General features: G+C 39.3%; 2 protein-coding genes across 2 annotated transcripts; both read left to right on the plus strand.

Moving 5' to 3' along the window:
• Positions 1-21,629: 21,629 nt before the first annotated feature.
• Positions 21,630-38,572, plus strand: LOC139650137 (protein FAM171B-like). The gene is made up of 8 exons (XM_071526695.1): positions 21,630-21,759; positions 29,896-30,141; positions 31,651-31,743; positions 31,988-32,146; positions 33,246-33,416; positions 35,091-35,207; positions 36,819-36,942; positions 37,543-38,572. Exons 1-8 carry the CDS (start codon positions 21,630-21,632, stop codon positions 38,570-38,572), a joined length of 2,070 nt encoding a protein of 689 aa, XP_071382796.1.
• Positions 38,573-40,608: 2,036 nt separating this feature from the next.
• Positions 40,609-44,628, plus strand: LOC139650136 (uncharacterized). Its single transcript, XM_071526694.1, has 7 exons — positions 40,609-40,738; positions 41,970-42,240; positions 42,664-42,798; positions 43,044-43,178; positions 43,343-43,380; positions 43,503-43,791; positions 43,889-44,628. Exons 2-7 carry the CDS (start codon positions 41,973-41,975, stop codon positions 43,897-43,899), a joined length of 876 nt encoding a protein of 291 aa, XP_071382795.1. The 5' UTR covers positions 40,609-40,738; positions 41,970-41,972; the 3' UTR covers positions 43,900-44,628.
• Positions 44,629-60,948: the final 16,320 nt, after the last annotated feature.

A 60,948-nucleotide genomic window follows, 5' to 3' on the forward strand; every position in this document is an offset into this window, starting at 1 on the left:
TCATCATCCGCGCCCCTGCCTCTAATATGCCTTTCACACCGAACTAGTGACCCAAGAAATACACAGATCGCACATCAGTTAGACAGGTTCCACCTGGGTGAGGGTTTGAGACCCGGTCACACTCTGCTTTGCTTGGTACAGCATACAGCTTAACCTGTGCTGCTCAAGCTCTGGAGTGTCATGTCATCTGCCGAGACAGAATGTAAACATCTCTGCTTTTGATGACTTTATAAGGTGAATTGTCCGGGATCAGCCTACCAGAATATCCCCGGTTTGTGTGTGTGATTGGGGTATAAGGGTGAAAACATCAGCAGCGATTTAAAACAAAGGTGAAAGTTGGTTTTCCACAGATTGGCTATAACTGCAGCATGTCATATCTATAAATTCACTGCACTTCAGTAGGTTTTAAAAACTCATCATTTTCTGAGTATGCAGCATTTGTAGTGTACAGCTATATTGAATGGCACCCTTTAGATTTGCCAAGTATAAAATTATAAAACAGGGATGCCATTACATTTCTGCCATCTGCAAACCATAAACAGCAGTGAACCACAAAATAGCTGAATCAACATGCCACAGCCATATTGATTTGAATGTAACACAGTTTGTTTGGACTCAAATTCAACATCACCTTTGGGGGTGATGAATGGAAGTCAATTTGCTCGTCAGGAGTTGTTTGTGTCCAAGTGCCTATTCTCTGGGACTTCTACACCATAGCACTGTGCATTGGGCTGGACGATTGTGTGTCAAGTCCCCTCCCTGTCCACCCTTGCCATTTCAGAACTCAAATTCAAAGGTGAGAGGTGGATGCTTCGTACTGCTCTGTGGCAGGCTGGACCTCAGCAGTATAACTTATGCCTCTCCAATCTTAGTCCTTTGTGGGTTTGGGACTGGAGGCCAGACCTGAGTCAAAAAAGTTTTAGCCTAATTCACCAGATGGGCGGGTTTTCCCCAAACAGGACAAGAGCAAGTGCCAGAAGACAATTGCAGAAAAGTATTTGAAATTCAATTTTTATGTAGTTTTCTGTGATTGATAACGTACCTGTCACTACTGTCCTCATTCGGTAAACCCCACTCATCTAGTTGTCCAAGCAGGTTAAAATAAACGCAAAGAATTATTTGCAACTACTACTTGACCTAGGTAGGGACTAGTTTATAATTTTGCATAATGTGCATCTGACAAAATTGTCTTTTAAACTAGGTTTCTTTGTTATAGAGTGTCTACCTGTGCAGTTTAGATGTGTCATCATGATGTTTGTGCTGGTCAATGTGTGTACAACTTTTACAACCTTGAGGAATGTTCATGTCATCTGTGTTGTTCATTTGTAAAGAATGTCTGTGGCTAAACATAGAAGTGTTTTGGTGTCTTTAAGCAGCTGTGAGTGGTCAGTTTCTTTTTCAGTTATAAAAGCATTAGTCAGAAACACTGAGCTGTGTATTTCTGTGAGGGAAATGAAAGGGCTTCAAGGATTCTGTTTGTGATAATCCTGTCACATATCAATTTTCCTATCTGTACCAGTCATTACTATGTGTTTGATTTGTTTTCTTTTCAGTTCAATGGACACCTTACCAGCATTTAAAAAATAAAGATTATTTTCCAGGACAATTCATTACTACCTCATATTTCTGTTTTGACTCCAAATACATGGGCAGAATATTTTCTGAAGAAATCAGGCTTTTTAATTCACAAAAATGTTTGCAGTCTTTTTCTTTCTTATTTCCCCTCTCTATTATTTCTCTTATTTCCCCTCTCTCCCCATCTATTAATTTTCACATGAGGTATTGCAGGTCAAAAAAAAAAGAAAATCGGACCACTTGAGGCGATGCATCAATGACATGCCTTTGATAGTAGATACATTTTCAGTTCCTGTGGATGTAAAATGTTGTCACTGAGCCAGAGCAATATTTGATAAAAGAAAGAAATATTCCCTTCTGGAATGGAACGGCAATGGAACCAAGCAATGCACACAAAAAAAAAAAGAATAAAAGGAATTTCATTTGTTTTCCTGGCTTGACCTGCTGTGGTAGGATTTTGACTCATTGCTTTGTTGTGATGAGGTTTCATGATGGAACACAGTGCGCCGGCATTGTCATGATAAATAATGGATTTTTAATCTTGCGAGCAATTGCACCTCACACTGCTGGGTGTCCAAAGAAACCTGTTCCCTTGGGAGCGGGTGTTAGGCAAGCTTTCAGGTTACCCAGCCCAGAGTTTGAGTATGTAGTGCCAAGATCGATAAAAGACTCATTACTGAGAGAAACTTTCGACTGCAGCACCCAAGTTTTAAGGGCCGCTGTCATTAAAGCTCCCCAACAAAGCAATTCTTTGAATTGGTGTTTTGTTTACGTTGACTTGGGTTTTGCTGAATATCACAATATCAATATCTAATTGTTAGTTTTGTTAACTATTCTGAAACATTATTCCTAGCACAAATCTATCTATCTATCTATCTATCTATCTATCTATCTATCTTCCTTCACTCAGTTCATGATTCAGCTGTAATAGACCGTACAGGATAAAATCAACTTCAGTCAACCTGAGCTACATGTCCTATATAGCTACATCACTGCAATTATATTCAAATGTTACGGTGACATCCCATACCCGCCTGTGGTAAGTCACCCTGCTGTCTGATGTTTCCCTCTGCTGCCCACTGGAGCGATGATGAAAATGATTCAAGCCTCCTCACAGTAGCAGCCGTCAACGTGCCTTTGAGCAATGCACCGTATCCCCAACTACTCCACTGAACTACAGCAAAGCTACCCCCAAGAAAAATATACTTTTGTTAACTAAAGTTAGAAAAAGTAAGATAAGATAAGATAAGATAAAACTTTATTGTTCGTTGCATCGCATGCTCCAACAATCATCAACACTTTAGGAGCACACATGAGTCGCCAGCTGAGCAGCGCCACGTCACATGCTTCAAAAGTGAAGCAGGCGTAGTTAAAGTAGTTAAAACTCTGGAAACACGCATATCATATTATATGACAAATGTAGTGTTTTATAATACAAAATAGCATGACTGGAAAAGATACTACTGATTAGTTCAGCAGCGAGCTTATTGCAGTGGTGCAGGCTGGATACAGTGCAAGTGCTTTGTCTTTTGTCTTTGTTTGTACACGTCAGGATGAAAGAAAAAAGGACAAGGGGTCAAATTAGGTTTAACCAAGACATGAAAGGCAGGCAGAGATCAAATAAATAAATAAAAAGGATAAAATAAATGCAATTCCCTTCTTTTCTTTTGTAGGCATAAATGCAGCACTGCATTAGCTGCATTAGTAAGTTACGCCTCAAAATGACAAAGCAAGTAATACACTACTAAAAACAGATGAACATAGTTGAACATTTAGTTGAAAATAGAGTTAAACACCTAGAAAATATTCGCCAACGCTGGTGAAAAAAAAAAAATCATGAACATTTTAGCTGGAAATGTCATCAGAAATTAGATGGAAGAAGATGTTTTTTGGATAGAAAAAAATGATAAGCAGTGACTCAACAAAAGTGCCCATTCTATTTTTTTCTCCTATTGATGCAATCTACAGAAGTTGACTGGCTGTACTTAATCAATCATCCAAATTGATTTCCATCTGAAATGTTGCACAAGTGAACATTCTAAGTGAAAGCTTGACCGACAGTAGTTATTAATGCCATTATGCGTCATCCATTGTATTTTTTGTCTTCAACACTCTCCCTAATTATTCGCTTGGCATCTACTCCCCCCATTTCCATCATAATCTGCTTTTATGGAAGCATTGTCTTTATGATGGAGAGCAGAAACGTTTGTTATCATCTGGTGATTAGCATGAAGAACGACGCACTCGGTGGGAATGTGACCCATTCGTTCGCCTTCCTGTGATTGTTCATCCTGGCTGTTGGCCCTTTGCACCATCTGTTCATCAAAATATCATTAACACTTTAATTAAAGACCCTGGCTCTTTTTATGAGGAAGACAAGGGAAAGCGGATGTCATTTCCCCTTTGTTCGGAAGCCCTTGAGCTTAGTGGCCAATCATCCGCCACCTTTCCCTGACCCAATATGATATAAGTCTTTAGAACTGAGCTCACTTTACATTATGCAAATCGTTCCATACTCTTCTGTGCTTTTTGGGAATACTTGCTCAAACAAATGGTATACCTTGATGTACCAAGGAACTGACATACAACACAATAGCTTTATTGGCGGAGCCATCTGGGGCTAAAACACAAAAAATCCTTAAATGTGCATTTTGATGTGTCCATTATTTTCCACTTGGCCTTGGTGAATGAGTTCAAAGTGTTTTATTTCAGTTATGTACCAAATTTAAGTTAAGGATTAATTTATCTAAATATATCACTGTCAAATTACTTGTGATAATGACCATTGGTGAAATGTCTATCATCTGCTATACACTACATATACTATACCTATACCATCTCACACATGCTGCCTAGGTATAACCCAGCTGCTTTTGTAGTATAATTTACTAACTGACTGGAAGGTTTATTTCTACATAAAAAGCCTTACTTTTGACAAAAGCCTTCATACCAAAATAAATATGTACAGATTTCTTGATGCCCATAGATCCCCAAACAATTCCTTATCTGACTGTCAACTGTTTCCTCCCCATCAGTTAACCTGAAGAGAGTTACTTATTTGCTTTTTGAGTGACTATAACACTTGTGATTAGATACCAGGACGTCATGGGTTGGAATGCTGCTGTTTCCCCATTCCTATTCTACCTATTGCTTCATTACCTATGCAGTCTAGGTTTAGACCAATATTGACCCTTGGATATCGGCCAATCATTGCCATCCACCTCCACTAAGATATGGATGTGATGCAGTTTGTTTGATTACATATATGGGAAGCCCTTGACCTGATTTAATTCTCATGCATCATTTTGATGGATTTCACACAAATATGTATCAATATGTAATTAGTGTTAATATTAGTATTAGTCTGAGTTTCAACAAAGAGTTTTAGTGCTCCATGGTCTAAATGCTGTATCAGAGGATTCCACCCTGCCATAAATATAACTCAGGGCGAAACACTGAATAGCTGTAATTTGTTTTTATTTTATGACATGGCAATGGCCAAAATTCAACATATTGAATATTAGCACAAAATATTGGCCATCAGCAATCCCATCAACTCACACTAAAAGTCTTGTTTTTTTTTCCACTGAACATCTGCCAGGAGTGATTAGCATTTCTTGCAGGACAGAAATGTAATGGACTAAAGGATGTAGATGTGTAAGTATGTTTTGTGAGTGCTACAGCAGGTTTTGTTGTGCAAAGAGAATCTGTTCTGATGGTTTTCATGCATGAGAGATGCCCATTCTACCTGGAGCAGACACTAAAAGAACACTCAACATGATATAATTAAGATTGATAACCATATTGTACAGTAACTCCTTTCCATAGAAATGATTGATTTGCAATATACACCTGCAAAGACAGTACATTCATTACAAAGGGGAGTCATGCGATCAAATTAGAACGATATTAAGGAATTCATGTATGAAATCTGTTGGATTTGAAAATTAATCTGACCAGTTTACTGATTCAGTTAATAATTTGAGGGAATTAGTCACAACTTCATGCTCAAATGCTTAAGAAACCTCCATCAACGAAGCATTGCTTTTTCTCCATATTCATGAAAGGAAAGGAGCACGATAATTTCATTTTGATCCCCAGCTAATTTATCATTTCATCTGTTGGCATCAAAATGAAAATGGCATTTTTCTGTGTTGAAATTGATTGACTTGAGCTTTTGATACACGTACTAAGACTATGTGCTATTTTGTTTTATGTTTATATTGTCTCTAAACATTGGAGGAACTAAGGATTGGATTTTGAGTTATCATCAAATATTATGAATGTTGTTTTTCCTGCTGCCTCCCCTATGCAGTGTATCCTGCCCAAAATGTATGCATATTAAGACTAAGAAATTCCCAGTTAAGAGAAGATTTTTTCATCCAGTAAAATGCAAACATGTGCTCATTTAAGTCAAGGATAGACTTAAAAAAAATTCACACATAAAAGAATGCATTGTCTTCAACTTAAAAAAATAAATAAAAAACAGTTTCCAAACTGACATTTTTGTAACCTGACATCACCTCAATTCTAAATTGCCGATTTCTGATTGCCGCTGCTTTCTTCAGGTTGGCAATTTATGCAATTTCTTTCTCAAACTGCCCTCTGTCTTTCCCACAGAGTGGAACCTTATTACTTTACATCGGACAAAACTCAACATTGGCCTCAAATGTCAGCACCATTTACGGCGGTCGACAGTTTGGGGTCTCCTGAATCATTACCACCTCTAACCCCACCCGCAGTTCAGCAACCAAAATCTCTCTAGTTTCATGGATACAGACAGGTTGGGCGATTTGGGGGTCATGGTGAGCAGGTGGCAGAGAGACTGCCAAGGAAGGTCACATCACAGTTTGAATCCCTGCAATGGCTGATGTGTCCGGCCCTGTCAAAGTGTCCTTGAGCAAGACACCAAAAACTCTTTAGCTTCATGAATTTGAATACTTTGGGTCAATTCAGGCTTCTACAGTGTTACCATTTTAGTCGCATATGTTCCCCAAAATGAATTATGCTACAGCGCCTAGAAAATTGAAAAAGGAGCAGCTTGAGAAATCAAGTATGGATGGACATTCTAAATTCTGAATTGAAAAATTTCACAGCTCAAGAAAGAAATTTAAGAGCATGAGCTGTGAAATTTTTTCAGTCCAGTACATCTTCTTGGAAAAATACTGTCGAGGCCACTTGTGGGTTTCCACTTCTTAGCTCATATTAATACACATTCCCTGTGATGCCTCCGGTATTCCTGAACTTCCTGAACATTATATCTGTCCATGCTACATCAGGTGTCTTAGTAAAATACATCCAGAGGTGACCATTTTACATTTAACACTTATAATTGTTTACATTTTAACCCTAACCCTAAAAATATGATTACACCAGGTAGTCATGAACCAAAAAAACAGTTCATCCACCCCTTGTTACGATAAGATTTCCCTGGCACCACACCCATCATCTTGTGGCTTGAATCTTTCCAAAACAAGCAGGTAATGACTGTGGAGGGACCTCTGTCCTGTCATTTAGATGAGGAAGCGCTTTGCTCTCCCGCCGTAACGGGAAGGGTGCAACCATTTCACAGTGTCTGTAAACTCAGACTACAATCATCAACTCAGCTCCACGGGTTTCTCTAGAATACACTGTGTTCAATTAACCACCCCCCCCAACATACTCCATGATCACACCGGACACTATTTTAGTTCCAGCTCCAGCTCAGTCAGTCACCCTCACTCTCTGTCTCTTCTACACCAGTGAGTGAAAGTTTGTGAATAACTGAGAGTCTTAGTGGCATTTTTCTGATTTGACTAAACCAGATTCTGAGAAATGATTTGTGAATAGTAATGAATTTTGAGTAGCATTATGTTAGCCCAGCTGCATGAGAGGTGCATGATTTTCTAGCTCATGTTCAGATAAAGGACCTTTCTGGGCGTGCTTGGCAATCGAAACAAACAAAATAAAAAGTTCAATGCGTACTTCATCAGATTTGAATCACATCCATAAGACCAGGAAGATAGAAATGGGATCGCGTGTTAATACAGATTATTCACTCGTGCAGTTTTTCACGGACCTCGAAGAGCTTCAAGAGAGTCCAAACTCCCAGCTCAAAGCAGTCACTTTCTATCCAGCGGAGATTAATGGCAGGCTATTAACTGAGTGTAAATGTTATCCATACATGGCTGCAGATTCTGGAGGGCATTGGGCTTAAATCAATACCCTAGTTTCAGTAACATCATGTCACAGACTGGCAAGCACTGCAGCGTAGTAAATCAGAATTTCAGCGGCGCCAATAAAGGGGGTGGCCTGCTTTGCGGCAATGTTTAGTTAATGGATTTTTGAAACGTGGACATCCAGAGCTGCGGTGGATACCAGGCCAGGGGACGAGCGGTAAGATCAAAGCACAGGGTCTAGTGACAGGAGGAACATCAATCACTGTACCAAGGGACTTCTGTATGACTCTGGGACAAGTTTCTCATCTCTTCCTTTTCTCTCCTCTACAGCCAGAGTCATCAAGGCTGGACTGAACACGGTCCACAACTCCAATCATTCATAAATCTGCAAATCACTGTGAAATCAGCATGTATGTCTGCATGCAGTATTTCAATAGGGAATTAGTCAAATTTCCTGAGTTACATGTTTTTCATTGCTTCCGTTGAGGAAGAAATGAAAAGTACCTATACATTCCTATATGCTCATTTAATATGTAACCTTTGACCCATATTTACACCTTAAGTGCCTAAAACTCAAGAATACTGAATCTGTTTCACCATTGTAAGATTAAACTCTAAAAGTAACATCTTGTGTGTTTCTGTGAGCCTAGAATGGGCAAATACCCAAATCTCATAGAAAACATTGACCAAGTGGCCTTGACAAAATAATAACTTGTTGTCTTCTAGAAGAAGGTGCTCACCTCTTATTACGCATCTCCTTAAAGTGCTAGAAATATAATTATCATCTGTTTTTTCTGTCTTGTTCATATGACCTTATACGTTTTGACCAATAGCTTTATAATATATGTATTATATATGTATTAACATAATCATGAATATTCAGCACTATAAAACTCTGTGTAATCATCCATATTTTGAGTTCCTTGGCTCCCAACCTGCAGATTGAATAAACCTGTCAAACTGCCACTCTCTCTTCCTGAGTTTTCTTCCACACTTATTTTATTCAGCTGACACAACCACAATCTCTCTCTCTCAAGCTAGTGAATGATTAAGAAAAACACATATGGGGGAGCAGAGGGCACATACATTCAGGTCTCTCTTGTAAACGGTCTCTCTTGTAAAAGAGATTTTTGATCTCAATGGGACTTCCTGGTAAAATAAAGGTAAAAAAAAAAATAATTCTAGCTGCTTTCTGTAATTAGGACGCTAAGTGAACACACTGGCTTATTGTCAGATTAGAATGGCTTGCTATAATTGTTTCTGCACTGCATCACTGCATTGATTTATTTGTGGAAATCAATTTCTTTAAGTATAGTCTTTTAATAGAAAGTGGAGAGGATGTAGTCAGTTAATTGGGTAGCAAATGCTTTCACTTAGACTAATTTAAGACGCCAACTACCTTGTGATGCAGCTGGAATATTCAATAAGAAGATACGATCAATTTGTGTGCTTATGTGATTTCACTATAGTGAATAGTTTTACATCTTGTTACTTACTAAAATTAATGAGAGATGCATTTAAGACAAGCCACACACCCTGCATAATTTACCAGCTCTTTTTCAATATGTTTATTCCACCCTAATATGACGTCCTTGAGTTATTTCTGTTTTCAGCCATTACAAGGTCATAATAGCTTTTCCTTTGATACAACTTGTACAACTCTTTTATCACATGGTTACCAAATAAAGGGACAGGATGGATTGAATGTATGTGAACATTCATAGATGGAAGAGCAAGGCACTTGTTAATGAAGAAAAAAGTGAGCTGTTTCACTCCTGACAGAAGTATCCTTGAGCAAGACGCTGAACCCAAACCTGCTCCTCCAACACTGGTGAAATTAGTGCACATATGTGAGTCTCAGAAGGATTTGTGAAGAAACAAAGTCCTAATTACACTGTATATAATATGACAACTGAAGTCCATAAGCGGTTTTCCTTGAGGGTCCAAAAAAGACTACGCAGAGTTTGACAGATAAGATTGAGCCTGACAGATAAGATTGCACCTTGTACTGAGATTCGGGCTTGCTCAAGGCACACACTTATTATTCTTGAGATGACATTGCACCATCTCATCCATGACTCAAGAATGTATCTTTCCGCCCAATAATGTATTTCAGTCCAGCCCAAGGCCCTTCGTGAATAGTGTTAGCTTGGACTTGCTATGGCTCAGAAACAAGTCCCCATCTCAAGAACTTGTGGTATTAATTTTATATATTTTTTGTATGGCCTTCACTGTGAAAGAAGACAATATTGCTCAGTGTATTGCGATAACAAGTGTAATAGCACTTCCGCCCATTCCCTTTCACCTGTTCTGAACGATTCCTGCCAGTAGAAGGAAATTATTGGTGGAGGTCAGTCTTTATATAGTTGTTTGTTGTGGTCACAATCCTGAACTTTGGAACAACTTGCCTGAATAAATGTGATTAGCGAGCTGTTATGAAACAACTGAAAACTCATTTTCATAAACTTGCATTTAACTGACAACTTGCTATGTTAATTTTGCAACAGTAGGTTTGCTGATGTGTTTATTGGCAGTCCAATATAACGGAGTATGAGGCTTAATGAGCGAACGCTATCAGTTGTCCATTTCACTTTTGTTTGATAATGCACTTATTGGTAGCTGAGTGGATTTACAAGTCTGTAGTTTATTCTTCTTCTGTAATAATAATTAAATTAATGAGAAGGAGAGGGAGACAAAGAAAAAGGAGAACGTATCGTTATGATATGTGTACATATTATATATGTTGCATTGACATGAGCCAGCTCTGTTGATTGAATGAACTGAATGTGAATGAGATGCTGCATGTGTTTACCACACCTATCCCTGAAGACGTTTTTTGTTGACAAGGTCAATTTAAAGCCATGGCAACAGGCAGCTGCACACATCCATCTATTCATAACTGTCTTCACCATGTGGTTTGTCTTACCTTGCGTTGTAATTAGGACTGCAGAGGTGTATGTGATGTTCTCAGGATGAATGATGCTGTAAAGATCTTTGCTAGCTAATGAGATTCTCTCAGTCTCAGATGTCATGGCAACTAGGGCTGCAAAGCCCTCGGATGATATTGGACATATACATTGCAGCCACTAATGAGCTTGCAATTCATCATTGTATGTATGTTTTTTATACTCTTTTGTATTTTTTACAATGGATTTTATTGGCTAACTAAAACAAGGTCACAGGACGGATCCCCCGTGACAACCTGTGTGTATCTCTGTTGAAGTGTGCTTGTGCAACACACTAACTCCTACAGCACCAGCTGGGAAGCTATTTGACTGCCGCTCTAACTCACAAAGTGGGGCTGCATGCAGCACAGAAGAGCGTCCCATCCTGCCTCGTTGAGACTCTGTAGATTCACCCTATTAATCAAATAAAACTCTCGTGCCGGGTGCAGACACTTCTCCGTCCACAGGAAGTGGCAAATCATAACGTAGGAGTGAAATTCAAACTGACTCAGCAGCAGAGAAAGCTGAACTCGCCAACGTTAGATCTTTTGCCGCTGTCGTCTGTTCAGTATCCTTTGGTGTAAAGCGATCACACACCAGCCAGCTTGGTACAGATAACATGTTATGTGATTTCTGATTATTGAAGTTCAAATTTTTCTCAGTTGCCTATCGCTGCCATTTGGAGCCACTGACATGTTTTGTTGCCTAGTGCAGTTAATGCATGTTTCAGAGGGATGTTTGTATGGGTGGTTAATGCCACATCGATTCAGATCAAAATTTCATCAGTTACTTCACAGTGAAGTAATTGACAAAGATCAGAATCGATTGGCAAGATGGCAAAAACTAAGAAAATAAGGCCCAGGCTGAAAACTACCAGCCTCCTAGACCAGTGGTTCTCAATGTTTTTGGCTTATGACTCCTTAAAACGAAGCCATGCCTACTTGAAACCGTGTTACAGGTGTGCTATCGCAGTTCAACCGAATAATGTTTTTCCCTTCTCAGGTTGTTTCATTTGATTAATTATGAGAGAAAAAAGCAAACGTGAGAAAATCAGAAACAATAGATATTTGTATAGTACAGTGATTCTCAACCTTTTTCATATCAAGGAGCCCTAATTTAGTCCACATTAGGGCCACGGACCAGCATTACATTTTGTCTCTCTGTCATGGAATTCTGGACAAAATCACATCTAACAATAAAAATATTCTCAGATTTGGGTCTATCTGTATTGTAGGTAGAGAGATAACAGTGAAACTATGATCAAAACAGTCATTCTTCTACATTCTCTAATTGTGTTGTAAATGAAATAATGGTGAAGTTTAACAATTCATCAATTTGCCTGGGGACCCCCTGGAACCCCCCCAAGGACCCCTGGTGGCCCCCGGACCCCATGTTGAGAAACACTGGTATAGTAGATAGTTTTCCTATCCCATAAATCATCTTATAACCCCTGAAATTTAGATCGCGATCCCGAGGTTGAGAACCTCTGTCCTATAGGCAATAAATTCCAAAAAATATTCCTTTATCCCTAAAATAATCTCACGTAATAGAGAAGAAATAAGAGCCATACAATGAAGTACACACTGTCCATGGAGTTAAAACACACAGCATATGGTTAAAAACATAATTACCATATAATATAGCCAGCACATGTTGACTGCTCCTAGCATGTGGCTCCTTCTTCACATTGACATTAAACTGGTTTAGCGACTAGCTTGGACCGGGAAATGTTCCGTTTGGTAATCAAATCACCATCAGATTGCAATCTATCGCAACAGCTGTCAGCCTCTTAGAGGTGGCCTTGAGGATTTGAGGCACTGCTGCGCCTGCTTTGCATCACGCCAATGTTCATCCAATTAAGGCCACCACAGAACTCAGATCCCACTCTCCAACACAAGATCATGGTCAAAGCAGTGTGTGGAAATGACATGTGGGGGTTATCTGCTCTCTGCACAGTCCATTCTCAGTCAGGCATGTTTTATTAAAGCGATGACTGTCTGTAAGAGAGGAAATTGATTAGAGTATTCACTTGAGTGCTCTTCAATACAACTTGATGATTTTAAGGACGGGAAGGCAGCATTGAATCGTCCCGTGCCTGTACGCAAATTGGCTAATGGAAGACGGGGAGAGAATAGTATAAGATTTGTTAAGACTATCCTGTTCATCAGAGCATGTAGGAGTCTGTTCCTTGAGGTACTTAATGAGATAATGCACCTCTAGATCAAGTGGCTCCCGTTTTAAACCATGGAGAAGTAGTTGGATTTGAGTTACTACTGTAGATTGTAAAAAGATGGACGTAGTGAGTGTGACGTCACCCGTATGTTTCTGAAAGGCCGTTTTGAAGCCTAAAGATTGGGTTTACAATCGCGGCCATGTTCTTAGGATGTTGGAGCCGGAGCAGCCAAAGCGAGGCAGAGGATTGTCCACAGAGCCGCAGCGCCGCCTGCTATTGGCCCATAATCGGCAACCTGTCAATCACTGGACAGGCGACCTGTCAATCACTAGGAAAAGAACTCTGTTATATCCCGTTAATGACACAATTATTTTGCAAATCTCCATAAGGACACACATTAGAAGAACTTAAATTAGCTACTGAGACCATAACCTCCTGTCGAAAAAATGTGTGAGAAGTTTGGTTGTGGTCCCATTGACTTGCATGGACTTGGAGTCCAAGTGGACGTTTGTGCCAGATGTAATGAAATTCCCTCCAGGCGTTCCTGAGATATCGCGTTCATGAGAATGGGACAGACGTGAGGTCACAGTGACCTTGACCTTTGAACACCAAAATCTAATCAGTTCATCCTTGAGTCCAAGTGGACGTTTGTGCCAAATTTGAAGAAATTCCCTTAAGGCGTTCCTGAGATATCGCATTCACGAGAATGGGACGGATGTCCGTACGTACGTCGGTACGTACGTACGGATGGACGGACAGACGGACGGACAACCCGAAAACATAATGCCTCCGGCCACAGCTGTCGCCGGCACGGAGGCATCAAAAAGGAAAAAATCACATCCTTGGAAAAAACAAAAACAGATTCACAAAGCATAATAAATGAAACAATAAAACTACTACTACTTCAGAAAGCAGAATGGCTTGTTAAACACACTTTCTCTCCTCCCTCTCACACACTGTCCGATGCCATGCTTTCTTCTCTCTCTCACAACCTGTTATTATCGGCCAGAAAATCACAGCCAAGAATGTCATACATTCAGGATGCAACTCTTAGCTTTATTGAACCAGCAGGGTGGAGAAAGGGAAGAGAATTCCCTGCAGATAATGGTAGTGATTTGGCTTTCCTGCTCCTCTGAGATTGTGGTGATTACTCCTAAGTGTGGCTTTGACAGTGGTATTGATTGACCCTCATATTTATCATCCGATCACCTCTGTGCTTCATCCAGGCCGGACTAGCTCAAGTCCTTTGAGGACGTCACCAAAGCAGGTGGGGAGGCTATTTTTAGATGTCCTGCTTGCACTGCTGCAATGAAAGAAGCCCAGCGTAATTTGTATATACATTTTCATCTTTGCTACATCAATCTACATCTTTATGATGGAAATGGTGCAAATACCATGTAGAAAGATATTGGCACATATTTTTTTCTGATATGACCTTTCTCCTGAGAAACATTTCCACAACGCCAACCTATAACACACAGAAAATTGAAAGTGATCCGTCATGTGAAACATGGAGTGGGACACAGCACGAGATTGCATGCAGTGTTTTTCTTACCATGGTGTTCAGTGGCTGCACTGTGTAGAACTGGCCTGAAAAAAGACCACCCAGACAATAAAGCAGAGTGTGGTTGTGAATCTTTAATACTTCAAACCAAACTAATGAAGTCACCCCTGCAGTAGATGGGCCTTTCAACTCTGGAGTAGATGATGCTCTGCAGATACTTGCAATCTTATTACCTGGCAGGAGGGCCCTTAAAATACTGATTTGATCTGAAAGGCTGCTCCTCCTCTCTATTCTCTGCTCAGGTATCATATCTAGTATGATTGGGAGCTGACCATTATTACTGGTAGCATCTGCATACAGAAGCATTCACAATGAATATATACTACCAGTCAAAAGTTTGGACACAGCTGATTGAATGCACTATATGTTTTTCATTATCTTATATTTTGATCTAAAGGCTTGTGCTTAAATGCTTGAAATTTGTTTCTTCGACAAATATAAATAGTGAAGTTGAGGCCTATGTATGAATTTCTTTCCAAAGCCTTTGCCTTTCCATCAAGGCAAAGGCTTTGGAACCACCTTCACAGCTGGTTGTGTGTGATGCAGTGGAAAGAGAACGGCCTATTTGTGGCCCTATTTGTGAATCCAATGTATGCTGTAAGCAGACCCATATTGATTTAATATAACGCCATGTGAAGCGCCACAGGCACGGAACACATATTCTCATGATAATACATCCACTCATTTTACAATCTAATTAAAGGGTGAGATTCATGGTGAGGGCCATGTCAGCTTGGAACGAGTCCATCCCGCACAGCTGACCTGTTTCCCCGCCCCGCTTGGCATGTCACCTATCATTTGAAAAAGAGTAAAACCAAGAGATTTGTGTCAGAACAAACTGCTGTGGTGTTTCCTGATAAAGGGAAGATCAATCTCACAGTACACATGGGGGAATTTATTGAGCCTGCCCCTCAGCCTTGGAGTGATAAACAGCGGGACGAGCACTTACCTAGTGCCAAGTTCTGACAAATAAAGAAGTGAGGTGGGAGAGAGGAGATAGACCTGCGCTGCCCTCTTTTCCCTCTGGAAGATGAGCTACTTGTGATACCTGCATATATCAGCCAATGACCCCTGCTACGACTGAAAAAACATGTTGCGGCCCAACTGTATAATGTTTAGTACCGGGCAAAAACCAGATGAAGTACCCTGCAGTAAGTCATCTTGTTAGTTGCACTACAGAAGTCTATACATGAGGAACTTTTCAAGATGTCTCCCCTTATTAACTTTCTGTTGGAGTCATGGTTAAGCCCCTCTACACAGCCCAATTACAGAAAAATACAAAAAAAGAATAAAGTTCTGCATGGAGAGAAATGTGTTTGGTTTCTAAAATTGGTATTGGTATTGAAATGGCAAGATGAGGCTAGACTAGTCTAATGCATGCTCGAATAGATTATAAACACAATGAACAAATTGATTTCCAAATTAGGTGAGATTGTATTAAACAGACCTGTAAAAGCAACATGATTCCTGGAAACAAACAAAAAAGTATAACAAACAAAAATATGAGAGGCTTATTGTCTCTTTGGTAGTCATAAATGCCACGGGAAAGTGCCACGGATACTGATCCTGGTTACTGAAACTTTGCAGCTGATGATTGCTATAGACAAAGCAATCTCCAAATGGATTTCATGGGTTCATTTATCTCGGTAATGCTGCCTGGCTTCCAATCTGAGGAGAAAATCTGTCTATCTGTCCATGATGACCTGATCAAACCAGGGACATAAGAGCGATGTCTTCACTTAGTCCAGCTGTGCCGAGTTGCTTTTAGCCTTCTCTCTCCTCTCCCCCATTTATCCTTAAAATAAGGACCAAATGGACTAGAACCCATGCAACTTATTCAACGTATTCTTATCCAACAAAGTGTTTTTCTCCACGAAGGCAAGATGTTATTGTCCCAGCGCCAGCAGTTCATCAATAATATTGCATTTCTCAGACAACCCCGTTTTGTCCTTTATTTTGTCTTTTTTTTTCATTTTAGGAACAACGAAAAAGGAAAACAACAATTTAAACAGAAGCCAAATTCAATTTCTGTTGTTCTGCAAGTAGCTGTTGATGGCAGGGATGTGTGAGAAAAATGTTCCATAAGTACACAGGCTGCCAATCTTGGCTGAGGCAGCAGCACTGCTAGATTCAAACTTTTCATTTTTCCAGCACACAAATTAGATGTTTGATTTGAACATATCATTTTTATGATTTACAAACTAGGATAAGTCTGATTGATTTTAATCCCCTGTCTGCTGTGATGTGACGACTAAATTGAAAACCATCAAGTCAAAGCCAGAGTTCCTTCATTCCAGTTGCTCTCTCATCTACCCCAGCTTCCTCCCAACTGCCTCTAAAACCCCTGTCCAAGGTGTTAAAACCTTATAATAACTATTTTTCAGACCAATTTTAAAGCCATCACTTGCCATATTTTGTAGTGTACGGTATAAGCTGTTGGGATGGATGCTATTAGTGACTGTTTGGAGGTCTGTCCATTTTTATTCATCATCAAATCATCTAAAATAACATTTTTAACATGCTCATGAATATAATTATGAACAAAAACTGGATATGGTCCTGGTCAGCGACAGCTTAAATAGACGGAACATAGGGGGAACAGGTTTTGACTGCTTCTGAATGTCTGTATGTAAATGAGGCAGCCGTTCTTGATAATGTGATTGGATGAGATTTGCATGCTGCTCTTAGGATGTCAGCTTTGATAGTTTGCTGCTGCATCATACCAATTTGGAACACTACAGTTAAACCACAAATGATACCCACCATACCAACAATATCAACCATTCAGAAAACAAATCTGCTCCAAACACTGTTGTTTTGGTTACTGAGTAATGTAAAATTATTGAGATTGATGTAAATGGACCGGCACAGTGCAGCTGCATAGTAAATGCAGCAATAAACAGCACTAATGTCCTTTTCTCCTCCTCATCTCTTATTAATATCCCAAATCCAGAGAGCAAAAAGTGTGTGCAAAAAAAACTGCATTCATCTCTCAGGATAAAAAAGTATTCTTGTTAAATAGAATTATTAAAATGTACAAAGCAATAAGAAATTATAAATATAGCTACTAGCAGCAATATGGCCTAGAACAGTTTAGCTGTTTAGCCATGAGGGAAAAAAGGAGAAAAGGAGGTGAAAAAGGAAAGAAAGGAAAGAAAAATGAAATCTGTTAGGCCTAAATGATGCATTTAACCTGTTCGAGGCACTTCACGTATACTAGCCAGCATACATAGGTGTAAAGTGTCACATTATGGTTGCACCAGTCAGCTCTCAATCTCAGGACCGTTGTCGCCACAGGCAGGTCATGAATTTGTTGAGCCAGCTAGGAAGTGATTCCACCTGTGTGTTTTTTTCACAGTATGACTTCATGAGTGCAGGGTTTTAAAAAGCTGGGGGCATTTTGAGTGTTCCTGTTGGTCTTAATGGACAACTTTTTTTTTTTTTTGCCATTGTTACCTGTATGTAAAAAATGTAAATGCAGACTGAACTTATTTTGTCAAAATGGCAGCCTGCACCATGTCTCTTCTCATATCTTCATCAAAAAAAAAAAAAAAATTTATTACAGATGACCTGGATGATGGTCTTAATGATAATCTAGTTCGATGTAAGGGTTAAAAATTCATGTAAAACACCTGTGCACAGTACAATTTATAGTAAGACAATTATAGTCACTGTGGGCTCTTTTTTTTTTTTTTTAAACCTTATATAACATTTAAAATTGAAGGTCTGCAGATCATTTGGAAGCTGGTTTAGTGTCATTACAATTTACAGTATTAGACTTAGTTAGTTTTGCAGTTTATGAGAAAAACTTATGATTAACTTCATAATTTCCACTCTGGAAATTGTACACCTATAGCAGGCTTATTTTTAATGATTTATTAAAGTTTTTCACTTTGGACGGATGCTGTAGCACCACCATCTGCAACCTTGGCCCCATACTACAGTACATGTCGTTTGGGACTAAACCAGACGGATCTGCAAAGTTTGGAAAGAAAGAAAAAGAAAGAAGGAAAAAAAAATAGACACATACAATAACAAGAGGCTGCCAGACCTTGAGGCCCGGCCGCCTAATTAACAGAGAAGTTTTTGGACTGGTTTCACAACTGGATGAATCTTGATGCATGAAACTCTAAAGGAGCCCGTGGCCAACTTGCCCTCTTTTGGAAATGGCAGTGAAACGGAGAGGAGGTGGTGAGTATCTGTAATGAAGTACATGCACAGAATTGCAGAGGTGCAGCGAGGGAGAGACATGCTGTGTCGCGTCATTTTATATTCCAATCATTTAACATGCATTAACTCCAGCCGGTGTTGGAATACATCTGCCGACCAAAACGCTAAAATCAGTTCCACACTAGTTATGAAACACAATTATAAATCAGCCCGCAGATCAAATGGGAGAAGGAAGAGACGTATTTTGCTCTGCTCATCTCTCCATCCCGAAGCGCATTCCTCTCATGTCAGCCGACCCACGGGGGTTTAAAAAGTCATGTCACGTTATTGTGTTGTGGCACAGGAACTGATGATGGGGAGCATGTTGCTGGAGGAGCTCCGTTTGTCATGTGGAGTAAAACCGCGTTCTTGGCAGTTTAATTACGGCGCCGGGGAGGCTCTCCTTCACGCACATCCGCCGCGTGAGTGTCTGGGACGGAGGATGGAGAGTCCCACACACCCACGACGAGACGGCCCCTGCTGGCCGGGGGATTCTTCACCAGCGGCCAGGCTGTAAATCAGACGGTGACCCCGTGGAAGAGAAGGGTGACGGATGGTTCAGCTCCCTGACCACATTTCAACGAGTTTCACAGATTCTCAACACTGCTGAATTTTCTTTACCAGTCAGTTAGATTGTGAATGGAATGACTGTTGATAGGATGCTGAGCTTTCATCTGGTTGCAGGGAATCATCCTGAAGGACCAAGAAAACCCATTGTGCAGCAACACTAACTCTGTTCTGCCACAGACACGGCTATGATTGCTGCACAATCATAGCCTTGATTCAAATAAGTCTCTATTTAATGCATCAACAAAAATGTTACTATGGCTTTTTAGACCTTTTAGACAACAGTTCCCTAATTCCTAAAAAGGACATACAGTATGATAGCTGTGAGTTACACCAGTTATGACCAGTAAGCATGGGCAGCATGTTAGCATTTAGAATTTTATATAGCAAAAGACAGATAGTCTGTGTTTTTATTTAGAATTTTTGTCTCTTACAGCCTTTTCACTCATTTTAACACATTTTTTGAGAAGGCTTGGTATAGCTATTACCACAACAAACCCAGTCCACACACGCGCACATGCACGCACACACACACACACACACACACACACACTTACTCACACACGCTACATGCAACAGGTCCCTTCCTTGGATAAATCATTATCCCTCCCAATATCCATTTTTCTGTTCAAAAGAATTTCCATTAACGTCTCGCGCATTCAAAGCCACTGGACTTGCAGAAGTGGTACAAAGTATACTAGGCCTTGTGAGTAGACTTCTTACTTTTTACTTGAATGAAAATAAAATCCAGTAGCTATCCATTAGAGTTGCACCAGCCCTGTTTCAATGAAAAGTAATTGAAAGGTAGGTGAAAATACCTTTAAAAAAAAAAAAAAAATTTCTGTGAGGAACTTTGGAAACGGGAAGCATCTGAATTTTGCTTTAATGTTTAAAGTTTAACGAAGTCCTGATGTAATGTCCTGCAATGCATAGAGTAATACAATCTGAGGCTCCTCTACTTTCCATACTTTTCTCAAAGTCGTTAACTTTATCATCTCCCTGTCATATGCCGGAGCATGCCAGCTCACCTCAAAAAGCCTTCCTGATGCTGACATTATTAATGGTAAGTCATGCACCTGTCTCTCCGGGCAAGGGCTTATCTTCCGTGTGACATTGTCTATCACTTTGTCATGCTTCCTGTCTTATACCCTCACATCAGTTTATTGCCTCTGGTCCGTCCCTGGTATTTTGAAAGTGAGCGCAGCTGCAAATTCTTACAATAATCCGCCCCATCCGCCCCCTTCCCCCCACCCGCCCAACATGTCACCTGGCAGACTGTCATCTTGAGTCTGAGACCAATTAAGATGAAAAGAATTCATAATATTGTAAAAAGAACTCAGAATTGTTTTACCGCTGTATTTCATGACAGGAAGAGTATGAATTCATGAGAGCTTATAAAGCCTTTTGAGACATAACAATAAAGCATATCCCACAGCTTATAAAACCTTTTATTAATATAATGGATCAAAGTAGGTTTCGACTGATATGGGGGTTTTGAAGGCTGATAATGATGGCAATAGTTTTAGCTTGAAGTCGTCAATAGCCAGTAAATTGTGCTGCCACTTAATGTCTTTAAATTGGACCATTTTCATGCCAAAACATTACAAGTATTCAGCGTTTCCCCCAGAATTATCTTCTTGTCAGGGTGGAAAATGAAGAATTAATTTACACAAAATATATTTGAGCAGTTAAATGAAAAAATATAATACAATTTTGTAGCTGTGGTCAGGAAGGAACCTCATATCATCATCATATCATCAGTTGACTGGACGATATCTGATATTTAATAAAAGGCCAATATGGGCCCAATATATCTGTCTACCCCTTGCACTAATGGGATAGTGAGCGTAGTTCATTCAGCACAAAGTTTAAATTGACCTTTATTCAACCAGACAGCTCAATATCAAGAGCAAACAGCCAGTTAATATTATTCTGATTGCCACTGACTATAAATCTATTGCAGCAGCCAATAAATGGAAAAGATGTCCAATGTAAAACATGACTAGAAATTTAGCAATAAGCAATGAATGAAAAAAGATGTCCACATAATAGAATAGAATAGACCCCCTTTGCCTTATTTACAGTGTTTTAATGACTAGGCAGCATTGTGTATAGAATAACAGAGAGAACTTCTATCAGTGCTGCAATAAGATTAATAGAAGAATGCAGCCAAGTATGGAGCAGAGAACAGCCACAGATTTCAGGGGTGAAAGCAAGCCGATTTCCAAAATAGTCCCAGTAGATGCAGCTATTTATGTGGAGAAATGAACCATTACAGCATCTAATTTGTGGCAAATTGATCCTGGAGACTCGGGTTGTCATCCATCCCCCTGCTAGTGTGTTTAGACTCCGATTTATACTTTGTCAGTGGGGAATAGAGTCGGGAGGACAAATGTGTCAGCTCACTAGCTCTCTGAGGCCGCTGTCACAGAAGAAGTATGATGGTGAAGAAGCCAGCTGTGGAAGGCTTCACTCATATTTTGGCAACGGCAACAGTGCAGCAGCAAGCTCTGCAGGCTGACACCGACCGCTATGAGGAAGCCAACCTTGAGGCGCGACTTGGAGGAGGTGACAAAGTGAAACAGAGCTCAAATATCCAAACCATAAACACTAAAGGTTGACTCTGACATTAGAAAGCAATTGTGTGTCAGCAGTTCTGGAGGTCTACCAAGATGGAACATTTGAAGGATTTTATTCAGAAATGAGGTATCCACTATTTGAAAATCATGACACCTACTTCTATAAAAATGATATAAAATGATATTAAAAAAAAATTAAAAGGAATTATGGGACTTTCTAAGCGATAGTTGGTAACTTGTAATATTAGGTTAAGTCTTTGGCTGGCAAAATGCGAACATGTTAAACACTGGGTCAACTAAAATGCACAGATATTGAATGATGAACTTCGGGTTGAACTCTTAAAGGAATAGTTCACCCAAAAATGACAATTCTGTCATCATCTACTCCCCCTCATGCCAGTTGAAACACAGGTGAAGTTTGTCCATATAACACACAGGGAGGTTGCCAGCACAACTCCATAGCAGCCTTCTCCAAAACAACTGAAGTCAGTGGGGACCAGTTCTTCAGAGTTCCAAAAAGACCTACAGTATATTTACACCATCATTTAGTGCAAATCTTAACTACAGCTGATTGATTTGCAACAAATAATGGTGTATAGGTCTTTCTATTCACAGTGTGATTGTTTGGCTGTTTTTGTTTTGGAACTCTAAAGAACAGGTCCCCATTGACTTCAGTTGTTTTGGAGAAGGCTGCTACCAAGTTGTGCTGGCAACCTCCCTGTGTGTTATATGGACTAACAAATTTCACCTGTGTTTCATTTGGCATGAGGGTGAGGAGATGATGACAGAATTTTCATTTTTGGGTGAACTATTCCTTTAAGACTAATGTCATTTCAGTCATAATTATTCATTTTTCCCCACATCTTAAACCATCTCTTCTACATTTACAATCATCTCTAGCACACATTCCTAGTTCACAGTCAGTAGAGGATGCAAACTACAAACACAGCCAACCATAATAGGCATCCAGTGCACACATTACTAGCAATTACGACTCGTTCCTTAGTTTCCACTTGGTTGGAAATTGCACACATAATATTTCTTGTTGCTACAATGCAGTTTCTAAATTGCTGAGTGTGCCATTTCAAGCAAGAGCGGTCAACTCTCCCTGCAGTTTCTGACTGTGGGTAGAATGAGATTAATGCACTTAAAGCCAGCAGGGATTATGGCGAGGTCCTCCAAGCCATTATCCTACCAATGTTGTATGTGCATGTCTATATTTATAGATATGTAGAGTTAATGCAGTGAAAGTATAGTCTAGGTCTAACTGGTGCTGAGAACATGTAGAGGAGGATAGTGGATTTTATTGTTGAGCGTCTTAGAGATGTTGGAGTAGGCTTTATTGAGAGAAAAAAAAACCCATCAGGAATGAATACAGAAAATAGGTAGGACAGACAGTCTAGCAGAACAGACCAGACAACACAACCAAGAAAATAGAGAAATATAGAAACCCCAACTGCCACCATGACTCCATAATGTAAATAAATCCCAGTCCACACTCCCATTCAAAAGAGTCCATATTGCTTTCCCAGTCTTTTTCTTACACCCATAAAACATAGCCCAAAAGAAAGAAAAACCCAAGAAGACAACATGGCCAAACTGAATGGCATGTTTTTTCCCAAATGGCCTCTATCTATAGCTCTGTACAAAGCACGGGTTATGTAATAAGAGAATTCAAAAAGAGGCTTGAAGCAGAATTCATTTTCACGCCTACTGTGCTCAAGCCATTACACCACAAAACTCCTAAAACTAAATAACTACTGTAATAATAATAATAGCTTTATTTATATAGCACCCTTTGGAACAAAGTTACAAAGTGCTTTGCAGAGAACAAGGAAAGAGCACAGGAAAGCATATAAAAAAAAGGCAGAAAAACAATTCAACCAAAGACGATAAAAGTGAGAAAAAGTCAAAACAATAGATAAACAATACAAAAAAAAGAAAATAACAGTATTAAAGAGCACTACTACTACTAGCCTACTTTGTACAAGTCAGATTCCTCAAGGACAGACATTAATACACCCAAAACGTTGTCTGATCAAATAAATTGATTGTATGTTTAATATTATATGTATGAAAACAAGACATGATACAGTAGAGGATAGATGACAGATGTGTGTCTAAAGTAGGCTTTGCACACCAGTTTTCACATTATACCAGTTCTTGTCAAAACTGCATTTTAGGCTGAATCAATCAGTAAGGATCAAATTTACAGCAACAGAAGGCATCGGCTCTCCTTTGGTTAATTGGTATCACATTACCACCATCTAGTGGCCAAAATCACTCGATACAAGCGTTTAACCCTTTTATTTGCACTGTAATACATTAGAAATCGTCCCATATAAAATCACATTGTATCCGCTCTGTTATGATAGAATCAGTCACCTAAAGTGGTGATGGGTGGGAGGTTGAAGAGATGGGTCATTTCAGTACAGCACACCAACTGACCAGGGCCTGCAGGACTAGACACAAGTGATAATGGATTATTTATTGATTTATTTTCATGCTCTTAATCCTGCTTACATATCAAGTGTTATGTTTCCCCATGCATGACAATCAGTTATGCATGCATAACACTATTGACGCAGCCTATAAGACGATAGATAGATAGATAGATAGAGTACATATACATACATACATGGGCTACATACATATAGACACACAGGTAGCCTAATAAAGAACGTAGTATTCATGGTTTCTAAAGCAGATAGGCTAAATCAACTAGTCTCCAATAACAGTCCTCCATTTAGTGTAGGCTAAACCTCGACGCAGACGCAGCTCTCTCCGGTCAAATGAAGCAGCTTAAAGGGGCGGAGTTTCAACTAAACTGCTGAGTTTGAATACAGCGAAGCGTCAGCAACTTGTCCGAGTGGCTGACAGGAAAAAAAAAAAACACTGAAAATGGCAGCGGAGTGAGTGGCAGGAAGAAGCCGAAACTTGGAACTGTAACGAGGCTTACAAACTGGCGCAAACTGCTCAAAGTCATGCGGCATCCGATCTATCTTCTGTCTCTGTTGGTTTTCTGCGAGAATGGAAAAGCGACTGGAGATTTCACTCCCGCCGGACGCACTCTGCATCTCAATGAGGGGAACTTTTCTGACCAGCATCGGATGAAACCGGATCAGCATCAGCACCGCCAACAAGTGCTTGACTCCTCGCCAGGTCTGTGGGCTTGTTTGTTTTACAGAATAAAGTAAACTTTAGTGGTGGCATTAAAAATATCACGCTTCAACCTTTTAGCCTATAGCTACAGGAAAACTGTAGTTTGAGGATAAAGTTTGAAATAGTTGATATTATTTTCACGATTTCTTTCATTTCTAGGCTATTTCTTTATCTAATATCCTTTAGACTAAGCTGTTTTCCTGCCTTCTGCATCATGGTTTGCACAGAAATCTACTGACAATTTTGTGGATCAGCATGTGATGTGAGAGCTTGCTGATGTGACCTCATGACCAACCGTTTCTCCATCTGTTGCCTGTTCCCGCTTCACTATATCAACAATATGATCAGCAATATATTAACAGTATGTACAAGACAGAAATTGACACTAGTAAAAACTACCTGACGTGAAAGATGCTGAAAACGTTTCACTTGACTAGCATTGGTCAAAAAAGTGTGTGTGTGTGTGTGTGTGTGTATGAGAGAGAGAGAGAGAGAGAGAGAGAGGAGAATCTTTTTTTGTTGCTCATGCTGTCTTATTTAACAGACGACACATAGTTTCAAAGTGAGTTTTTCTTAAATCTATACTTGAATAAATCTCTCTCTCTCTCTCTCCCTCTGTCTCTCTCTCTCTCCCTCAGACTCTCACACACACACACACACACACACACACATGCACAGCACTTTCCATGACAATCTGCTTGTTTACAGCGGGGCAGAGGAGGAGGAGGAGGTGGAGGAGAGGAGCTGAAAGGGGGGATTTGTGATCCTGCGTTCCCTCTTCAACCGTTTCATGACTAATTCATGCTGCTGTAGGAGTGCATTCCCATGCCTCATCACATGATCCTCTAGTCTGTCTGGTCCACTAAGAAACACTTGGAAAAGCGCCCAGAGATGCTGTCGTCTCTGGTGCCACATCCCCCCTGCTGGCTTGCGGTTGCCAAAACCTGTGTTTCCCCTACTTTGTCGTTTCAGTACAGAACAAGAGCTCAGGGGAGAGACTGACCACTTTCTTAAAAAAAAATAAAATAAAAAAAAAAGAAACGCTTCGATCTACAAATGAACAAAAGCCACCTTTCTTTGTCCAGATGGTCAATTATTCCATGCTGAGACGAACATCATCATTGTTTTCCCTACATAATAAAGGCTAAGCAACAGATTTGAAGATTTAATCATCCGCCCCCCCCCTTAGGATGTATTGTAATTATATGACAACAGGACTGTTTGTTCGGACATCAAGTCGACATGCCTCCCCCTCACCAGGCTTCACCCTAAGCATCTTTTGTCTCAAATCTCTGTTTAAATTGATATTGCCGACCTGTGCTTGAGTTGTTTATAGGCTGATTTGGTTCCACATGCCAAGGGGTGCGCTCGTGTTTTCATCTATTGGTGGAATGTATGGCCTAATTCCAACACACACACACACACAGTCCTGTTGGGGGCTACCAGAGATAAGTCCCTGCCGGACCATCTGTCTGTCCTGCCTGGTGGTCTCACAGTCAACATGTTTCATCTGTTCCTTCCTGCTTGGCATTCCCTACAGTGTTTTGTGCTTGTCATCCACCAATGCTGGCCTACTTAACATCTCCATTTGCATCATGTTGAGTTCTGTTCTGTGTTCAAAGGATAAGGCCGGTGCTTTTTAATGCATTGCTTGCCGTCAACAAATCCTATGAAAATAGCAAAATCAACAATACGTTTGCTGTACTCCCGTTACTTTCTGACTTACCACGTACCGTTTTTAGCTGTCAACCCGGAAGTAATTGGCTCCAGTTGTAAGCTAAAAACCTTGAAATACAGCTCACAAAGACATAGTTTCAATTTTAAAAATCGCTAACTGTTACCACGAAAAGTCAGGCTGTTGTAGTTATTACCAAATCAAATTCAAATGGGAACAACTTCTGCAGGGACTATTTTCAGTGCTACGGAACTACTTTCCTGAGATCGCAAAGTGTTTACAGCCGGCTTATTAAGTTGTTTGAGGAAAAAATCGGCTGGCCCGGTGCATCGAGATGATGAAATATGCTGCCCAGAGCAACAGTATGGCTCTTTGACGTGTTTTTAATCGTTTTTTTAATATAATGGAGTTCTATGGCTGCTGGAACATGGCTTCATTGGGCACCGGCTACATGGTTAAGATTTGCTGGCAAAACAAAATCATTGCTGATTTTGTTATTTTCATAGGATTTGTTGACGTTAAGCAATGCATTAAAAAACACCGGCCTTATCCTTATAAGTAACATTGCAGCATTTGGTGAAATGATGATGAAGTAACGCTGCATCTGCTTTATGTGCCAGCAAAATCATCTTAAAATGCTTAGAGCCACAGACATGGAAAGGAGGATAATTATCAATCATAATTATAATAATTATCAATTGCCATTCTCACGTTTGCTAAGCTGCAAAGTTGTGCTTTTGTACTTTTTGTGAATTTATTTTCACATCCTAGACTAATCTCGTAACTCTTGAACTCGTAATTCGATCAATATCTTCCACATGCCAACCAACTGGAAATGTATTCTAAAAAGTCCAATATATATCCATTGATAAAGAAATCCTCCAGTTTTCAAAAAGAAAAGAAAAACACTTAATTGCAGGTGCTTTTTGCTGGACACCAATGCTATCATGTGCCTGATAATTTATTCATGCTATATCACGCCCATCAGATAACGTGGGGTCTGTTTCTCACCCTACCAGAAAAATGGCTCAGCGGCCTGTAAGACAGCCCATTTCAATCCACTCCATAAACCTCTTTGTGGTGGGTTCAGTTCGCCAAATGGGGAGATTATAGTAATCTGGCATGGCTCACCTCCACTGCAGATTTAGCGACCCCCTTCTGTTATGTTTGGCCACTAGGACAGAACACACACAACGAGGTCTCCTTTCCCAAAGAGGCGTCCTGTTTCCCTTCTGTACTGGTGTAAAGCCCAATGGGAAGAGCAAAGCACCAGCACTGCCAAGATGAGAGGTTTGTGTCCCACTGGGGCCAAAAATACATGCAGTCATGGTAGTGTGAGGCGTTTTTGATAGAAGTGCCTACCAGATGACATATGTTGCAAGTATTTGTGGTGTCTGCTTTTGCTTCTGATCGGCAAAGACGAATCATTAGCGGCCATGATATGAGATGAATTGTTTAGCTGCCTTTGGCACTTGCTGTAATACTGTGTAAGCCGGTACCATCAGGCGTGGCTTCACTGGCTTTCAGAAAAGCCTTTGGCAGTGCTTTCAGACGCAGGATTATGAGCCATCACAGTGTAGCAGCAAATTCAACCATTGCCACTGTCAGAGTCACCATTAGGGAAAGATGCTTAAGATATTATCCGTGTTTAGAGGGCCGTGACAGCAGTGACACAGCATTTAGTCATTAAAGGGGCAATAAGTAAGATTCTTACTCCTGTATCGCACAAAATGACCATAATATCTGTGGGGGTTTGATAGGGTTGTTGATCAATAACAATAACTCAACAATTACTTTGCCAGGTGGTGAGATTTTTGGCTTTCAAAACTCACTTTCTGAAACTGTTTTGGAACAAAAATCTCCTGAATTTCAAGACTCTCACCAGATTTTCCCAGTTGGTCTGCGGATTCAAACAGTCGATTTTCCGGTCACAAGCCTGCTTTTCTAATCTTAGACTATGACCACCTTCACGGTTGGTCATTCACACACACACACACACACACATCCACTGAACACTGTGGAATGGATATTAAAGTTCACAACACATGAAAACACCGCAAATTGTCTCACTCATTGATTCTCAGTGGCTATTATTGCATGTGCTTATCTGCGCGACCTCCATTTATTGATATAGAGTCATATAGTGATATATTACTCACTATTCTTTCTTCATTATTATGCAACACTATGCTTCAGAAATCAAGTCCCGTTATCATTAACCTACATACAGTATTGGGTTGTGTGGCACAGTGTGATCTTGATTAATTGGGTCTGTGAATAAAGTGTCACATTATCACTAGGCCTAAACGGGATTCTATAGGAGCTACATGAACACATGATTAGGGCTCCCATATGAGAACCACATTATTGGGAAGATATGTTTAGCTGCCTGCATGCTGATGTAGCATAATGGTGTCTTGAATGTGTGCTGCTTTGTACTAATTGCCCAATTTTCCCATTTGTATTTTAGTCCACCTCTTCTGTTGAGATAATTTAACTGACATCCACAAGAGGTTCTGCTAATTAGTTTCCCTGTAGTGTTGTCAATAAGGCCTCGTCTGTGATAATTGGACCTGCAGTTACTCCAAACTAGGCCCACTATTTTCCCCCACTGTTCTTCAATAATAATACTAAAGACTGTGTTTGTGCTGCATAACTTCCAGGTGTGAATCTGTTAAAATGAAAAGCAGGGCAACGCTGAAAAGAGCAAGCATGTTCAGCAACATTTCCCAGGACAAATAAAGGTTAAAATAATAATCTGTTCATGTAAATAAATGTCTGTTTTGCTACTCTCTACTGTCAACTGATAGCACAATAGTAATTCAGCCTATTCCCAGGTTGTTAAAGCTTTCAAAACAGCTGATATTGGGTAGGTCTTTCCCAGGGAAATTCCTTTGGCACACAGGAAGTGACGCATTATATGTTTGTTTGGAATAAATAGAAGAAGAACAGGGTAGATAGCATGAGCAGCGACAGCCATCATGGCTGAACAGACAAAGAAAAGAGCGCCACCTACGGAAACTCAAACTTCAACAAAAAATCCAAGAAAAAATACTGCACTGGTCATGCTGTTGATTGCCAAGTGATCTCTGGGAAGTTCAATGTAAAAACACCAATGACTATTTACCACCAAAGATGTTGCCAAAAAAAAAAAAATCTTGTGAATTACCACTTTATAAAATACGATGGTGTAATTCTTAACATGATCATCTTGTCTGAAAGAGAAAGTGGGGAACATGAAGTGTTTGAGTAACAGCACCATCATCCTTTATCTTAACCTATAATCTGTGTTTCTCCCAGGTTCAGCCTTCACCCTGAAGGTCCAGGTCAATGACATGCTGAGTCGTCAGTACCTGAACCAAGCTCAGGTGGAGGTTTACGTCAACTACACCAGGACCAACACAGCTCTCACTGAGGAGGACGGAGTTGTTTTGCTTCATGTACCGTATCAACTTGGGCTGCCTATCGCCATTGTGGCCAGCAGGGAAGGCTACATTTACACAGTGCTGCCTTGTAAAACCAGTAGAATGCCAAGTAAGATGAACAGTTAACGTGTGAGTGCTGATAGGAATTTTAGGTACTGGAGACAGAAATAATCAATGGGCGGAGCCAAAGAACCACAGTTTTTAAAAGTTAGCTAACTGACAGAGTTGATTGGCAAAGAGGGAATTCTGGTCAAAATATAAATAAAAATATGAATGGCAATACTTTATTTTTTGCATTAATTCAACTAACAAGTCTGGATAACCCTAGAATGACTAGATTGCATTTTTTCAATTAGTATGAAGAGTGCTAGGCCTTACAATAATAGCTTCCTCCTCTCTTACCCCTTGCTTTTTTCGCTGTACTTCACAGTCCAATATTACTTACACAGAAAAAACTGGTCCAATTTAAGTTTAACTCAACCAATGAGATAATTTCTGCCTTCAGAGCAGCTCTGCCTCTGAGAAATGTTTGTATAACCAAAAGTCCAATCTGCTGTGAGTAGGTGTGTGTCTGTGTCTATTTGTGTTGTAATGTGCATGTGTGCAGACCTGGGTCAAATAGTATCTGCAAATTAAATCATTTTTTTAGTCTGTATGGAGCACCAGATGGCTGGGCTTTATTGTATCAGGACACTTCAGACAGTGTCACATAAGAAATCAATCACAGAATATATTGAGTTCCATAAACTTTCCTGTGATATGTTTAACTTTATAGTATTCGTTGTGTTGCCAAAATTTGCCACACCCTACTCACCCTACTCTACTTTCCCACGTTGTGAACTACTTTTGATTGCGCAATGCAAGACCCGCCTTAATGGGATGACTGACAGGTGGATGCCTGTGACAATGTTAATGCAGTCCTCTTGAAAATTCATTTGCAATTGCATTTTGCCAGGGAATCAGCGCAGTGGCGAGTGTATTAAATGGCAAAGACAGGAGGCGCTGTTTCACTTTTTACATTTGGATAAGCATTTACATTTGCCACCTTTACAGCATAATATTGTCTTTGATAATGAAATGTACCCTATTAGAGAGTGCAAAACCATATAAGGTAAATGACATATCAATTATAATTTTGACACCATTATTGCATAATCACATGAAACATATCTATGCATTTCAGGAAATACACTTTAATTTTCCAATTTGCATCATCATTTGAATAAAGCTAAAAATAAAGCATGCAAATCTCTTTTTAAATGAAATGTCAATACTAGTATAGGAATTGTCAAATGCAAATTACATTATTGAATTTTCATTTTCATTTTGAGCCAAAAACTGCACATACAAGTGGCAAATTTAAATTCAAATGTAGGATTACATGGCCATATTACATATTACATTTCCATTTGAATTATGCATGCGATACGCTTCCATAAATCTTGAAGCTAAGAGATAGTATTGAGGTAAAAGCTTAGATAAGCCACTGTAGTGAGATGCTAGACCTGATGAAACATAATGTCACAGTGCCATCTAGTGGAAAAACAGCACATTTTGAAATAAAGTATTGAAAGTTAATTTTCTATCTTTTGTTCTTTCCCTTAAATCATTGTTGTAGTATTTTCATCAGTGACCATGTCGCTACTTGGTCTGAATCAAGGCAACATCTGGCTTTTTGAAGATTCTGTCCTTATAACTGGCAAAACATCAGGTATGTGCTGTTAACAATTGACAATGACTCTCCTCCAATTTCTTTCTATCTATCTATCTATCTATCTATCTATCTATCTATCTATCTATCTATCTATCTGCAATATTTTAAGCTCATATCCTTATAAGCATTTATTGAAGGGAACTGAAAGAATAAATTGTCCAAACATGGCTGTATTAGAGAGAAAATACTATTACTGTCTATAATTTTCTTCTCTTGTTCATCATGATTTTATTATCTGCAGATGCTTCATCCCAGCCCATTGTTCAGTTTCCTAAGAGCCTGCTGAACTTGGCAGAGGGCAGTGATATCTCCTCTGTTCAGGCCTATCTGACTTTCCCCAAGCTGTCAACAGATGATGACGACTCTCTCAGCACTTTGGGCGTCATGAGCAGTAAATCAGGTGTGTGTGTGTGTGCGTGTGTGTGTGTGAGAGAGAGTAGGGTGGTGGTGGGGGGAGGGGAGGGGGGTCTTTTTGGCTTTGTCTTTAGGTCCATTTTAGTCTGTTTTGTTTTCTCTGTGTTCCCTTGTACTGTGTGTGTAATCTTGACAGACAGCAACTTAAAACTGCGAATACTGAAGTGAAGGTTTTGGAAGAAGTTATGCCTATACTATTACAAAATGATTGCTGACATGACAGTAAAACTTGTTGTAGAAAACATTTTAGTTAGTAGCTATGTTAAGACGTGTGCCTTCAAAGCATTTCATTTGAAATCATAGTATATTTTTGAAATCATGAGTGATCAGTTTGACTTTTTTTCCCCTCAAAATCTATATCTAGCATTTTGTCCAACAGCAACAGCATTATCAGTATCTATATTATTTCTACCCAGTCTGACATAGGAAATAGAAAAGTTGCATTACTGTTTACATTCTGGCTCACGGTTTGTATCATAAGAGTCTTGATTGTTGCACATACTCAGATGAAAGTATTCTACGACTCATGAAAAAGATTCAGATCTGTTTCAAATGATCCAGTGCAAATATTGAAAACAGTTCCAGTGTCTGTTATTATTACCTTCCTTCTCCTTTTGACCAGATTATCCAAGCAGTAGGAATGGGATGATATATCGAAATTCAGTGTATCGCAATACAAAAATGTAACAATACATATCGTGGGGCAGAACAATTAATCGTGATATTAGCTACACTTTATTCTGCTGTAGTAATCACAAATGAGATAGCTTGCCCAATTATGCACACGTCACACTGTTGTCACTGAACTTTTATTTATTACATTGTATCGTTTTTGTATCGAATTGTGAACCCCATATCATGTATGGAATTGTATCGTGAGATAAGCAAATCATCCCATTCCAACCAAGCAGAATTCAGTTCTTTCAGTCAGACCAAAATTTCAGCTGCACTGGTAATAGTATTTGAGTTGTGGTGTTTATATAAAAGTGTTTCATTGAGAGAAAGATAAAACTGAGTAAATTAAATTAGCCCAGTGTGCAGATTATTAGGCTTCACTTAAGCATTTGTTTTCTCTTTGTGTTCAGGATACAGCAGCATGGAGTTGAACCCTGTGGCGGCTGTCAGTGTGCAGCTTTTCTCCAGAGAGTCAGAGTTAGATGTGAGTGGACCCGTACAGATCACCCTCCCCATCCCTGACAACTGTGGACTGCAGACCTCAAATGCTGTTCCAGCCTGGTTCTTCAACTGGACTACTGGTGAGTTCAAGTCAGGGTCATGTATGCCCAAATCAAAAATATTTGGATCTTTGAAGAACCTGGTGAGGAAATGATCATAATCAGATGGTTTCTATGTGGAATTTTTACTTGCTTGATGCACTAGATGAGGTGTAATAACTTCTCATTAATGTGATAAACCAACAATTTGCAGGTGATAGTGTAAAATTGAATTTGTTTTAAATGCAAGGCATTTACAATGATCACCAAAGACCTCTTCCATACACATTCCTTTTCAGATGCAGTGCCATTGTTAATAACCAAATTTGGGAATGGGTCACAGTTGTGTATGCAATTTTGATTATTACATTATCAGTTCAGTTATTTCAATTTGAAAACTGAAAATGTCAGCATTCTCAGTAATATAATGAAATCCAATAATGTAATAATTACGAAGTTAACAGGAAAAAAATTACAGAAGGTAACCTTTAATATGTTAATGGCAAATCCATATGTTAACAGTATTATTGTACTATTACCGGCAAATTGTTATTATATTAATGGCTTATTACATTCATGGGAATTTTTTACATTAACACTTGTAACAAGCTTGCCACACAGGACAATATAATGACTACCAAGTTTAGACAAAGTATTTTAGATTCAACTGAATATATTTTGACAATTTACCTGACACTGTTTGACTCGCAGTAAACTTAACTCATCTGGTACCTCAAGTAGATTAAAGGTAATGTGTATTTTTAACCTGGACCCAGGTCTGGTCAGCACTCTAACACTCTAACCCACTGGGCCGTTTTTAGTTCTTTCAGTTAAATATATTCAGCCATCACAATACGGCTGACCGTTTAATCTATGAAAAGAGGTCAGCTGACCATTTGCCTCTGGTTTCTGTTAGAAGTGGGACTCGACCCCACCCCTCCAGGGGAGATTTTGACCTGAATGCGGCACCTTGGGCCACTCAGTGATCGTGCCTTATTATTGTCATGAACCTGACTCAGTTAGATGCCTCCGAGGAGAAGTCCTGTTGTGTTAGTCTATCTTTGCTTTGTACAGTTCACCATGTTGTACCAGCCAATGCTTTGCTGATGGTTTTTCATGACTAAAAATATAGTCAGAACTAATAGTGTATAGTTATGCTTAATTGACTTATAGGCAAAAATCTTTAAAGTGAGTCAGTCTAGGGTAATGTGTATTATAAATTAAAAAGTCCTCAGATTTGACAAAGGCATAGCTACTTTCTACTACTTTGCTCAGAGTTTCATGTGAAGCAGGCATATTACACAGGTTGTTTATGGTCCTAAAATTCATTGAAAGTTTGCACATTTCAGTAAAAAGTAAATAAGACATGATAAGAAATCATGGCCTTGAAAGTGACTAAATTTATAGTAAAGCATGGTTTTCAAAATCACAGATTTGCATCCTTGTTCTCAGCTGTCAACCAATATAATGCCTGGTCAAAAAAAACATGTGTTTTGACCATAAAAGCCATTGAACAGTTCTTGAACGTAATGCTTGAACTGTGAACTATTTATTTAGGACTTTATCCTTCTATGATTATACTATTGTCAGAGAGACACAAGTGGTATGCTTCAATATGTGAGATAAATAAGAGCACAGATGCTTTCAGAATACTACTTACTACATACTTTTATGTAGACAGTAATGTTGATTTGTGACTTGGTTGTTTTTATCTAGGTGGATGGATGAGAAAGGGACTGGGGATGGTGGTGCTGGTAGAAGGAAAGCTGATGTGGACATTCACAGCTCCTCACCTGGGCTACTGGATCGCAGCACCTTTGTCATCCAACAGAGGTAAGTAATCACATTATAAGTGTTATCCATAAAACATAAGATAATACAACTTTATCAGCAGGGTTGGTGTGATGTTATGGGCTGCAATCATTATGGTAGAGTGTTTTCTTACCAGGTCAGACACCACCACCCCCTTTTGTTCATTTACATATTCTGTAAGCAATTCATAAAAAGCATACCACAGGGGAAAAAAAATACCACTTGCTCTAGTCATATAGTATATGTAGACTGACCTGGTAATTCACATATGGGCATCAATTGGGTTGCGAAACCTTAGCTTAAAGTACTACAATTTTGATTTTGTAGATTTTAGAGAGCAAAGGTCAAGCAAAAGTTTCCATAAATTTAAAGAAAGGTGAGCATTCAGGTCCAGTGTTCCCTCTAAGCTGCGTCTGTGTAACATAGTTTGATAATTTAGCACATTGACCAAAATTATATGTTTTCAGTTATCAGTAATTGCTCCTCTTGTCCCCAGAAAATGCATCAATTTAAACAGGGATTGAGTCACATTTATGTATAAGAAAACTTCCTACTGTGACAATCTCAGGCCATAACACATACATTTTATTAACCACTTGTGCCTTTTGTGAACAATTTTGCATCATGTGCCTCTACCTAAGTGTTGCTTAGAGGAATTTGGGGTTTCTCTAAATAGTATGTGGTCCACTGGACGTGCACACAGACCTGAATCATCAGGGTGGGTGTTAAATATTTAACGCTTAATTACCTTTCATTAACTTTCATTGCCTATCACCTGGGCTATTGCTGAGAATTAGGCAGCAGTAATGTGGCTCCGTCATGGTAATCAGGCCACAAGTAAATTTACAACTAAGTTCAAATTACCAAGCTTTATGAATGATCCTACATTTGATTAGACAAGGTTCCCCAGTGCCATATGGCTAGTGGCAGAGTTAGTGCTGTGCTCTATTCACTGAGATGCAAAACGATGATTTTTGTGAAGGTTTGTGTAAAACCCATCAGAGGATTGCTCTGATTGTGGCAATTTTATTTTATTTTAGCTGATGAAAAGTAAATTCCATAGGCCATTCCAATCCATAGACCCTTTTCTTTTAATTCATGTATGTCTACTGTCTGAAGAACTGTAGATTAATTGAAATTTGTCAAGTAAATTCAATTAACTGCTGTTTTTTTTTTTTATGTTGCACATTTCACCTAATAAATGAAGACATTTCTTCATTGATCTCAGCATATTGAGTGTCCTTTGAGGCTGTTTGGCCCTGCCCAGTTGGTGTTCTGGTTAACTGGCTGCTAAAATTGTTTTCCCCATCTTCCACCACATTCTATGGGCCCAGGTATGGGACAAAAGCAGTGTAAATGAAGATTAAAAGCTGCTTCTATTTGAAAGTATTTCAAGTGAAAGACAAAAAGTTGCATCCATTCCAAAGCATTGTAAGTGAAAGGTAAAATATGAAAGACAAAAATTTTATGTGAATGGCAAAAAGTCATTCAGATACAATACTCACTGAATTGATGCAACTTTTTTATTTTCATTTACAATGATTTTGAATGGATTCAGCTTTTTATGTTTCACTTTTCACTTCAAACATCTTCAGCCTTCTAACCATCTATGCCTCCCAATACCTGTTCTAGGCTTGATGGGACTTGCCACCCCCATCGACTTCATCTCACACCATTCATCTTTTCTGATGGTTTTCCTCGGAGGAACGCTTCTTATTGTCATCGCCATTCTGCTTGGCTTGTTGTGTTACTGCAGGTAACAAAGGCTTTTGTCTCATACTGTGTCTAAACTGTGGTGAGGTTGATGTGATAGCTGTAATTTGTGTAGAATAATTCCAACATCAATGTTTAGCAATAAAATATGATTAATGGGCTGTATGTGAAAGTTGACATTACTTACTATTTAGTAAGTAGAAGTAAATTAATTAGTCGCAGGCAGTTCACACAAATCTGAGGATGATTTTAGATTCAGATCTCAATTTTGCATTACATTCCAAATTTTTAACCAAGACTGCTTTTTTATCAGCTAAAAAACACAGCTAAAATTAGACCATTTCTTGTCTTGCCTGATGCCGAAAAGCTCATACATGCCTTTTGAGTAAACAAGCTTGAAACTGTTCTAAGTTTAATACCAGTAAAATACCAAAAAACGAAACAAACTGCCAAACATGTTGATTGCAAATGCTGCATTATGTATTGCAATGAATGTGTTAATAGTTTTCTATATTCCCACTGCATATTAGTAGGGAGTATGCATGATGAGCTTTCAGATGCAGCCCACATAACTGAATTAACTGTCATGCCCCATTTCATTGGCCTGGCATTGTTTGAGGCAGTCTTTCTCTCTGGTTCACAGAAGTTCCCTCCGTGAGACTAAGCCAAAGAAGATCCACGCTACCAAACTGTCAAGAAAAGACCAAACCACCTCCACATGCGACAGTGAACTCTCTGAAGTATCTTCAGGTGACTCTTGTAATCTGCAGGATGGGTTGAACCAACCATACACAGAAAGCGGGGATAACCAACACAATGCTTCAGTTATTTCCAAGCACAATGGCAATATTATAGCCAACCCCAAGGCCACAGAACTTGGATTGATCCAGTTTGATGAAAATGCGGTGGCCATTAGGCTGGAGTGTACTGAGCCGGAGCTTAACGCCGACCCTAATGATCTGACGAGTTTACACGAAACGTCCCAGCAGATGAGAGTTCCCCTGTCCCTGAATGACAGTTTGTTTTTCTACAACCAGCCCGTTGCCATTCTTCATGCCCCAGCATTCTTCCACTTGGAAGAGCAACCGGAGCAGCCGCAGTGGAGCAAGTCGGCCACTCTGCCCCGCGCAGGTGCTTCTAACAACACTCCCACAGAGCCGCTGAGTAAAGACAGTTTCACCCAGACTCTGCTGAAAGGTCCTGCTGTCTCCCAGAACCAAGCAGTAGAAACTGAGGAGCAGCTTGGGGCTCCAGGGGGCTCCCAGGCGCCGCCCTCCTCCAACCTCTCCAGGGGTCACTACGGCCTCCCGGAGTCAATGTCGGTCCCGGGAACATTACATAAAATCGGGGACAAAAGACGCTCCTGCTTGGGCAGTGAGCTCCAGGGAAATTCGGAGCACGCCTTGGCAGAACTTTCCAAAATCCCTTCACCTCTGCCTCCGCGGGCCTGGTTTGTATCACTGGAGGGCAAACCAGCAGCTGAGATCCATCACGCTGTGGCAGAGCAGCAGAGGAGACGAAGGCCGACAGAGAGTCGAGAAACCAGCTTAGACTCGGGGGTGGATATGAGCGAACTGAACCAGACAGCTGGTCGGAGGGCGGTAACACTGGAGCGCAATGCTACCTTTGTCAAGAGCAGTGCACCCAGCAGTAAACCTGCCCCTCCCCAGTAAAAACAATTAAAGGCAATGGACCTCCCAATAAACTCTAGTGCACCCCGTTTGTAAATCAGCAGCATCAATTCAACAGTGTCAAACATAAATCTATCTAGCTATCTAGGTATTTGTAAAAACAAAATGACTTTTTCACCTTGTTAGCTAATTTTCTTTGTCTTAACTTACACTTATTTAACAATACATGCCAAAAATATATTTTCTCATATTTTATATCAACACTACTTACTTTTCCTTCCTGGAAAGTCATATATTTTTAGTGGTTACTGCATTGCGTATCAGTAGGCGTACATAAATATTCCAACCAATAATTCCCCTTCCTCCTGTTATATAAAAGCTGCAACTTAACAACTTTTGATGTGCCACGAGTGGCAAAATATTCCTCCTCTTCCTCTTTCTCCTCGGCTTCCTGCACTCCGAGGGTTTTGTCCACTGCTGCTCCAGAGACAGGAGTGATGGAGGTGTTGGAGGAGGTGTGTGCTCCTCTACAATAGAATGGAGGCTGGCATCAAGTTTGTCTGAGTCACTTTGCATGCATGCTGTGGTCTAACCCCACCCACTTCTGAACAGTCCCTCCCCATGTGATCTCCTGGCCCAGTGTGAGCAGGGAACATTGTGGTTGGACAGTGGGGTTAAAACCACAGGTCAAACACAGGGGAAGCGATCAGTCATCAAGTTCAAGCACTCAAGTTCAATGGATAGACTGTCATGGACTAACTAAATATGACTGTATGTGTATGCCATTTTAAAAATGTGATCTGATAACTGCTTGTGTCATCTGATAGCTATTTGTTGTATGCCTTTTATGCATGTATTTTTTATTTATGATTGTTTGAATAATTTCATTACACTTTAATGCAAAAAACTGACCTGTGTGATGTCAAAATTTGCTTAGTATCTATGAAACTATGCAATATAGTTACGACTCCAGCTTGCTTATGATAAACACTCAAAAATGCAAACACATTACACATTTTAAATACATTATTACATGATATTCAGTCTATGCTTTCAACTTACTTGCACGTTTTTCGTTTTTACACCTAAATACTGGAGCATACACTCCAGATCAGTTAAGAAACATATGCCAATTGGAGGATGGTTGGCCCTTGCAGGAATCAAATCCCAAACATTGGCTCTCTAACTTTTCCTAATGTTGAATGAATAACCCTCATACTTACGCAATGTGTGTTTGTCTGGATCATAGTGATGGGCATTTCAGCTCTTTTTAGTCACTCAGATCCTTTGGCACAGCTCACCTGGCTCCCACATGGTTCTTTGTTCAGTAATTTACATTTTTGTCAAAATCAGCCTTGTGTTTGTACACATGCAACACTTAAATTTGCAGTGGAATCTTACTGTACATTTTTATAACTACAAAAATACAAATTTTGCATTATGTTTGTTATCAAAAACGTTTTAAATAAACATAATTGCAAAACAGCAAGGCAGTAGGCTTCAATGCTACCTGCATTGGAAGTAGGGCATTTGTAATATTGTATTGACATTGCACAATAACCTTCAGGTCAACTATAGAACCTTTAAATCAAATAGTCATAAAAGTAGAACACAATAATGCATCAACACAAAATGCATATATAAAATACAAAAACTAAAATAACTTTTTGTTCTCATATACGGCAAGAATGAGAATCTTAGTGGTATAACAAAATTCATTAGCCTAAATAATATGACTATTTAATAATTCCTTTATCAAAATAGGATTTTGGGCGCAAACATCTTTTGTTCAGTGCATGTCACATGCGCACCGATTGATTCCTTTATTAATGCGTTATAAAATTATTTTGACATCATGGTACTACAGTTGTCACACGTAACATAAACCTAACAACACGTCAATACAATTTATTCAGTGTTTTGATCACGTAGGCTATATCACAAAAAATAGCTGTCAGTCACACACACGCACACACAGGAGACACTCAGGAGAACTGACTTTGCTCCCAAACCCATGTGCCAAACATATCGGACGTCATGTAAAAAAAAAATAAAAAAATAAAAAAAAAAGTAAGAGTGAATGAGGAAGTATCACAAAGTTGAGGGCGTGCACACCATATAGCCTCATATCCTCAGAGCCGGAAAACTTTTTTTTGTTCATTTTTGGGACTTACAGTTTTGTGTGACTGCGACATATCAAACTTTAAGGTAGGCTATTGTAAGCTCTTCTCTTTTTCTATCACTTTTAAAAGCCTACTGACGAGAAAGATAAAAGTCTTGCAGCGGCATTTGGAACACTTGTACCTGACGTGTTTCGACATGAACTCTCCTGCCAGATGTTTCTTTGTCAAACTATGCAGCTGTTCAGCCTTATTTTGTGTGTTATAACATTGATTCAACACGTTGCTTGTTTGCATGCATATATATCACTTTTACTTCTGCATCACGACCAGATGAAAACTTTCTCATGTTTACAAGCAGTTAAGCTCTATTGTAGGCTAATGTACCCTATTTAAAGTGATATTCCCTCAGTCAAGATACACACCACCAGAGCACACACTATAGTGTAGACTTTGCTGTAGAGACGATGTAACAACTATTTCACTAGTAAAAGTTGACTTGGTAGCCGAAAAGAGTCAAACTGAAAATGAAAGTAACATACACGGTCATTTCTTTTCTTTTTAAATGTGCTTTTAAAAAGAAAATCCAGGCAAATGGTGTTCAACAGTGTGAATGGCAGGCAGAGAGAAGTAAAACCACAACAATTATGATTCTATCTTTTTTTAAACCACATAGTTTACATGGAAATGCCACTGAATTTCAGCTTTGAAATCTATGCCCAAGTAAAGTTTGGTCCCCATTAGTGAACTACTGACTCCTGTAGGTGGAAACCAGCCCCTATATGGATGTATATTGAATATCAAATGAAATAACAAAGAAAAGATGGCATAAGTGACCGGGACATAATCCAGGATGATTTCCTGGAATCACTGCATCTTTAGATCAACAAAGTCTCCTATTCCAGTGGTTCTCAACGTGGGGTCCGGGGACCACAAGGTGTCCTTGAGGGGGTTCCAGGGGGCCTCCAGCAAATTGATGAAATGTTATCTTTCTACCTACAATACAGATAGTCATGGAATTCTGGACACAATCATATCTAATAATAAAAATATTCTCAGATTTGGGTCGGAGAGAAAAAAACCTCATCAAATGGGGGTCCGTGGTACTAAATTAGGGGTTCTTGATATGAAAAAGGTTGAGAACCACTGTCCTATTCCCTGCCAATGTACTACAGAATTTAACAGACTTTTTTGGAAGAGTTGTTCATGTACCCAAATACAAATTATAGTCCATCTTAGGGTGAGGGTAACAACAGCATAAAATTATGAGTGGTACTGAATTCTAAGTACAATGCACAATATTTTCTGTTTCATCGCAGACCATGGACACTCTGAAGTCAATGCAAGACAAGCTTTGCATGTGGCTGTCAAGCGATCCTGAATACATCCTCGATCAATGCGGGGATATTTTGTCTAGGAATCAATTCCGAAAGGTAGAACAGCAAAGTAGTGCAGTGGAGAAGATGAGAATGCTTTTGAAGATAATCATTGAAATGGGAGAAGATACCTGCCAGCGCTTCTATGACATTCTGAAGCAGCATCAAGCACATTATCAACAACTGCAACAGTTTTTCGCCGATAACGCTCAAGGTAAAGAACAGTCTATATAATTCCTGTAAAGTCTACATACCCTATATATAATTTTCCTGAATGGGCCTTAACAAGCAGTAGGCCTTAATGGAGACAGAGGTGCAAGTCTTTACTTTTTATATTTATATTTACAGTACTGTGCAAAAGTCTTAGGCACCCTAGATTTTTTATATACATTTCTTAGAAGTCTTAGATGTTCATGTGTTTTCTGCATTAGTGTGTCAGTAGACTGCTGTTTATTGTAAATTTTTGATATTCAGAAACGTTTCATTTCATTAGTTTTGAAAGCATCTTCGCTTTATGGATTTCTTTGACATATGCCTAAGACTTTTGCACAGTACTGTATATATGTTTGTGAGGAAAAGTGCCATTATTATTAGTTTATTTATTAATTAGTACATTTATTTTTATTGTCCTTTGCAGGATCATGCAGGCCAAAAGTGTTTGCTGATAATAACAGTGTTGTTACAACCCGAGAAATAAAAGATGTCAAAGCAAAATCCTTCTCCATGAGAATCGACACAGGCAGCCGTAGCACAGAAAGTTGTCAGTCAGGAGGTAAGTAATTATTTCCCACTTATGATGTAGGGCGGTATGAAATCAATACATGAAATTGAGTTGTAAAATGGTTTTGTCATCAGTAAAGTGAAGGTTTTTTTTTGTTTGTGTATGTCAAATTTAATACTAGTTTGAATCATTTTGGGGTTTGACTGATATGTTTCCATCATTGCAAAGAACACACATAGTATTTGTGTACTTTTACATAGCGTAGCACCATTTGAAGTAAGCATGATCTTTCTCAGAGATTGCTGCTGGACAAGCTCCCCAAGCAGATTACGTTGCACGCAGTGGCGGCGTCATATGTGCTGATAAAATATCAGGCGTTACGATTGACGGTGCCATGGACTTCTCTGTGCAAACCTCATACGCATCCGCAGGTAATCTTCTGCTCACTTTTTCTAGACTGTTGACCAGTAATCTGTCCGATGTGCAGTATGTACAGTACAGTATATATGTACAGTATATTCATTCATTCATTTATTCGTTCATCAAAGCTTCACTTACTAACATTAAAACACCAAACTCGTTCTGGAAATTTCAGCAAAACCTAAGGCAGTGGAGAGGATGCCTTCCTCTCAGGTAAATGCACAATTTGTAGTAGCACACACCAAGGTACACATTAATACACACACATTGATAAAGAATTTTTTTTTTTTTTTGATTTTACAAAGAAAACTTATGAGTACTGCTCTCTTTTATAGGGCCCGTCTGCCAAAACCATCCAAAAGCACAAGGTGGAACTCACTGAGTGTCTGAGAGCAGAGCCATCTCTCATTTTGCAGCATGTGCATGCCGAAAGCATCGTCAGAGATGATCAGTACCAACGAGTGATGAATATCCCACAGCCAGAGGACAAAGTTATTTACCTTATCGATAGACTGATTGATAACGGTGAAGAATCTTGCTCTCCGTTTCTTAAACTTCTTGAAAACGCTGAGATTCTCAACACCTATCCAAAACTCAAAAAAATTGATTTATCCATCCAAAATGGTAAATTATTTGAATGTTTTAATAAGTAATCATTTGTACGTTAGTCATGTGTATAAGTTGTAAGAAATAACTTCACATCCCTCATCTTCCTCTACAGGTAGAGAGTAGATCCAGTCTCTTCACAGCTGCCTCCCTTATCATTATTATTGGGAACAAGAACACATTCTGCTGGATGAGACATCTGATATCATTTTCATTTTCTGATTTTTTGTTCTTGTATAATTTGGGAAAGTTGTCTTTTGGTGCTATCAGGCTTATTTTTTGTTCTACTGTTACGTTTTACTTCTTCTTAAATCTACCTGTGTATGACATGTGAATTAGGTGAAAGGATGAAAGAGTGATTTATGGGTTTTTATAAGAAAATTATCATTTTCTTAATAGAAGTGTTATCAGTTAAAAAGTGGAAAAGGTACTGTTTAGCAGCTCTATAGAGAATAATAACATCACAAGTCCTAGTTTTCTGATAAGAGGTTCAAGGACTCAGTTGTTTTCTGGCTTTAAGAGAGAATTGTACCTGTTCATAAATATTGATTGGATTGTCTTAAACCATACGAGTAACATATATATGAATTGTGAAGTAGAGTTAATGCTACTGTACATCGCCTACCAGATGTCCAACCACTAGAGGTCATAATTGTTTAAGTTTTGTTTCCAATTTTTGGGTTGGTCATAGTTGTGAAATTTGTTTGTTGTATTCTTGATACTCAATCTATATATATCATGTAATGTTATAATTATATAAATCAGAATTACATTTACAACTTTCAGGGTCAGGGACTATCGTTTTTGTAATCTTTCTTTAGTGATAGAAACATTTGAATGTTGCAATAAAAATAAATTTGCATAAATAAATTTCCATTTGGTCATTTAGAGAAACAGCTTTCACTTTTCTCAAGCAAATGTTGTGAACTTGATATTAGTTAGGATTAGGAAATATCTGCCGGTCTGTCTGCCCCCTCCCCTCCCCTCCCCTCCCTCCTCTCTCATCAAACAGTTTCGGCATGTTGTGCCTTTTCCCAGAAGAGTCAGTTAGTTTGATATGAGCATGCCATCAGCTCTTACAGCTAAGCACTATCTTACCTCTCGGCATGTCTACACTTTCTCCAGTGGTGAAGTATCAGATGTCAGGAAGCACTGCGGCATATTGGATTTTATTGGAAAATAAGTTTGCTTCCCCTTGAAGTATTCACAGATCAGGCAGAGTTTACCTTATGTCACCTCCCTCACTCAGATGGAGTTAATTCAGTTCACAATGCATGGATGTGAGTAGGATCACATCCAGTTGCCTCTGAAATACTAGAGGGTGAACTTGTAAAGTTTGAACGACGCACAATGATACCCCTGCTTCCCTGGGAGGAGGCCTTGGCCGCCTGGCGTTGGCCCAAGGAACTCTGGGAGTGTGCAATAAGAGTGTAGAGGCAAGGTGGCTGGAGGATACCTTTGGAATGGAAACAGTTTGACGCACTTGCTAGATCATAAAACGCCGAGCAGGATTAGCACCGGTCTATGGGGGAAAATGAATGACTTGCACACTCGCACCCTATGTCAAACATGCACTTGCCTTAACCCGTACAGTATTTCTCTCAGCGTTGTTATGGATCCTACTAGTTTTGTAGGCAAAACACAACTTGTTCAGGAAACTGTGTTTGCCAGGTTAGCTTGTGAGGAATTCCCCTGCTTGCCACGTGATTCTGTTTTCTACGACCCCCTGCCATGGAGATCGTGTCAACATGTCTTCCTCCTGTCTGCTGTTGTCCTGACTACAACCAAGGGAATCTTACAATACAACTCACTTGGCATGTGCCTCTGGCATGCTAAAAACCTCATAGCTCTCAAACTATAGTAACAAACAAACTGAAGCTGAGTCATGAAACTTGAATTGAGAGTGTAGAGAATTTACAGAAATCAGAATACATCAGAGCAACACAGTAGGGTAACATTGCCCAAGGAGTTGTCTCAAGTTTGATTGCCAAGGATTACATGGTAACATATTCAATGCTCTGTTAAATTCTATTCTATGTTTGCCCTGTATCTCACATCAATTGCTGTTGCCAGGATTGTCTCCCTGTCATATTGCCCAAAAAAGTTGCCAGGTGTCTCACAGCTTTAAGGGACGTTTTCATGCCAGACTCTTCTTTGTGAGCCTCTGCTCTGGCCTCTGGTCTGGATTTCATGATGACAGTCACTGTTGAGCAGTTGGAAATCAACAACTTGATTTCAGATGACATTCTGATTCTCAAATTGTTGAGAAACTATATTGCAAAGCCAAAATCCAAAAGCCAAAATTATGTAACTGTTACAGTAATGTGTCTGACAACTTAGCCCATGATTTTTTTTTTTAACTTTGTCATACAGTGAAATACATGTAGTTGTGAAGTACTGTAATTGTTGGACACTGACCAAGGACTGGAGATGTATGGATGGAGTGTGGTAGCACAAACCATGAACCAGTCTAAATATTCCTAGAACAGAACACCAAACATCAGGAAACATTAGCATGCCCTATTGTCCCACTTTTCCCCTGCCATTACAAGATGGGGGACATTTTTCACATGCCACTGCAGCTTTCGTAACGTGAACCCCCGCCAGGGCAGACAGTGAATGCAACCCGTCACTGAGAAAAGCATATCTGTTACACAGGAAAGATGCCAGGCTGTTCTCAACAGTATTTGTTGAAATGACAGTAGGTGCTACATGGTATTTGCTGCTGTCTTTTGTATTTCACAAGGGTTTCCAATCATGTACAAAAACCCTCTGCAGTAAAGAAAAAGGGTTGCATTTTGCAGAATATTCAATTTCAGAATGTACTTCAGTGCTTTTTTAGAGCACTTGTTGTCAGTAGCATTATTACCATGCCTGCATTATAGACATGATCATCAAATATTTTCCATTGCATTTTGCTGCTTAATCTAATCATCAACTGCTGCTGTGCCTCACAGCTAGAAAACATTTTATGACCCTGAGATCAAGCCAAATTGAAAATGTAAGTTGCAACTCAGGAGTGTCAGCTAATTTGAGATTACATTTTTGCAGCATTAATAAGGATGACAATATTTTAATACATATTTTGCTGTCTTGTAACATAACTTTGTCTTCTGATTTTGTAACGATTTCATTTCTTGTGAAGACATACGTATATTAGAGATAGATTTGGTAAATAATATATTTACTTATCTGTTGTCACTTTAGGTATGTTTATTATGATATTGTCTTGGAAGTTTGTTCATTGATGATGATAATGTTGATTATTAACTACATCTTAGAGGAGCTTTCTGTAATTACAGATGGAGTAGATAAATAATTCTTGTGACTCACAATTCAGCATTGCCCTTCATGGGTTATCTCAGCTTTTCATCGCAGACAGAATGGAGGGTCGTGTAGGTGCTGGCTGGGTTTGGAGTGGGTTAAGGAGCGTTGAGTTTCACTCTCTACAGACATGAACCGATTTTATGTCGCATGCACATCATAGCATCTTCACAATGTTTCTCAGAATTACTCTACCACACACACACCCCAGTCCCCCAAACTCCAGTTGCCCCAAAAAAGCACCGCTTGGCGTAAATGGGTTCCGAAATAGCTTAGGGTTTAAAAGTGGGTAGACATGGATACCCTGAGAGCCGGGTGGTTTCAAGTATCATCTCACTTCCTAATTTTTATCTCTGTAGCAGGAAGGGAGCTGCTGAGTAGAGAGTGCAAGGGTCTCCTGTTGGAAATGAAACCTACTACACAAACTACTGCAAGCTTTACTCATCTATACCTATGAAATTAGACAGAGTTCTCATTCTGTCATAAAGTCAGCTTCTTAAGCCCTTGTAACATGTGTATCCATATGCATACATTGATTTGTCTGTCATTATGCTTTTGCACCATAGTCACCAAGACTGTATATAGTTTTTTGTGGCAATTACAGCTATTCTAACAAGCGTGAACTAAACGTACAATGTTAAAGAAAGTATAGATTCTTAACAACACATAAGATGGGGAACATTTTTGATTCACCAAAACACCATCTATACATTCAACCAGGCTTCTCAATTAATTTTGGCTGTGCACCATTTGTTTTTCTTCTAAAGAGGGAAGCCTTTTGCTGGGCCATATGAAATTATATATGCGCTCTAATGATCAGCAAGGGGGGAGTGTGTACGCATCCAAAATACTGACCAGGTGGTTTATGGACTTAGTGGTTTAATCTGAAATGATTCAAACTCAACCGGTCTCCATCTGGTATGTTTTCATTAGAGCAACTTTTTTCTAAATCATCCCAAGAAATATTTTGGACTGGTCTTCATCATAGCGCAGTTTCAAAAGGTACGTGACCTCTTCTTTTATTTCTCTCCAATGAAAATCTATGTGATTAAAATAAAAAATAAATATCTAGCCAGGGGTTACTAAAAAAAGCTTTGTCTTTGTTCCATAGCGTCTTTCCAAAAAAGATACTCAAGTGAACTTTTAATGCAGAGAAACACCTTTTGACGCAGAAAATGACAGAACAGACAGAAAATTATTTTGATTTTTCATTTGAAATGAAAACGAGACCTCAACAACAAAGCCATAGCAGAATAATTCCATCTGTGCACACTTAACCAACAGGAAAGCACATAAAACTGAGTTTTGACAAAACATAACATCAATTTACTATTGCAGAAGTTTTGGAGGAGTAGCATATTGATGAATGGACAACATAATGGCATCCACTGAACATCATCCTTTGTTCTAAACACAAAAACAAACAAAAAAAAAGTGCAATTTCTCAGCGAAATAGAGGTGGCCAAATTATCCCCTAGAGAATTGTGTGCGCTTTGATGTCAAGGCCTTGATAATGATAGCCTGCCAAAATATGATTCTGAATTTTTACAATATCAAAATACACAGCAGATTCATGCCCTAATTTCAGAGCAAATGAAGCTAATTAGGGCATGGGTAAGGGCTAGCATTACAAATGTGCAAGTTTTTTTCTCATTAACTACTCCCTTCTAGAGTCTAACATGGTTGAGGATCTGCTTCCTGGTTCACCGTGATAAGGGTGCAGGGTCAAGATGCTGGAATCTGAGGTCACTGTCTCCAAGACAGACTGGTGGTCTGATCATACTGCCGTACAGGAAGTCAGAGGCCTCACTTGGCTTTACTGAGCACAAATACAGGAAGCACGCTGACAGGGACTGGGGGTATCCCTCCCTTTAAGGAGCTTCACAATGCTCGACAACCCAAACTGATTGATAGGCTACTTTGCTACAGACAGGACAGGACAGGACAGAATGCTTTCAGGTGACGTAACTTACCCTCTGGCAGCCATATTGGATTTCTAAACATACTTGACCATCTCAACAGATCTGAAAAGACATATAATTTCTGTGCTGTTTTTGAGGATGAACTTCATAATTTCACCACTAATGTATCTGGTTGAATTTGTGTTTAGCTTGTTTGCTAGCTAACCATTGCTGTTTTGTAAAGAAATGCGTGATACGTGATGACTAACATATCTAGTAGGCAAGATGATAGTGGCTAGTAGTTATGTTAACATTAGCATTGGTTCCTTTGCTAAATTATAGCCTGCTGGTTAGCTAGCAAGTTAACAATGCCAAAACCAACTGTTTGATTAGGTCAGCTAAGCTAACTCTTTTCAAGCTAATTCACAGAGTGTTTTGGAGTAGAAGCTAGGACTAAACACAAGACAGTAACCTAAATTTGGAAACATGTCTATCTTATTAAACTATTCACTTTTACTCACACCACAACATTGTGTAGCATTGTTGTGGTGTATGAGCATATACACCATATAGCAATTTTTTAGCATCACTAGCACAGCCAATTGCTAGGAGATTTGTGACGCAACTATAAAGCCTCTGTAGAATTTTTTTTTTTTTTTGTCCAGCTAAGGCAGGAAAATTGTCTTCAGCCGGACATTTGGTATGAAAGAATTAAAACAATGCCTTACATAACAGATAATGTAGGCTATTGGGGAGGCAGTAGCCAGAGGCTAGAGAAGTGGGCTTGTGATCATAAAGTCCCTGGTTCAATTCCTTGGACCACATGGCAACATGTGGGTGGTGAAAATTAATGAGTAAGCTCTCCCCTCCCCCAGCAACCACTGTCAAGGTACCCTTGAGCAAGGCACTTAACTCCAAACTGCTAATCAGGGGCCTACTGGGAAGCTACCAGGCTGGACTGTGTGCATGTGAAGTAGCTGCTGCTGGAACAAACCATGCTCAGTTGATTTGGTCCCTGGATAAATGAAGGTTAAGAAAGAAAAGTAATAATGTTTGATTAAAGCGACAGAGCACTATGACCTGAATGGTTCTTGTGAAGATAAACATCAGAGTGATCCATTGTGCAATTTGACAAAGCTCAAGTGAAATTTTAGAACATTTGGCCAATTACTGACTATTTACTTGACTATTACTGACATTCAAAGTTCAAAGAATAAACGTGAATAACTGAAAAACCTATACAGCATGACAGAGTGTCTACTACAATTTAAATACCAGTACCAGTAACCTGTGATATACCTCCAACTTTCATTAGGACTGATTTCAAGATCTTATTTTACAATAAAAGGGGATTATGATCTGCTGTGAACAAAAACAAAATGGGACATATGCGTTGCAGACAGGGTGGATCAAAGATGGCTGTTGATAGCTTCAATGCTTCAAAGAACACCAAATTGATTTATGACCCCAGACTCGCTGTTTCGGCCTGTTACAGCTGACTGAATGACATACTAGCAAACATTCGTCCACGCACGGATGAAACACCAGTGTTGCTCTCAAAGTTTTTTGCCTTGTTGGAATGTGTTTCAATATTTATTTGGCTTGGGGTACAAATGCAGAGCAGCTGTTCCTCATGCTGTGTTGGGCCCAATGTATGTCACAAGAACTGCTCAGTAAGGATACTAGGTTTCACTCTGTCTTTGGTCTATTGTGGCTAGATGGTTCACAGACTTCCTGTTATGTGAAATTAGCTTTGATGATGAGGATGTTTCTTGACATCGACTTGTTTTTCATGTTCCACTTCGTTTCAGTCACACATTTGACAGATGCTGACTGACTCTCCCTTTGTGTGTGTGTGTGTGTGTGTGTGTGTGTGTGTGCGTGTGCATGTGCATGTGCGTGTGTGTGCATGTGTTTGATGAACGTTAGAAGTATATATTATTCTCAAATAAATCATTCTCAAATCTGCACCCCAATCAAGTTGAAATCTGTTTATTATTGAGAACTGAACTTGATCTAATTTGTTTGAATAATTGCGTGCGTATGAGTTGCTTTTACTCTGACATCTGAGTCTCCAGGTATCATTTTGCCCCTTTAAACATCTGTGAAAATCACAAAATGAAAAATGAAATCACATTTGATACTCACAAATTGTGCTTTCATCAGCTGGTATGCTTGACTCAATTTTTACATTATTCAATTTCCTGAACTGGCCCAGTTGAAAAACAAAAACATACCTGCTTGCCCTGAGAAAGGTGACTTCGAGTCATGGGAAATGTTATGTGTGGGCATCATGGGCTGAGTCTGAAAGCCAAACAGCCCACAGCGCTCTGTAAGAGATACAGTACTATGGCAGCAGTGAATGAGTGAAACTATAACGGGTCAAGCCAAGGCCACGCATGTTTGTTTTGCCTGACTTTCTCATGGTCGACGAGCTGCAGAGGTCCCTCATCTCTTCGGTAACATAAGTGCATCGCCATACTTTTCAACCAAGGCTTCAGCTGTGCAAATAAAAGGAAGCAGGCTCCCCGCCGCGATGATGTGTTTGGGTTGCCATGTTTGCGGTCTGACACCTGTATGGAGTGAGATAAGGGTCAGAAAAGGACAGCTGAGGGTTTGACAATATTAACCTTGTTTCATTCCTCGATGTTTAACTCTTAACACATCCACCTTACAATTCTTTTATCAGTGGTAGAAGGAAATGATATAGCACCATTGCTGAAAGCGGAAATAAAATATCTTGAAAATTAAACAACCTTTTGAAGACAAGCCAGCGCTGGTTTATCTGCAAAACAATAACCAGACAGGCAACATTTGGCTTTGAAAAGAGTGGAAATAACTCATTCCTTGCAGCCACAGTGATGAGGCTAAATTGCAAATTGGTGGCTGCACACAGATGATTGTGTCTACGTGCAGATTTAGCTCTACAAATGGGATAATGTGAGACTGAGGCAAAGTTTCAAATGTCAGTTTCATTGAGCCAAGTAATGTTGTTAGGGGTTCCACTGAGAGGTCATGAGGATGGGACTATCTGCGGCAGTGTGGCCATCTGGAAGGTAGGATAACAGTAAATCCTTTATTGGTAAACTCGCTCCTTTCATACAGTAGAGCATTAATCTTGTTATGTAAAGGGCAAAAATGCCTAAGTGTTTTTAAATAGCCATAATTTCAATCTATTTACAGGTGCATGATCTTTTTTCACCAGGACCATGTCTGTTTCTCCTCATTTACTGTGTGTTCTCTGGTGAATCATCTGTAAGGTCCTCAGGCACTGAAACTACCCAACACAGACATTTTTTCATTGTTTTTACGATCCCAAGTCATTGTATTTCCTGTTATTTTAACAGACACAGCTTATCCTTACAAATATTTCAAAGCATTTCTCCTGATACACATTGATGTTTGTAAAAACGTCTTCTTTCAAGATAAACTGGCAGGAAGGCAAAATGATCTATGTGTATATTTTTTAAGACAATGTATAATACAAAGGCCTGTGGTTAATGAATATTTAGTTTTTAGATCATTTTTCAAAAAATAGAAGGGTAAGTATAGTCCAAATTCTTTCTAATTTGCTTTGTTAAGCAAGACAGTTTATGCTGAGAATATTAGCTGTATTCGTGATTAATATGCTTGTTTTAAACATGCTAGTGTTGTGATTCCACACTGATATCTATAAAAAATATGAATTTTTAAGAATAAAACAATACCACTTTATATGAGTTGGGTTTATATAAATCAACGTGTCGATCTCCCAGACATTGCTGCAGAAACCTGGACGGTTGTACGACTGGCACCCAAATCAAAAAGATCAACATGCAATTTCCAGCCATTTGTACAGAAATGTGCATTTAAAATGTGACCGTCATTCCTTGGCACCATATAAAAATGTAAAGCTGAAGCACATTGCTAGGAGAATGCCCTGCGGTTTTCTAGCATGACACGTACTAGTTCATCCAAAATGAGATTCCCTGGGAAATGACATGCCTGTCTAATGGCTGAATGGTGGAAGCCAAGGCCTAATCTTGAACAAGAGCGCAGGCACCGAGAGCGCAGTCCGTTTAAGTTACAAGTGTGGAGATAATAACTACGCAGGACATGATCTCTGTGGGGAGTTGGATGTGTTGGAGCCAAGTGAAAATGATAAATGCATACACCTACTATGTAATACTCTCCTTCCCAAAGACTTTAAGTCCCGAAAGACAAGAGGTGATGTCGTTGGCCCGGCTACGCTGCTCATTTCACAACGTGTGACTCCCCTCTCCTGTCTGCTCTCATCACTGAAGGGCTCCATGTAGAAAGAGTTGTGGTTATGCAACTCATGTCTTGACCAATGGTCCATGGTCATAAAGCATGTCAGCCCCCCCAAATGATCTCATTCACTCCTACCAGCCTTTCCCACAATGCATTGTTCAACAAGCAGCATTTACTGTCTTTGTTGTGTTTTTTTTTATTCCAATCTGATGTACAATGTAAAAAGGAATTGCCTTGTGATTTTGTTGGTACAGAATGAAAACATTAGTGTGGTATTATGACTGGATTTAAATGGGAAATATAGCAAAATATTATTGAGCTACTTGTTCTATTTGGCAAATGCTAAAAGGACTAGGGAACATTTCTTCTGCAGATGTTTTCCTTTGTAATGAAACAAACCTGTAAAACCTTGGGTGATATATCCACTTTCTGCTTACTATAAGACAGTATTGGTGGTGTGTTTCCAAATCATTTGACAAAAATACTATTATACAAAATATACAAAGTAGCCAGGAAATTCAGTTGATCAAATGTCTGATGTGCTTTCAATATTGTGGGGGTTTATTTTGCAACCCTGCATTCCCTTCTCCAGTCTCTCCTCTCTGACATTGACATCCCCCATGTGCTGCTGTTATCTCTGGACAGCAGGGGGTTGCTTGAGAAAAAACATTAAAAAAAAAAGAAATAAAAAGAAAGAATCAGAGAGAACAACAAAGACAAAGTCTGAGCAAACCTCAAGCTGAGCATTTTTACTGCCCTTTGGCTCTTTTTGTGTCCCTGCCAAAACCAATATTCTTTGAGATAGCCACCAACGTCTGGCAGGACAACCCGTGGATTTGGGACATAATGCAATCAGCATGGTGAAGAGAGAGATTTAGATTTCTAACAATTTTTTTGTCAGCTTTGTCATAAGAGGCCCTCTTAATTTGACAAATGGAAACTGGACAAATGCCACGTTTGACCAAACTGCTCCCCATCTTATCTTTTGTTAATAAAGCAACATTTTCTTTAAAAATATACACATATCACTTTCAAATATCTGTTAAAACCTCCTTGCTGCATTCATTATCAATACTGCTGCCAGGTTGAAACGCTTAGTAAGTAGCTGTGTTTGTATGTTCTAAATTTGTATATGTTGTCTTAAACTTGGATTACTGTAATCTTATGTTAAATCATTAGTCAAAGCTTGATTACAGATGTAAAAATCTACAAAACTTCTAATGTGGAAACATCTCACCAGATCAACATCAATATGCTCCTTTCTACATTGCTAAAAGCTATATGTTGGGGTGGAGCCAATACCACATTTACTAAAATCTACCAAAATCTACATTCTATATTCAGGATTGCCATATGTAATTACAGCATTTTCAGAATACACTTGTTTTCTGTTATTTGTTATCAGACAAAAAAAGTCATATCTTTGATTAAAACAGTGTTCCTCTCAGCTCTGTCTGTGGGGTGACGGGGGTCTGCTGGTGCACTGTGTGGGAGGTGGTGGTGTGTAGGTGGATGACATGTAATGACCACCAGCCTGCTAATTAGGCCGCTGTCAGGCCACTGGAGGCCGTTCTAACTAGGTTGTTCTCTAATGAATAGGTAGCGACTGGACATAAGCCTCCATGCAGCGGCTTTTATGCACCTCAGCAGAAAAAGGATGTATGGCATCAAACTGTGCACCCTTGGTTGAAAGTGCTTGATGTACGGATGATTGTACCATTGCCTTTCTATTTGTAGCTTCAACCCCTTTAGCCATCCACAGCTTAAAGGCCATTATGTTTATTGATCTGTTGTGATCTAGCCCGATTGATTCTGATGGAGCACCGAGTCTGCTGCAGCTCGTACATTTCTCTAACAAGACAGCTTGTTATCCTGCATGTCCCTAATGATGGCAATGATCCATAGGTCTAACGATGCTAATGTTTGTACAAGGCAGCCTCACTCCACAGTGTACAGTACATTCTGCCTGCAAGTTCGCAGTTGTGCCATTTTTAATATCAACAGCAGAGCTTTACCCATAGGAATCTGCAAATCCCAGACACAGCATAATAAAACCTAAAATATCCAGTCCAGTTTCTCACACATCAGCTCTGCCCTCGTGGGACACATTCAACTTTGTACAGAATTTTCTTAACATATGGAACCATCATCTGTCCACCCTGCAGTACAGCACAGCATATATCAGCAAAACATGCAACGTCCCACTCAGACCAGTGGTGGCCATTTCAAAGTGATGCAATATGCATAGCTTTTCTTCCCTCACTGGGAGTTTTTCCATTTAAGAGAAGGTCCACCTTGAATTATTTGCTCTCATTTAATTAGATTTAGTCTTATTTGTGTATAAAAAGGAAGATATTGAGGAGAGGCAGCCACACAAGACCAACAGAAATGTAATCATTTCCGTACAAATACAACATAAACACAGAATAATCCAAGAAAACTACAAGTGCAAGAGAAAGCTGAGGCCAGATGAAGCCCCATCATACAGCATCTGAAAACTATTTTTGCCATGTTAAGAAATATTTCCCCCAGCTGTTTCACTGATCCCAACTTATTATGGTCAGACATGCAAAATACTAATCCATATGGGAGCCCCGAGTGAACAAACAGATTTCCCTTCATTAACACACTAATGCCCACTAATACAACGGAGAACCGTATCAATACTCATTACCAACCAAATGAATTCATCCCTTAAAATGGATTAATGTCTCTGTGATTTATCTTTGTGATGTAACAGTGGGTATCTTTTATGGGATTTTTGCATGCTTTTTTATTTCTCAAAATAATGTAGAAATTGAAAAATCATCTTGAAATCCTCTAGTTTATGGAGTCTTGGGCAGCTCAGTGTAGTTTATTCTACTCCCCTTTTCATTCCCAAAGTATTTTTGGGAAAATGTTTCCTATCCGGTGACTCCCACATGTAAAAACAGCTTTTACTAGTAGATAAAGGCCGTAATCATTGTTGAATATGACGTATTGCCTCTCTGCAAAGCAATTAGTAATCCTCCTTGAGTTCAGCGTAGTAGCACTTTGTTCCAAATGCTGTGTAAGCCGCTCACACAGCCTATGTGTGTTCCTCTGTCCCCCCAAAACCAAAGGCCTCACAGGAAGAGGCATGACAAAGGTTCAACCAACACATGCTGGCAGGTCATCAGATGTCTTGGTAACTCTGCTGCCAGGCAGGTCCTACCAGCTGTGGTTTTGGTTATCAAGGTTCACATGCTGACATCCACTATCAGAATGTTTTGCATTGCATTGCATTTTTAGAAAATGGTTGAGGATGATTATTTGTGTAAAATTGGGTATACTGCGCTAGTCATACCAGTTGTTGTGATGTTGTACAATTAGACAAATTGCACTAACAATAACATGGCGTGAGAGCATTTCCTTATCTTCACTGAAAAAGGCCTATCTAGCTTCTAGAGGATCAAAAACAAAAACAAAAAACTGCTGTTGCTTTTCAAAGTAAGCTCCCTCTTAAAAATGTCCTTGTCTTATCACTAGTTTGTTTTTGTTTTTTTTATGTTTCAGCCATCTACATTATTTATAGTATCTCCCTGTATGCGTTAGTCTTCTTCCCTTGTGTGATGGGCAATTTATCTTGCTCCTGAATCTCCTTTTCTGTGAGAATTTTCTGTGGTAACATCTGGATCTCATTCCATGGCACTTGGTTTTGGAGACGGGACCTGCTGCCCTTTCTGCAGCAACGGACTTGTGTGAAGTGAAGATTCTTTGGAGAAAGAGCTAATCCTTGAAAGATGGGAACCACCTCATGCAGCATATAATGGTTTGGGATTATACTATACATCGGATATTCACAGCCAAGATGTGGCATGCATTTTCATGGTTGAGCCTTTTGAATGAATTTCATGGCAAGGAATGTCCATTTTAACAAGTCATTTAAAAATCTTTTTTTTTTTTAAAATGCTGCCAAATAGGTGAGATAATTCCACTTGTTTCATATGCAGTTTCACTTGTTTCAGGTATATTGTAGAAATGATTGTCCATAGTATAAGGCAGAATAAAGCAGATCCCTCCACTTGTTTCAAGAAAATCGCACTTGATTAAAAAAAAATCTTGAACCAAGTTGATTTGCAAGTGTTTTAAGAAAAAACATGTTATTGTTTTAAGAAAAAACATATTTTAAGACTAAATACTGAATGGCTTGTTAGGATGGTTATTTTGCAGTATTCATGGTAATAATGTGTTCAAATTAGAAAATGTGGATCTAAAGCCTTAAAGGGGAATAATCATATCAGTCTGTTTTGAATTTTTTTTTGAGTAGCAAACTTACTTGCCATTGTACAAGAAATCCAAATCATTTGGAGTGTGCATGTTACATACATGTTAATCTCAACTGTGTTCAAACATGAATACAACACTTCAACACACAGTCTTTAGATAACGACTTCTGAAAATATCACTCATCTGAACAATGAATGGCCTAAAATGTTTTTAGGACTTACAGTATATTGATAAATTGTTATATAGTATTACTGTCATTATTCATAGAAACACTGATGAGAGAGATATTGTCAAGCAGAATTAGCACAATTTGATTATTCCATGTCATTTTAAAAAGTAATTCTCTGGATGACTGCTCTCCACCCAGTTTGACAGAGTATTTCCCGCCTTGCATGCCAGTCAGCAGACAGTCGGCACCGTGAAGACTTCCTTCCTGTATTGACTCATTCCCTTTCTTCAGTCTCTCCCTTGACTGATGGTGTCTGCAACGCACATAAACAATGGTAGTTTGTTTATCCATCTTCAAAGTGGAAAACATGCTGAAGCTCTAACTGGTGAGCTGATGCTGCTTTGCTAGCAAGCCCGCAAAATGTTTCCTTCTCTTTCCATCAATTTCCTGAGCTTTTCAAAGGACGGAATGGGGGTCTGCAACACCCCCCCCCCCCCCCCCCTCCCCATCCCCATTTCCCCCTTTTTGAAAACAGTGAAGACAGAGCCAGTCTAATGCCCCTGAGGCACGGTGCCATCTCTGTCACTGTGGGAGGGGAGCAAAGGCGAACAGGAAGAACTTCAGCTTCCACACTTTCTATTTCTATTGTTCTCTTGTCTTGTTTTCCCTTTTGGCCAGCTGAGGACAAGTCTGGTCATTCATAATGCAAGCGTCACTCTTTCTATCTAACCATTCTCTGGGCCTTCTGCGTTATCTTGTGAAGGAGGAGATGCAGCAGAACTTTTAAATGTTTATGGGTTAGCCAGAATTAGGAGAGACTTTTTAAAATGAATGCCAGTCATACCTGGAATGAATTATAGCGTATCTTGAAGCTTGATAGCCTGGTGACATTGGAGCATTTCATGTATTTGATTATGAATTTGGTTTTATTAGAATTTTGTTTTTGTAAGTTGGTACTGTTGTAAATGAACTCCTACCCTCAGTGTGATCTCTGTATTTTAAATAAAGGTTCTAATTTCAAATACTCAGTAAATCTCATCAAGTTGTCTCAGTAATATTTCAAGCTCCACAAAGTTAAAATAACTCTTCATCGAACCACAACTAAAAGCTTTTTAATTCACGTCAGACTGTGATTTATAGTGTGAATGTGTAACTGACAATAATTGACATTTTGTAATCTTTCTTCTGTCCATCATATCCAAACCTATTAATAAACCCCTTTATTATTTTTGGGTTTACAAACGCATAGTACTTTTTTACCAGAAATACTGCATACATCCTACAGTGTGGAGAGGCTGCAAATGCTGTAACACCATCCTCAAAATTTGCTCAACCCATAAAGAAGTTATGAAGATTTCAAGCAACAGCATTGATGCACACTAACATGGACTCCACAGGAGTTCAATTTTCTGTGTCCTTTAGCATTTATTTTGTAATTCATTTGAGAATCCCATTCAGAATGAATTTGCTTTAAGGTTGTAGCTTATAGAGCAGATCTGTGGCAGCATGTTCCCTTTATTAAGCCAGACTATCATAACCGCAGTACCATCTGTCTTTGTATTAATCATGTTCTCTATCCACTACCAGTGCAGCAATATCCGTATATAAACAGTTTTGTGAGCTTTCATGTGGCCCGGCTAGAGAGCCAATGGGTGCGACCCTCACTTCCTCTGCACTCTGACCCATCTGGTGAAATGCGCACATGTAGGTCTGAGAAACAAATTCCTAGTTACATCATGTGTAATTTGGCCACTGCAGTGCTCTCAACAAAATGTATCAGTAGTATCACAAGTGCCATTGAAGGAAATACCAAACCATTTTGTAAACCATTTATAAGACATAAAGTCCAAACCGAATGGCTATCCCAGAAATACATTGATTCATGTCACTGTTTTGGTCGTGCTTCCCTTCAGGATGGAAAGGTTATATTTGAGGACTTTTTCCCTTTTCTGTTCCAAATAATTCCCATGAACATCTGTGTTTTCAGTGAGAGTGGATGCACCTGTTGGTACTGCTTGTATCTGAGGAAGCTGCCGTTCTTTATTTGAGTGTGGAGATATTAACAGCCAGACAGTCAAGACATTGGCTTCCTTCATAAGGCTAGAGACACTGGCTTCCTCTGAGATATTTTCCAAAACTTTGGAACACTCTTCCTCTGGGAAAATCGCTCTCTATTTTTGACAACTTGTATCATCAAAACATATGATATCATAGCTGGCAGACGGTGAGAAGTGCTATTTTGGCCTTAATGTGATGAGACAACGGTGATATGGAGACCACAGCCACTTGCCTGGTGAATGCATTAATTTGTTTATTGATGATTTGATTGCCTCATCTTAAAGCAAATCAAATTATGAAGAGATAAATTAAATTATTGAGGGATAATGTGCAAGAGCCTAATTACTTTGCCCCTGAAATCTGAAATATAAAGAAAAACCTTAATTCGAGGGAAATCTTGTTACCTTTCTTTATAACTACTACTCTGATTCAGGGCCGGATTAACCAACCACAGGGCCCCTGGGCACACATGTCCTATTGGGTCCCCCACCTCTCGGTAAGCACAAACAATACAAACATAAACCTTTTACAGGTTCAAAGTAATCTCAGAAACTCAGAAACTGAAAGTGAAACTCAGATTTAGCTATTACAAACTGCCATTCCTTCTATCTAGAGCTCGCTCATTCAATTTGAGAGTGATAACATTTGTCCAACCCCAAGGCAAGCTTTAGTTCCTAGTTTTAGGTGGTGGGGCTTCCCTTTGTTTACACTTGGATTGCAGGAGGCGAGGTGATAGGTGGCGAGAATGAAGGACCAAAAAAAAACAGTTAAATGTTGAAATTTATTGAAAAGGTTTGACTGTCTGTACCTAGACCCCCCTGCCCCACCAGTATATAATTAGTGCTCTGCATCTTAGCTGGATGATACTCACTAAATGCACTGCTCATAAAGAAAAAGGAGACTTACAGGGAATTCTTCACACAAATATTGCAATTATTTCCTATCAGACATTGTTGGACAAAATGGACTACTTGGACAGCTTAACTCTATCCTACATGTATTATTTTTTTATTGATTTCTGAACTCAGCCACACAATTTAGAGTTGTTCGCCGCTTTCATCCTGGTACAGCTGGACCGGCTGGAGGCTTGGTGGTGTGTTTATGCTTCAAGGCTGTTAGGCAACATTTAGGCCTATATCACACACACACACACACACACACACACACACACACACCAAGAAGCATGTGACATCCAATTGCACATACATTTTTACTTATTTTACA

This window comes from Centroberyx affinis, unplaced genomic scaffold (genome assembly GCF_046629955.1).
Source record: "Centroberyx affinis isolate AG114_WGS23_722 - 3 ecotype Tasmania unplaced genomic scaffold, CSIRO-AGI_Caff_v1 ptg001445l_1, whole genome shotgun sequence".
NCBI classification, from domain to species: domain Eukaryota; kingdom Metazoa; phylum Chordata; class Actinopteri; order Beryciformes; family Berycidae; genus Centroberyx; species Centroberyx affinis.

Bases quoted from the DNA above. Each gene is read 5' to 3' on its own strand.
- LOC139650137 (XM_071526695.1), top strand. From the start codon at position 21,630: ATGATGGTGAAGAAGCCAGCTGTGGAAGGCTTCACTCATATTTTGGCA. The intron at 30,142-31,650 runs GTAAGATGAACA...TCATTGTTGTAG, and splicing joins TAAAACCAGTAGAATGCCAA to TATTTTCATCAGTGACCATG. The intron at 31,744-31,987 runs GTATGTGCTGTT...TATTATCTGCAG, and splicing joins TATAACTGGCAAAACATCAG to ATGCTTCATCCCAGCCCATT.
- LOC139650136 (XM_071526694.1), top strand. From the start codon at position 41,973: ATGGACACTCTGAAGTCAATGCAAGACAAGCTTTGCATGTGGCTGTCA. The intron at 42,799-43,043 runs GTAAGTAATTAT...GATCTTTCTCAG, and splicing joins AGAAAGTTGTCAGTCAGGAG to AGATTGCTGCTGGACAAGCT. The intron at 43,179-43,342 runs GTAATCTTCTGC...TGGAAATTTCAG, and splicing joins AACCTCATACGCATCCGCAG to CAAAACCTAAGGCAGTGGAG.